The sequence below is a fragment of the Myodes glareolus genome, chromosome 21, assembly GCF_982192425.1.
Source record: "Myodes glareolus chromosome 21, mMyoGla1.1, whole genome shotgun sequence".
Taxonomy (NCBI): domain Eukaryota; kingdom Metazoa; phylum Chordata; class Mammalia; order Rodentia; family Cricetidae; genus Myodes; species Myodes glareolus.
Window position 1 is genome coordinate 21922473 of NC_142046.1, and position 72089 is coordinate 21994561.

Below are 72089 nucleotides of genomic sequence, written 5' to 3' on the forward strand. Positions count from 1 at the left end.
ACCAGCTGCGTCTCGCCTGGCTCATCAGCTTCTTCTCTGCCTCTCACCTGGTTCCTCAACTCATTCAGGCCATCTGTGCAGGAGGTAGACCAAGCCGACCCCACCTCACTGCGTCCTGCCCGAGGCTGATAAAGGGCATCAGCGCCCGAAGCTGGGCTGCTTTCACCAAAGCGCCTCTGATTTGCTTGGACGCTGATTCCTTTTCTTGTTCCCAGCTCTTCGTGGTGGGCTCTCCCTCATGGAGGAGGAGGACCCGTACCTGGATCTCTTCCTGGAGCCGTACTCCATCCAGGTGAGCCTGGCAGCCACCCCGCTGAAAATCAGGGATTGTGTGGGCCTGGGGGAGACTCTTTGAAATGCCAAATCTTCCTGAGAGGCAGGCTCGATCCAGGCCCTTCAGCTGAACTTGGAAGTTCGGTGAGGTAATCAGGGTTGCCAATTTAGACATCCTAGCCATGAAGTTAGATGGCCTGGTCCTGGTGGTAAAGGGACATGCTGCCTGCAGTCACCTGGGGTTCCAGCTTTGCTAGGTTCAGGCCACGCTCAGGGCATCTGACCTCTCAGACTGCTCGTGAACAACTAGGCTCGAGCTATGCCTCTGCCTCAGTTTCCACAGTAGCTGGAACTACACTTGCGGCCCACCACCTATGACCACATTTGGTTCGTTAAGATTTTTTAAGTCTATCTTTCTCTCGTTTTTCTCCTCACTCTCTCCCTTTCTCTGTCCCTCTGTCTCCCCCTCTGACCCCCTTCTCCTTCTCTTTGTCCCTCTCTTTCTCTGTGTATTCTCTCTCCCTCTCTCCCTCCCTCCCCATTCCTTCCTCTATTTTTTGGGAGGGAGTGGGATGGGGCAGATCTCTTTATGTAGCCTTGGCTGTCCTGGAACTCACTAAAACGACCTTCAGATTCACAGAGATCCACCTGCCTCTGCTTCCTGAGTGCTGGGATTAAAGGTATGAGCCAGCACCATAGAGGCTGAGGCCAGCCTAGGCTACAATGAGACCCTATCTCCAAAACAAAACAAATGTCAATTTAAAATATCCTTAATATTTCAAACTCAGTAACTTATTTTTCTGTTCTAAATTCATATAAGTTTTAAATCTCTCCTTTGATGAGAAAAAAAAACAATGCTGAGTCTTTAATGAGTGCTGACCAGTCAAGTAAGACTAAGTCCCAGTATTCACCTGCTTACTTTAAACTGTGATTTTTATGGGGCCACAGAGATGCGGCTCTGCAGTTAGGAGCAAGAACCAATCTTGCAGATAGCCTGAGTTCAGTTCCTAGCACCCATGTCTGTGGCTCACAACCTTGTGTAATTTTAGCTCTAGGGAGATCTGGTGCCTTCTAGATTCCTTAGGCACCTGTACTCAAGTGCACATAGCCCCTTCACACACATACATAATAAAAAAAGTAGTAAAAAAATACCTCAAAATATGAATTTAAGACCAAAAGAGCATTTAAAAGTTATCCGATGTTTACAGTGCTTACAATTATCTAATAGAGTTCAGCTGCTCTCTTTAACTTTCTAGGCATCTTGAGTTCAACTATTCCTATTACACAGCCGGAGTTAGGGGCAACTTAGCAAGCTATAACCAAAGTAGGAAAACATTGTATGATGAAAACCTTCTCTATATTTTAAGATATAGTTACAACAGATTTATTTGTTTCTATTTCCTGTGTATGAGTGTTTTGCCTGTGTGTATGCATGTATGTGTACTATGTGCATGCCTGGTGCCCAATGAACGAGTCCATGAGCGCATATCAGATCCCCTTGAACTGGAGTTAGAGATGGTTGAGAGCGGCCTTGTGGGTGCCATGATCCTGAATCCTCTAGAAGTGCAGTCAATTCTCTTATGAGCCATCTTTCCAGCTCTAAGATAGACGCTTAAGCATGCTGGAGCTCTGTAGTAGAATCTTGGTGGGACTTTGTAGGAGGCAGGGTGTGAATTGAGGCTATCTTGAACTGCCTTTCAGACTGAAGCCGTTGGCTTCCTGCCATAGTGGAGTCCCATTGGTATAACCCACTGGCGTTTTGATTTCTTTTTTCTTTTTGCATTGCACATTGCCTAGGATTACTATCCTCGATCCGTGTCTCAACTGTTCAGCCCACAAGCGCCTTTAGACGTGCACCCACTTAATCTGTCCAATCCAGAGACGGTGTTTAATTCACATCTTGGCGGAGGCAAAGAAGCATCCTGTGACTTCTCATCTGTGGATCTAAGCTTCCTACCAGATGAGCTTATTCAAGAAAATAAAGACCAGACTGTCGTTGGAAACAAGCATGAAAAGGAGCCAAGCTGTGAGGCTCAAGATCAGCCGTGTCAGTTGCAGTTGCCTGGTGGGGAGGACAGCGGGCTGAGTTTGAACAGCGGCGGTTCACCGGATTCCCACCTGCGCCCTGATGGCGCTGACTCCAGCCAGCCCTTTCCAGAAAAACCCAACTCTGATGCCTTACCTATGGCATCCTTAGTGTCCATGACGCCAATGAACCCTGTTCCAGAACGCTCTGGAATTGTGCCTCAGCTGCAGTAAGAGTTCTTGGGACTTGCAAAGGGAGGGCTGTTTCTACATGTGCAGTTTATGCATCAGACCATGAGAATTAGTTTCAGGATAATGGCGGAAGGAGGAGCGTTTCAGATTGCCTTTTTCTTTTCCAGTTCTTAATGGATCATAACCAATGACAGACTGGTTACTTATTAAAGGAAACACTAGTTCTTGGACCCCTTAGAGGAGTGTCAGACACATTCTTTTTTTTATTTTTATTTTTTTACTTATTAAAAATTTCCACCTCCTCCCTGCCTCCCTTTTCTCTCCCCCTCCCACCTCCCCCTCCCCACCTCCCCTTCCCTCTCTAGTCTTAAGAGCAGTCAGGGTTCCCTGTCCTGTGGGAAGTCCAAGGTCCTCCCCCCTCCATCCAGGTCTATAAAGGTGAGCATCCAAACAAACCAGGTTCCCACAAAGTCATACCAAAGCACTGAAGTTGTTAACAGTGGTAGTTAGGGCTGGGTAAACGCACAGGATATAAAATTGAGTTTGATTTGCAAATTCTTTTGGGTTTGTGGTTTCTGTTTTAGGACAATGGGTTTTTTTATTAATTATAAAATTAAGTTCCAAAACTTAATTTTAGTTACGAAATGTAAGAAAACGTGAATTTTAGTACATTGAGGTTTACAGTTAACTAAGGACTACATGACTTTGCATTTTATGCTGAGAATTCTACCCCGAGCAAGTTGCTAAGGCAGAATCTATGAAATAACTTAATGAAGTAATCTAAGTTGGTGTTGAAACTATACCATTATGAGCTTCTGTATTGCCTCGTTTCTTCAGGAATATAGTTTCCACTGCAAATCTGGCTTGTAAATTGGATCTGAGGAAAATAGCTCTGAATGCCAAAAACACAGAATATAACCCTAAGGTAAGAGTCTTTGGTGTCCTTTTCAACCATTGCAGTTTTCTTAGGTATTGTTCACTGGACGGTTATGACATTGGCTCATTTATTTTCTTCAAATAAACTCTTAGTGAAAAGTTTTGTTAATTCAGAAGTTTAACTATCGCATTTTTTTATTTTGAAGTTATAAAGGCATTCATTTTTCCGTGCTGAATAAACCAATAATTGAACAGTCCCGAAACTAGAGCTTTCCTTGTCGTTCACAAAGGTTTTTCAGCGTGTCTGTTTTCAATACAGTGGAACACTAACTTGAATTATCATCACACCTGTGGATTCTTGTTTTTTTTTTTTTTTTGAGAATGTCTTGCCATATAGCCCAGGCTAGGTTTGAACTTGGACTCTTCTGGCCTCTTCTCCCAAGAGCCTGGACCTGGTAGGAAATACCATTTTTCTAAATGCTGGCTCACATAGCTGACACATCTATGTTTTCCCATTTTCAGTTTCTTTTGTCCAAAAAAACTAAATTGAGCCAAGTGGTGGTGGCACATTTGGAAGGGAGAGGCAGATGGATCTCTGTGAGTTCAAGGCCAGCTTGGTCTACAGAGTGAGTTCCAGGACAGTCAGGGCTACACAGAGAAACCCTGTCTTAAAATAACAACAACAAACACATAATCAGAAAACAGAAAAAAAGCTAAGTTGTTTATAAGACTCTAGCTTTTGCTTACACATGGCTGATTCAATGGTTCCCCACCTAAAAGGCGGTTTTTTCACTATGTAACTAAGCCGGCCTCATTCTCACAGAGATCCCCCTGCCCATGTCTGCTGACTGCAGTTTAATAAAATCTGTTCCTTGGTCTTGCCAAGGCAGACACCCTGTCTTCATTGACTAATTTGCTTACAGAATTTGGATTTGTTAGCCTCCTCAACATTTAATGTTTCCTCAGGCTTTGTGCTTTGGAGAGGAAGGCAGGGCTTGAAGCTAAGTCCTGGGCCAGGAGTACAATGATGTTTACCTCATATCCACTGGAAAACAGCTCCGTGGACCCAGTGGAAGAAGATTTGTGGTCAGATGATAAAGAATCACAATAGTGGGAGAGACCATGTGAATCAATTCTTTATAGACTAAGCATTTGCTTTTGCTGACATCTGAATTTAGTGTTATGTATTATCCAGATACAAAATAGCTTTTCCTTTTCTGTCTCACGTCTCTGGCTAGAGTATGGATAGAAACACCTGGTGAGGCTGGGCGTGGTGGTACCTACCTTATAATACCAGCATTTGGGAGGCTGAGGCAGGTGTATCTCTGTGGGTTCAAGACCGGCCTTATCTACAAACTGAGTAAGGTAAGCCAGGCTTACATAGTGAGATCCTGTCTCAAACTATTCTCTCTTCTCCCTACACACAAAAGGAAAAAGAAGAAATGAAGGCAAAGAAATACAACTGTGAGGTGAATTCTTAGTGTGGCAGCAATGATAGATTGCATTATTGGAAAATTGATCATTTTAGGCATATTTTACTCATCGTCTTCAGCTCCCCCTGCTGGAACGTATAGGAAGAGAATGTATAGGAGCTGTCTGAAATTGTACTTTCTATGCAAATTCAAGTTGGTGTTTTGAATTATCTTAAAATTTTAGTAAAATCATGATGAGAATATAACAATTGCTGGGCATGGTTGTACCAGTTTTTAAATTCCTGTTCTTGGGAGGCAGAGGCAGGCAGAGCTCTGTGAGTTCAAGGTTAGTCTGGTCTATACAGAGAGTCATAGCCAGGGTGACATAGTGAGATCCTTTCTTAAAAAAACAAAAAAACAAAAAAACAAAAACAAAAACAAGCAGGGCAGTGGTGGCGCACACCTTTAATCCCAGCACTTGGGAGGCAGAGACAGGCGGACTTCTGAGTTCGAGGCCAGCCTGGTCTACAAGAGCTAGCTCCAGGACAGACTCGAAAGCTACAGAGAAACCCTGTCTCAAAAAACAAAGCAAAACAAAACAAAAAAACAAAACAAAATATAGTTGGTGCACACCTATATTCCCAGCTCTTGAGAAGCTAGGGCAGAATTGCGAGTCTGTTTGCTTGTAAACATATCTAATGAACATATCTAGTGAAGATATGTATATTCCTCTCTCTTATGCTAATGAATACCAGGGAAAACGATACATTTTTAATAAGCGCACAAAAAGCATTAATGAGAACTCATTCTGTCTCTGGTGGTGACGCAGGGTTTTTTTTTTTTTTGTGTGTGTGTTTCCAGTTCAAATTGCAGTTGCTTGTTGGAGCCTGAAGTGATTCATGATCTTTTGGAGTAGCTGCCCCCCACAAGAGGTGATCTTGCAGGGGACCCACTCCAATTTCAACTGGAAAGTTGGAGAAGAGCGTGTGTAGGACCTTTGTGAGGACCAGGTCATTTAGTGCCTTGCTAATGTGATAGGCCGACTGGTGTCAAGGGCAAAATGTCCTTGAGGGATCTATCAATGAGCAGGCTTGGGAACACACATTGAGAAGAATTATAAAGGCTGGACCTTGATGAAGTGGATTTTCCCTTTGTCTTTAGCATGCTTGTCATTATGTGTGTTGTGTTCAGCATTTTAGTTGCCTTGGTATTCTAGAATCTTGGCAGTAACATACATAATAGCATACTTTTCTGTGATTTTTTTTTTTGGTCTTGGAATGAGATTTAGCTGTGTAACTTAAGCTATTCTAAAACTTGGAATCCTCCTGCCTCAGCCTCTCAAGTACTGAGATAATAGGCATGGACCACATCAGGCTCATCTATTTTTAAGTTTTGAGATAAGATGAGATCTCACATAGTCTAAACTGGCCTCAAACTTGAATGCAGCAGAGGATGATCTTGAACTTCCCTCCCGTCTCTGCCTCCAGAGTGTTGGGGTTCCAGCTGCACCACAAAACCTGGATTATTCCACTCTGGGAACAGACCCAGTGCGTGCCAGGCGAGCACCCGGCTAACAGTGCCATATCCTCAGCTCGCACGCTTGCTCTTATTTTTTTTTAAAAGGATTCTGTAAGAGAAAAAGAAACATGGTCACTATAAATTTATGTGATTTTTATATCATATTTTTACTAAGTTCTGATAATGTTGGAGGTGAAATACTTCTTGTTTATTAAATGAGAGCAACAATGGACTTCGTTAGTCTTGTTAAGTGTATAAATGAGAGAAAATCTAAAGCTCTTAGCATCAGACCTTGAACGGAACAGATGTTCTAATTTTAGCTGATCCTTTGGAAGCAGGTGTAGAGTAACATTTTGTAATTGTAACTTTTGTTAATGTGGGAGGATAGACCCAGTCATTGTTCGGTTTTTCTCATCCATCTCAGTCTCCTCGAGATTTTCATACACAGTCCAACTTTCTAACTGGGTTACTACTGTTCACTCCCAGTAGAGACTAATTCTCCCATTGGCTTTGGTGTGCAGAGGTTTGCAGCAGTCATAATGAGGATTCGAGAGCCAAGGACAACAGCCCTCTTATTTAGCTCTGGGAAAGTGGTCTGCACAGGAGCCAAAAGGTAGGAGGATGAAGTTTTCCATTCTTACCCCACAGGCAACTCACTATGTAAGAAAAGAAGCATAGCATTTGTGTGAAAACTCATAGTAGGAATATCACATTTTTCTCTGTCAAACAGTTAATATGGGGTTCTTAGTCTTGGCCAGGCAGTGGTGTTGCATGCCTTTGATCTCACCACTCCCAGGGTAGAGGCAGGCGAATCTGAGTTCAAGATCAGCCTAGTCTATAGAGTGAGTTTCAGGACAGACTCCAAAGCTACTGGGAAACCATGGTTTGAGAAACAAGCAAAAATGTTCTTGGTCTTACATTTAATACTAAGCTATATCCCTTCCATACTTTATAGTACCCAACATTTGGTTAAGGTTCAAGGAAATTAATTGGGTTATAGGAACTTGTGTTTAACACATATATATGTTATATATATATATATATATATAATACCCACGTATGTTATATATAATATATATATATTAAAAGCAAGTTTATGTGTACACGCACATAATTTTTCCTCTACAGTCATGACTAGATATCATAAGCCTAGTAATATTATTGTGGATTTTATTCATTACAGATAAGAAGATAGAGTTTTTTTTAGCTGTATGTATTTCTTCTTTTTTTAAAAAAAATTATTAGATTTTTTTAAAAAAAATACCAATCCAAGTTCCCACTCTCTCCCCTCCTCCCATTCCCTCCACACACCCTTCCACTCCACCCCTATCTAATCCTCAGAGAGGGTAAGGCACATTGCTGTGGAAGATTCAAGGCCTACTATATATAGGCTGAGCAAGGTATATATCCAAAGAGAATAGGATCCCCCAAAACCAGTACATGGAATAGGGATAAGTTCTGGTGCCACTGCCAGTGGCCCCTCAGTCTGCTCAAGCCATGTAAATGTCAACCACAATCAGAGGAACTAGTTTGGTTCTATGCTTGTTCCTTCCCAGTCTGGCTGGAGTTGGTGAGCTCCTATTAGCTGAGTTAGACTGTTTCAGTGGGCGAAACCATCATGGTATTGACCTTCTTTGCTCATAATCTCATTCTTCCCACTCTTCAGCTGGACTTTGGGAGCTCAGTCCAGTGCTCTGATGTGGGTGTCTACCTCTGTTTCCATCAGTTGCTGGATGAAGGTTCTATGGTGATATTTAAGATATTCATCAGTTTGACTACAGAGCAAGTCAAGATGATTCCACCTGAGAACATAAGCAATAAAGGGATCATCCTTGTGGATTCTGGGAATTTCTCTAGAGTCAGGTTTCTGCTAACCCTATATTGACTCCCTCAATGAAGACATCTCTTTCCTTGCTCTCATCTCTATCTTGCCTCCATCTTGACTATCCTATTCCCTCAACTTCTCCTCAACCCTCCCTTCTTCCCCACCCCCCATGCTCCCAATTTTGTCAGGTGATCTTGTCTGTTTCCAGTTTCCAGTTGGGTCTATATATGTTTTTCTTTGGGTTCACCTTATTATTTAGCTTCTCTAGGGTCATGAACTGTAGGCTCAATATCCTTTGTTTACAGCTAATATCCACTTATGAGTGAGTACATACCATATTCATCTTTTTGGGTCTAGGTTACCTCACTCAGGATAGTGTTTTCTAATTCCATTTATTTGCATGCAAAATTCAAGATGTCATTGTTTTTTTACAGCTGAGTAGTACTCCAACGTGTAAATGTGCCACATTGTCTTTATTCATTCTTCAGTTGAGGGCCATCTAGGTTGTTTCCAGGTTCTGGCTATTACACATAGTGCTGCTATGAATATAGTTGAACAAATGCTTTTGTAGTATAAGTGAGCATCGTTTGGGTATATGCCCAAAAGTAGTATAGCTGGGTCTTGAGCTAGGTTAATTCCCAATTTTCTGAGAAACCACCATACTGATTTCCAAAGTGGTTATACAAGTTTGCATTCCTACCAGCAATGAATGAGTGTTCCCCTTACTCCACATCCTCTCCAGCAGAAGCTATCATTAGTGTTTTTGATCCTCTCCAGCAGAAGCTATCATTAGTGTTTTTGATCTTAGCCATTCTGACAGGTGTAAGGTGGTATCTCAGACTTGTTTTGATTTGCATTTCCCTGATAGCTAAGTATGTTAAACATTTCCTTAAGTATCTTTTGGCCATTTGAGATTCTTCTGTTGAGAATTCTCTGGGGTTCCATTCCCCATTTTTAAATCGGGTTATTTAGAATTTTAATGTCTAATTTCTTGAGTTCTTTATATATTCTGGAGATTTGTCCTTTACCTGATGTGGGGTTGGTTGATGAAGATCTTTTCCTATTCAATAGGCTTCCTTTTTTGTCTCATTGACTGTGTCCTTTGCTTTACAGAAGCTTCTCAGTTTCAGGAGGTCCCATTTATTTATTGTTGCTCTCAGAATGTGTGCTACAGGGGTTATATTTAGGAAGTTTTCTCCTGTGCCCATGCATTGAAGATTACTTCCCACTTTCTCTTCTATCAGTTTCAGTGTGGTTGGATTTATATTGAGGTCTTTAATCCATTTGGAATTAAATTTTGTGCAAGGTGATAGATATGGATCTATTTTTATTCTACTACAGGTTGACAACCAGTTATTCCTGTACCATTTGTTAAGGATACTTTCTTTCTTCCATTGTATAATCTTAGCTTCTTTGTCAAAAATCAGGTGTTCATAGGTGTGTGGATTAATACCCAGGTCTTCAATTCGATTCCATTGGTCAACCTCTCTGTTTTTATGCCAATATCAAGCTGTTTTCATTATTGTAGCTCTGTAATAGAGCTTGATGTCAGGGATGGTGATGCCTCCAGAATTTCCTTTATTGTATGGGATTGTTTTGGCTATCCTAGGTTTTCTGTTTCTCATATGAAGTTGATCATTGTTTTTTCAAGGCCTGTGAGGAATTGTGTTGGGATTTTGATGGGGATTGCATTGAATATCTATATTGCTTTTGGTAGGAGTGCCATTTTTGCTATGTTGACCCTTCCTATCCAAGAGCATGGGAGATCTTTCCATTTTCTGGTATCTTCTTCAATTTATTTCTTCAAAGACTTAAAAATTCTTGTCAAGTAGTTCTTTCACTTCTTTGGTTAGTGTTACTCTGAGATATTTTATGTTATTTGTGACTATTGTGAAAGGTGATGTTTTTTTCTGATTTTCCTCTCAGCTTCTTTATCATTTGTGTATAGGGTGGCTACTGATTTTTTTGAGTTGATCTTGTATCCTGCCACATCATTGAAGGTATTATCAGCTGTAGGAGTTCTCTGGTAGAGTTTTTGGGGTCACTTATATACACTATCATATCATCTGCAAATAAAGAAAGTTTGAATTCTTCTGTTCCAAATTGAATCCCCTTGATCTCCTTATGTTGTCTTATTGCTATTGCTAAAGCTTCAAGAACTATGTTGAAGAGCTATGAAGAAAGTCGACAGCCTTGTCTTGTTCCTGATTCTAATGAAATTTCTTTGAGTTTCTCTTCGTTTAATTTGATGTTGGCTGTCAGCTTGCTGTATATTGCTTTTATTATATTTAAGATATGCTCCTTGTATCCCTGATCTCTCCAAGACCTTGATCATGAAGGGGTGTTGAATTTTGTCAAATTCTTTTTCAGCATCTAATGAAATGATCATATTTTTTCTTTCAGTTTATTTATATGATTACATTGATGGATTTTTGTATGTTGAACTAGCCCTGTATCTCTGGGATGAAGCCGACTTGATCATGGAGGATGATTTTTTTTATGTGTTTTTAGATTTAGTTTGCCAATATTTTATTGATTATATTTGCATCCATGTTCATCAGTGAGATTGGTCTATAATTGTCTTTCCTGGTTGGGTCTTTATGTGGTTTTGGTATTAAGGTAACTGCAGCCTCATAAAAAGTGTTTGACAATGTCCCTTCTGTTTCTATTATGTGGAACACTCTGAGGAGTATAGGTATTAGCTCTTCTTGGAAGTTCTGGTAGAATTTTGCATTAAAACTATCTGGTCCTTGGCTTTTTTTTGGTTGGGATGTTTTTGATAACAACTTCTATTTCCTTGCAATTTATAGGTCTATTTAAATTGCTCAATTTAAATTAAATTGTCTTGATTTAATTTTGGTATATGGTATCTTATCTAAAAAATTGTCTATTTCTTTTACATTTTCCAATTTTGTGGAGTCCAGGTTTTTGTAACAAGACCTAATGAGTCTCTGAATTTCCTCAGTGTCTGTTGTTATGTCCCTCTTTTCATTTCTGAGTTTGTTAATTTGGATGTTCTCTCTCTGCCTTTTGATTAGTTTGGATAAAGGTTTGTCAATCTTGTTCATTTTTCTCAAAGAACCAGCTCTTTGTTTCATTGATTCTTTGAATTGTTTTCCATGTTTCTATTTTGTTGATTTCAGCCCTCAGTTTGATTATTTCCTGTCTTCTACTCCTGGGTGAGTCTGCTTCTTTTTTTCCCTAGGACTTTCAGATGTGCTGTTAAGTCACTAATGTGAGCTTTCTCTGTTTTATTTATGTGAACACTTAGTGCTATGAACTTTCCTCTTAGCACTGCTTTCATAGTGTACCATAGGTTTTGGAATGTTGTGTCTTTATTCTCATTGAATTCAAGAAATATTTTTAATTTCTTTATTTCTTCCTTGACCCAGGGGTGGTTCAGTAGTTCATTGTTCAATTTTCATGAGTTTGTAAGCTTTCTGAGAGTAGTATTGTTGTTAAATTCTAACTTTAATCCATGGTGACCCAATAATAAGGGGGTTACTCCATTTTTTTGTATCTGTGGAGGTTTGCTTTGTTACTGAGTATGCGATCAATATTAGAGAAGGTTCCATGAGCTGCAGAGAAGAAGGTATATTCTTTCCCGTTTGGATGGAATGCTCTATAGATGTCTTTTAAGCCCATTTGATTCATGACATCTGTTAGTTCTCTTATTTCTCTGTTAAGTTTCTATATGGTTGATCTGTCCATTGGTGAGAGTGGAGTGTTGAAGTCTCCTACTATTAGAATGTGGGGTGTGATGTGCGATTTAAGTTTTAGTAATGTTTCTTTTACATACGTGGGTGTTCTTGCATTAGGGGCATAGATGTTCAGGATTAAGACTGAATCTTGAACTGTTCCTGTTATGAGTATTTAGTGTCCTTCTTCATCTCTTCTGACTGATTTAGTTGAAATCAATTCTGTTAGATATTAAGATAGCCACACTTGCTTGTTTCTTAGGTCTATTCGATCAGAAAACCTTTTCCCAAGCCTTTACTCTGATGTAGTGTCTGTCTTTGAGGTTGAGGTGTGTTTCTTATATAGAGAAGAAGGCTGGATCCTGTTTTAGCATCCATTCTCTTAGCCTGTGTCTTCTTATAGGTGAATTGAGTCCATTGATATTAAGCGATATTAATGACCAATGGTTGTTAACTTCAGTTATTTTTCGGTAGTAGTGTGTGTTTCCCTTCTTTGGGTTATGCTTATGGGGGGTTATCAAATGCCTGTGTTTTTGTGGGTGCAGTTAGCTTCCTTGAATTGGGGTTTTTCTTCTAGTACTTTCTGTAAGGCTGCGTTTGTGGATATGTATTGTTTTAATCTGTTTTTGTCATGGACTGTCTTGCTTTCTCCATCGATGGTGAATGAAAGCTTTGCTGGGTATAGTAGTCTTGGCTTGAATCTGTGGTCTCTTAGTGTCTGCAGCACATCTATCCAGAACCTTCTGGCTTTCATGGTTTCCATTGAGAAGTTGGTTGTAATTCTGATATGCTTACCTTTATATGTTATTTGACTCTTTTCCTTTGCAGCTCTTAATATCTTTTCTTTATTCTGTATGTTTTGTGTTTTGCTTATTATATGGTGACGGGATTTTTTTTTATCCATTCTATTTGGTGTTCTGTAAGCTTCTTGTACCTTCATACATCCTTCTTTAGATTGGGAAAGTTTTCTTCTGTGATTTTGTTGAATATATTTTCTGTGCTTTTGGTCTGGAGTTCTTATCCCTCTTCTACCCCAATTATTCTTAGGTTTGGTCTTTTCATGGTATCCCAGATTTCCTGGATGTTTTGTGCTAAGAATTTGGATTTAATGTTTTCTTTGACCAATGAGTCTATCTCCTTTATAGTATCTTCAGAACTTGAGATTCTTCTATCTCTTGTATTCTGATGGTTGTGCTTGTCTCTGTAGTCCCTGTTCATTAACCAGATTTTCCATTCCAGAATTCACTTGGTTTGTGTTTTCTTTATTACCTCTATTTCTGTCTTCAAGTCTTGAACTGTTTCCTTCACCTGTTTGATTGTTTTTTTTTCTTGGTTTTCTTGAGAGATTTATTAACTTCTTCCAATTTTTTTGTTTGTTTTCTCCATTTCTTTAAGGGGCTTTTTCATTTCCTCTTTAAATGTCTCCATCATTTTCATAAAGTTACGTTTAAAGTAATTTTCTTCTACTATTTCTGGGTTAGGATGATCAAGTCTTCCTGTTGTGTGACTGCTGGGTTCTGGTGTTATCATGTTGCTTTTTAGGATGTTGGAGGAATTCTTGCATTGGTGCCTACCCATCTCTTCCTTCAAATGATGCTGGCAGTGTCTTTGCATCTTGATTCAATCCTTGCAGTGTCTGTATGGGTGTTTAGGAGTTTTTCTTGGTCTGCTTTGTATTGTCAATGTCTCTCAGAAAGCCTCTGAGGTCTCTGTATGCCTGCTTTCTTGGTCTTCTCTCCTGGTTTCCTTTCTTAGTTCTCTCTCTTAATCCCTTAGTGTTGTAGCAAGCTCTTGGTCCCCTCAGTATTATAGCAAGCTCTCAGCTCTTAGGCGGGGTGTAGCTAGTAGCTTGGAGGGTCCAGCGGATGGGTTGGGTTTGCAGGGGAGTCTAGCCACAGGAAACTCTCTGCTGGCTGGCTAGAAAAGCCAAGGGAGTTGGGGTTTTGTCCCACTGTGGAGGTCCAAGAGAGTGGGGGCATTCTGCCACGTGGCTGTTCACTCACCTCTTAAGTCCCCTCAGTATTGGACAAGATAGAGTTTTCTAAATGGGACATACCTGGAGATATCTTTCCAGAAATAGCATTCACTCATGAGCTATCTCTGGAAAGATTTTGCCTTTCTGGATCTCCTACAGAAATCCTGAGCTGATGTTTGCTCCACAGCCAGTGGAGAGAGCTGGTGTTCTCCTTGTGTCAGATGGACAGCAAGTCCCCTTTGGAGAGGTGATATCAACTCACAGCTACAGAGACACCAATCATTCACCTATTCCTATGAACATGGGCTGCCAATATACTTATCTATATCTGCTAAACTTCTTGAAAAAACTTACACATCATTTAAATTTGTATTTTCATGATTAATGAGATCAAACATCTCTCCATGAGCATGTAAAATGCTTATTATATCTTTTGCCCAATAGAGAAAGGATGGTGGCTTTTTGATTCATTTAGAGTAGTGGCTCTCAACCTTCCTTATGCTGTGATCCTTTAATGCAGTTCCTCATGTTGTGGTGACCTATTTGGTTCTTGAGTTGTGCATAATGAGTTTTGAGTATTCGGTTTATACAAGAGAGAGAGCAGTACTATTGTCCAAACTCTATCCAAACCTATTTTCTGTAATGATAAGAATGAAGGATACATGTTTGCTTAGGGATATGTGCAGAAGGTAAAATTTAAAATAATTCTCACCACCTGTGATGAAACTTTAGGGTTTTAAATCTATTCTTTAAAGTTTGCACAACGAATGTATGTTTAGACTTTGAGCTGTAGTAAAAATAGGAACCCGTATGTGAGGTTTACAGCAGAGCAAGACTTCTTTTACAAAATGTCTTCATTTCATTACTAACTTGGGATGTAGTCTTGCCATGTCAGGAGTTAGAAGTGGGTGGGGAATACAAGGGTGATTGAAATAAAGTGCATGGCCCAATTCACATAAAAGGACAGTGAGGGATTTAGGGAAGAGAGTTCAGCACTTTGCTTGTTCAGAGAAGCTGAATCCAAGTGGCCTTTCCTTTAGGAACTGCTGGTTTACAACTTAAGATGGGTGCACCTCACAAAGAGAGCTGTGTTCATAGCATTTACTCATGGTGGCCCCTGTTCAGCAGCCCCTGCTGCTCACTATTGTTTGGGCAAGTGAACAATGTCAGATGCAAACTACAGGCCCAAATCTCAGGGCTGCCCATTCTCTGATATGTATTTAGGGTCTGTTATAGCTATGAGTTGGGATATATTTTCCCCTCATGCTGAGTATGAATCTCACAGCAGCTGGGTGAGGAAGCAGAGAAAACTGGGCAAGTTTTAAGGAAGTTAAACTTGTTTTTGACAATTTGTCTCATAAAGACCTCAGTCTATGCCACTCACTTGGCCCATATCTGTCTTCCTTGTGTTGATTAATGTTTTGCATGTCTTTGTACTTATTTTTGTTCTTATACAAATGGCTCACACATTTTTAGACTAGGGCAGTTCTCAGGCTGCCGTGAGTACCAGAAGCACTTAGAAGACTATAGACAGCAATTCGCTGGCGCCCAGACAAGAGTGTCTATGTGCCAGAGGTCACACCTGGGTCATGGCCCCTCTTATAATATTTTAGGTCTGAGGACATATTTTGAGAAATAGTGCCGTAGTTAATTTTTCAGATAACATTCAAAACAAGCCAAAGTGCCTTACTGACGAGGGATGACCAATCAAGGTGATGGGTGCGGATCAGTTCGATAACTAATTGTCCATTTTACCAAACATTTTACATGACACTCTGGACAATGGTAAGGGAGGGAGATTCTTCTCATGGAGCCTTACTTATTTTTATTTTACTCTTGTGATTCTGGGGACCAAATCCAGAGTCTTATACATGATAGGCAAGTGCTCTGTTGCTGAGCCACACCCCAGCCTACAGTCTCAAAGATACATTGAAAGATGAACATAGGACATAGTGTAGAGAGATGGCCAGAAGTGCAGGCTACAAATGCAACAGTAAAAGGGACAGGGTGAATAAGGTGCCATTAATCACCTTATTAGTTTGATTAATAGTAGATACCATTCATTAAATTGTTGTGGTGATACATGCCGGTAGTCCCAGCACTTGGGGGGCAAAAGCAGGAAGTGCCTGAGTTACTCACTAGCCTGGGCTATACAGTCAGACTCTATCTCATGAAACAAGAAAATGTCTTTAATTGTGCTTGCATTCTCCCCAGTGAAGAGGAGTCTCGACTGGCAGCAAGAAAGTATGCTCGTGTGGTGCAGAAGCTTGGCTTCCCTGTCAAATTCTTCAATTTTAAAATTCAGAACATGGTTGGAAGCTGTGATGTGAAATTTCCCGTCAGGCTGGAGGTTTTGGCGCTAACCCACCGGCAGTTCAGTAGGTAAGAAGGCTTCAAGCTCAACCTCACTCTTGCTAAACTGCAGCAGTTATACAATTCAGGCTGTCTATACAAGAGAGTGGCCAGAGAAAGTGGCTACTTGCCTGAAGATCAGAGGAGAAGGCAGGGTAGATGAATGGATTAGGATGCTGTGCCCCAGACCCCAAAGTTATGGTATGGGCCAGGGTCTTAAAATAGTGGTTCTCACAGTGAAATTGCCAAGTGATCACTTGGGCAACTTCGGCCCACATCTCTGATTGGGCAGCTCCACTGGAAGAGACTCAGCTTGCAGTCCTGCAGAGTTCAAACCCAATGACGGTGCTGAAGCTCTGTATTGAGGGCCACTAATGGAATAGGTTTATAAAACTGGCCCAAGTGGCTTTGGAGATGGCAGTCAAAGTGAAGGGGTGAGGCTGACAGCTGGAGGGTGGAGAAGAGGGGGAAAGATGGCTGTGACATACATAGTCTCTGAGCGAGATCCTATCTAGTCGTGTTTATTTGGGAGGGGGTGTCTTTCTGTAGCTGTAGCTGACACAGCACTTCTGCGTTTACAGTGTTCCTCTCCTAAGGGAGCATTCTAGTCTTCCTGATTCTGTAACCCTAGTCTCCACAGACAGTCTGGCTCCCTGGCCTCAGCTCGTCCCTCACAGAGGACAGCTGGGGCTTCAGAGACCAACTCCACACTACCCCTCACCCCTGGATACACATCTTCGTCAAAACAGCTGACCTAAGGTAGAAGGGCAGATGCTTTTACTCTCTTGGTCAGTACAGTCTCATTCCAACTGTTTACCTCTTTGTGAGTGAGCAGTGGGTCTGCTCAGTCACGTGGCTAAGGATCAGTGGAAGGGGTTTGTTGTCTTTTTTTTTTCCAGATCCAAACTCATCAGAAGATAAAATGTCTGGACTTTTTTTAACTGCCAAACTATAATTTATTCTGAGATTTATCTTGGGTAATGGCTTTCTTCCTCCTCCTAACTATATTTTTTCCCTCTTCCACACAATTTGCTTATTGAGCAACTATGATATCTGTCAGGTTTTTTATTTTTCAAAAGTCAGCTCTGTGGAATTCTTCCTCACGCAATATACATCACCTCTGGGTGTGTTTTCTTTTTCAACCGAGGGGTAATGTATAGACATAGTACATGCTCCACTTTTAAATATGTGAACACAGACATTTTATCATCCAGTATCTTGAGCCACAGGGCTCCAGTCTCCCTCCTCAGACACACGAATGAGGTCCACCTCAACTTGGAGCATGACTGAAGTAGACCCCTTGCTCTTTTCAGGCCACTTGGGGCTCATCATGTTGTGCGTACTTCCCATGCCTTTGTTCCCTTCCGTTCTCCACAACATACAGAGAGATTGTAGTTGACAGTAAAAGTCCCTTGACATCATTTTCACTTTCTGAAAAACAAAACTGGCCGAAGAGCAAGCTCAGAGTCAGCTGCCTGGCTTTTATCTTCCAGATGAGGCCCACATCAGCCTCTTGTGCCTAGCCGGCCAGGTTTAGGTACTCAGTCACTTTTGCTGTGTCTGACTGGAGAGTGTACTTTGTATTCCAGAGGCCTCTCTTTCTGCACTCATTCTGGCCTCCTTCAGAAGCATTCTGTCAGGCCTCCATCCTCGGGATATGGATCTCAACTGCAGAGTGCATGCACGTGTGTGTGTGTGTGTGTGTGTGTGTGTGTGTGTGTGTGTGTGTGTGTATGTATGTATGTGTATTCTTGACATTGGGAGCCTTAAGGATACTTTTCTAAGCAGAGAAAGGGATTTCTTTTTAACTTGTTTTCAATGCCTGTAACTTATGGGAAACATCACACCCATCAGGCATAATCGGGTCAAGTGTGCCTTGCGTTAAAAATCTCAATCAAGTTCATCTTTAATTTAGAGTCTGAAAATGTGCATTTCGACATCTAATACAGGTGTGTCCTAGTTTTGTATTGAGTTTTGGAACCAGGTCAGGCTATGTAATTCAGGCTGGTCTCACACCATAGCAATCCTCTTGTCTCAGCCTCCTGAGTGCTAGTGTTATAAGCACTTCCATGTCCAGGGTGTTGAACCCGGGGCATCATGTCTATAAGGCAAGGGCTCTACCGCTGAGCTACATCGCCATTACAGCCCCTTCCTTGCTACCCTCCCTTCCAATCTACGTCACATAGTTTTCTATGAGCATTTCCCCTTCAGTTTTAAACTCAGAAATGTGCTGATAATAAATGCTCGTTAAGGGTCTAAAATCCAGGTGAGTATTGTGCAGTGGATAAGGTCCTACTGGCCACCGATGCAGCCTTAGTTCCTTGCCCACGTGGAGTTTGCTGACTAAAATAAAGACACACTGTCACTGTTACTGTTGAACTGTGGAAGTCACTGCGGAGCTGAGACTGCTTTGTGTGTAGTGGGGTCCTGAGCAGGGTGCTCTGTGTTATGTAGATGTTGAGAGGCAGAAGTGCATATAAAGAGGTGATACTGGAAGGTGGTTCAAGGCTGAACTGGCCAAGGATTCATCAGGTGTTTGCTATTCAGTCTCTTCTGGGTGATCTCTGTCCTCCCTTCCTCTGAGCTTCAGCCCTCTCTTATTTACACCAAATAATAGGATAAATAATACATCTCTAATCAGGAGTTTATTGTGCCTGTCACTTTAAAAACATGGTTTTGGAAGTGACCTCCATACTCTTCAGGGGTGTCCCTTCCTTGATGGGATCACCTTTCTGTTTCCAGCCAGGGCTGCTACAGTTTTATTGGCTGAAGAACTGCGGGTGCTTGTCAGTGTGGTCTGGTTCATCCTGTGTGCATGAGTTAGGTAGATCCTAGTGTGTCACTCTCCAGAAGTCTTGTTTTCCTCTGCCTGTTGTCCATGAGCAATTTCTCTGAACAGTTGCATTTTCTTTTCTTTATTGTTTTTACTGCACTATACATTTTTTCTCTGACTGTCATGACCTCTTCTTATGAACAGTTATGAACCGGAACTGTTTCCTGGTCTTATTTATAAGATGGTGAAGCCACAGGTGGTGTTGCTCATCTTTGCCTCTGGAAAAGTTGTGTTGACAGGTAAGCTTAAGGTTATTAGCTCACATTCACAAGATGGAAAACTATGTGTGCACTTGCATTTCCTTCCTTCCTGAATGGCTTTTCCTCCATAAGAAGGTACTTTTTGCTATACTGGGGGAAAGAAAAGTAGAGAAAAAAAATGGCATTACTCATAGATCTCAGTTCCTAAAATGATACATTTTTTCATGTATCCTCTTACTTGATGTGTATTTTCATCGTGACATTCTGCTTTACATTAACCATTACCACACATGCAGCTTAACTGGCGGCTTCAAACCCTTCAAGGCAGCTTTTAATAAAGCTGCACCACGTTTCTAAGGCAGGGATTGGTACATATTCTCTGTAAAGGACAAACACTAAATACTTAGACTCTGTGGCCCCAAGAATCTTTGCTGGAGGTGGTCTCATGTAGAGGCTTTGGAGTGTGAGTTATGTGACTCTGTAACTATGATTTAAACATGTCACCCAGTAGTACTCTTATTTTCTCCCAATCACTTAACGATCTAGAAGCCATTCTTGGGTCACAAGTGACATATTTAGTCAGTGTGCTGGGTTTTCCAGCTGCCCTGCGCTTCTTGACTCCTATTCTAACAGGTCACTGAGTAGGAACTTGTCCTCCAACTGTCACACGCTCCTGTGTTCCTTTGTGTTCGTTACTTGTAAATGGGACAAGCATTTGGCTATTTTATTTGTGGAGAATTATTAGTACGCGTGCTCAGAAGTCAAACTTTGGTTTAAGTATATTACTGTTTTCAAAGTTCTTAGCATGAATTTCCAAATTCCGCTAAAGGCATCTACAATACACTTTCCTATATCAAACCTCCCTTCCAACAATGTATGATAAATATCTTTGGCCAAACTTCCAGCAGCATTTTAAAAATTGTACGGAAAGCTGGGTACTCGCCTTTACTCCTGACACATGGGTAGCAGAGGCAGGCAAGTCGCTGAGAAAGAGGTCAGCATGGTCTACATAATTCCAGACCACCAACCGGAGACCTCTCCCCTGCCCCCCACCCACTCGGCTAGTTCAGGTCATTGTATTGTTGGTTGGTGTGTCAGTTGACTAAAATATGGAGATGTGTTCATAGGCCTGATGTCCAAATGATGGACCCTTAATTTTGGGTGCCTGCCGGGTGCATGTACGGTGTTAGGTTGCAAACACCTATCTGGCAGCAGTCCAGCCCTGTGGAGACAGATGGTGAAGTTATGTTGCACGGCATCTCCCCGAACCAGAAGTTAAGCCATATATTCTTAAACCAACCATCCAGTGCCCCTAATCCTGCCATATCTTCTTCAAGGACAGTAAAGTGGCCTAGGTTTTCGTGGAATTCTGTGGTTTTCTAAGGACTGCACACAGACGTTAGTGCACATAACCCTCTCACTACTCTGTGAGAAGGATTTCTGTCTTTTCTGGTGAGTAACCTGATACTTGGAGGTCAGGTAAGGCGCTATGGTCGCAATGTTAGTTAGTGGTGCAGTTACTATTTGGGTACTTACTTCAGTTCAAAGCCGGTCCTTTCTCAGTAGATCAGGCCACATCTTGCTACCAGGGCTAGGAAGGGCATGCATCCCAAAGGGCGGTCATTGTACCACACAGAAAAGGCATGGTAACCTTTGCCTAAAATGCTGGGGTCTCCCAGTTGGTGCTGCTGCTATAGGGCAGGGGCTGTCATTATTGATTGTTAATTGGCCTGTGAGATTAGTTTTTGTTCTTACTTTAGTGAGGAAATGTCAGGTGAGGTCTGGGACACAGTCAGAAGGAAGAGGGTTGGCTTAGAATATAAAAGTCCCTGGTCTGATCCCTCGTGCGACATCTAGCACTAACTTGACAAAGTCTTGTTTTAACGCATGGGAGCGAGCACAGGTGGTATTCGGTTGATGGCTTCTGGTGTAAAGGAGGGAACAGTAGCTGCATGTCTCCCTCATTGCTGCTTTATGATTTCGGTAACCTTGATTTCTTGGCCCTCACTTTCCCCATTTATGAAATAAGGGAACTGTGCACTCTGTTGTATCAGGAATCATTGTTGCTAATATAAAATACTGGCTGTGTTTCTGCTTCCCAGGGGTCTCCAGGTGGCATGCTCTTCGTGTTTGAATGCAGCCATAGGTACAGTATTTTATATAAAGCCTTACGGAACAAACAAATCAATGTTTATCCCAAATGCCGGACCTGGATGCCCTGTTCCTTATGGAACAGTAAGCAGACTGTCTTGCCCTGGGGTTGGCTTTGGCATGCATGTTTGTGTCATCAATCACAGACCACTGTTGGATGGTAAGAAGCCTATTCCATAAACAGGTGTTAACAAGCCAGAGGCAAGTTCTTTGTCAGTAGCCTTGTTCCTTTAGTGTCCCCATCTCACTGGTTTGCATAAAACTGATCTCTTCGGAAAGGGAAACTGTAATATTCTACCTCTGAGAAGACTTTGGGGGATGTCCTATCCAAAGGTGCAGAGTTTCTCGTGTCTGTTAGTAACATGCCATCTTCCTCTTTCATCTTTTCAGGATGCAGAAAATTTCCTTAGCAAGGAATAAATGCCATTTTGCCATTAGCAGTCAAAAAAATAATTAGACTTACAAGGATTTCCTCCTTACTACTTTAAAGTTTTTTTTTTAATGGAATTTATCTAACAAACTACTTGAAAGTGGGCATTTAAAACATTTAGTGTCCTGCAATACAACGTGACTATACCGCCACCTCCTGTTCTAAAACAGTCCATGGCTACAAAGAAGCCTCCGTAGTTTGCCATGTTCTCCAGCAGCTACCAGTGTCTGTTATCACCACGGATTTACCTATTTTGAATGCTTCAACTAAATGTAACTTTTCCTACCTTTTATGGATGGGTTGGTACCTGGATTTGTTTTGACTGTTGAGGCATGTCCAAATTTCGGACTGTTTATGGCTGAGTAATACTCTATTGTAGACATACACTGAAGCTTTTATTTATTGAAGGCCACAGAGGCTGTTTCTATCTCTTTGTTATTATAACTTCTGGAGCAATTCCGTCTGCACTGTGTACCTGCTTGTGGTTTTGTAAGAAGTTTGCTCACGAGGAACTGCTGGGGTGTGTGGTGACTCCATAACTCTTGAGGAACACCCAAACTTGGGAGCTGAACCCAGTTTACAGTCCCTCTAGCAGTGCAGAGGTTGCTGAACTTCAACACCCTATCAGTTTTTTTCTTTAATAAACACACTACAGCTCATCACTGCTCTGAATTCTGGTAGATGGTTTTTTAGGTCTTCTCCCTCACTGGACCTGGAGCAAAGCCAGATAATTACTCTCAGACTTTCTTCCTTCCTTCCTTTCAAGCTCTACATCTCTGAAGGTCCTAGGACCCCACATATTCCAAGTTATTCACTTACTAGCAGGCTGTTGTTTTTGTTTGTTTTTGAAACAGGGTCATCTGTGTAGCTCGGGAGGGCCTTGAACTTAAGATTCTCTTGTCTCAGCCTCCCAAGTGATAGATTAGAGGCATGTATCACTACACCTGGTATTAACAGAACAGTTTTTTGTTACTTCCATTAACACCATTTCTTTGCTTTCTGCCCCAATTATGTCAGATGCTAATTCTCATTTAGTTGAAGCCCCAAACTCACATAAAACCAGGCCATAACACTCACTGGGTCCTCCCTTATCCAGTTTTGAAGGTGAAAAGGGTGACGATTGATTGTGGTCAGTGAGAAGCAAGTGAGAACCAACTAACATATCTCCAGGGAGAGTGTCTACTCTTTGCTTAGTGTTATAAGTGCATGTCAGTCATATCATAGTTAACAATTGCTGACACCTAAGACTCTAATAATGAAAATGGTATAAATTTTTCCTCTAATTACTTCCTATGTGTCAAAATGGTAAACTCTTAGAATGGTCTGCCTGGTCTCATACTATGAAAACAAGACGCTAAGTAGAAATGAAGGAATCCAAGGAAGTTATTTTTGCTCTTCATAGTAGATGAGTTCACAGGTGCTGAGGGTGGCTCCCTTATGTCACGTGGTAACACATTTGCAGACTATCCCATCTACATTCTACTGAGCCTGGTATGACTGAAGACAGCATCCAAAGAGAGGAAATGCTGGAGCAATCTCTGCCCTATGGCATGCGTTTTGGGGAGACTATGGCTATTTGCCCCTCCTTTAATTCTTCTCTTTATTAGAAAGAAATGCCACACTTATTGGGTACAACTAAAGAGGTGTCATCTGGAAACCATCACAAAACTGCGCATCCAACACTGGGGAGGCAGACACAGATGAATCTATTCTGAGGCCACCCCGGGTTGTTTAGCTAGACCATTTCCCAAAATCAAAAGAACAGTAATTGAATATGGTGAAATGAAATTTTAGCATGAAAAAAAAACCTTCACACTCACTTGAATTTCTTTATAGGTGCCAAAGAGCGTTCTGAGATCTACGAAGCATTTGAAAACATGTATCCTATTCTGGAAAGTTTTAAGAAAATCTGAGCGTGTCCCTGGGCTTCTCATGTTGTGGTGATTTGGATATGTGTTTAAGCACAGCAGAGAGGAGCAGGTTTCTACACATGGCTGTAGGAGCCTTCCGTGCTTTCTAGCAGTCCCTGTTCATAGCTAACAGGGTTAAGTTTCTTGTTTGACTTTTGCCTTGGTTTGGAAATAGGGTCTACTATGTAGCCTAAAGTATGGTTTGATTTATTACAAGGTGATTCTGTGTGAATAGTTGTGATTAAGAAATGAAATTTTCTTACTCTAAGGTGACTCTTGTGTGTTATTTAATTATAAATAAATAAGAACAAGTAAACTTATTTCAGAATTTGAAACGGTTCAGACCTTACTAGACTGGGGCACCGAGTCCAAGACAGCAATACATCTGGACACTTACTATAATGTTATAGCTATCAATAGAAATCATGTTTAGTTTTTTTGTTATTTTTCCATTTGAAGTATTGGAGATGGAATTCAGACCCTTTGGTAAGAAATGCTGTGAAAATCGCCTTGGGAGAGCCAGTGAACTATCCCAAGCCTGAAAATCCTTTGTTTGAAATGACCATGTGAAACTGTCCTCCAGTTGCCACCGCTTCAGTTATTCTGCTTTTGTGCTGATAGCATTGCGTTTGGTTGGTTGGTTGTTCAGAAACCGTTCTGGTTTAGGGAGAACTATTTGGAAAACAATATAGGGAATTTTTTAAAATTACTTTTCCAATACTACCTGACTGTATTTAAGACTCTGGAGAAAGAGCAAAGAGTTCAGGACAAAGATTTAACTAGGTTGGGGTCACCAACATTTGATGATGCGCACAGGAAGATTGACAGGCAGCCTGCTCTTGTGATCCAGGCTCTAGGCCCCACATGGCTACTGGCATTATCCTTTCTGAGGTAGACTTCCGTCTTGAGGTAGAATACATGGAAAATGCTACTTGGTTCCTAGGAGGCAGCCCTGAGCGATGGGGTGTGTGACTTGCGGGGAGAAAGCCCTGCTGGAGAGAATTCAGAGTTCTCATCGGTGGATCCAGCAGGACCTATAGCTCCACTTCTCTGGTCTCTGCAACAGCCACATCTGACAATCTGATATAAACACTCTCTCTAAAGAAACTTGGTGGGGTCAAGTCCATATTCACCTTTAAAGCATGGCATGGAGGTAGAGAAGGACAAAGGCCAGTAGAACTCAGTCTTCTGGCTTTGCTGGTGGGTCGTGCCTGTAATTCCTTTGCCCAGGAGGCTGCCACAGCAGGGTTGGTACTGTAGGCAGCGCGGGCTACGTAGATGACACTATCCATTAAAATCAGATTTTAAAAATCTACAACTTTGATTTGTAAGTTCAGTTTGTAAAGTGTTAGACTGCTATACGTTTTCGTATTAACCCTTTGGACATTATGTAGATACTGCAGTTGTATCCACGACAGGGTGAAGATCAGGGAGAGGTTAAGGGGTTTTCTCCCAATTGTACAGCAGAAAAGGAGGAAAGGGGAGTCAAAATTCAAACGAGTCCTGAGGTGGAACTCTCTCCCAACTTGCTTCCTGCAGTTTTAGCCAAACCTAAAAGTATCTTTAGTTAGTAAAATGAATAATTTCCTTTTTCTCTTCCGTACCTTATGCAGAGAACGGAATCCTTGGGATATCCTATTACTGTACACTGAAAAAGACAGAGGCATCCTGCTACATGGTTCAGCAGGTATTACAGTCCAGACTCTGGAGGGCACTGAGGAGGATCCTGGCCTCCCAGAATCCATGACCAGGCCTTTATAATCCACCCAGACTCATGATCCCTCTAGGCATCTTTCACTCCCTGCATGACCTCTGCATGGTTCTCTCCCCTAGATGCACCCTCAACCCCACCCCTGGCATCCATTTGCCAGTGATCCTGACTGGCTACCTAAGTTGCAAGGGACCCACATATTAGGAAGGACACTGCATTTGTTCCCTGGCCTCCCCATACACACCATGGAATACCTTCCCCACCCTTCACACATGAAGTCAATGAATTATCAAGTGACTCCAACACAGAAGTGTGCTGGCTGCAGTTTTGGGCTGTGTGTAAAGGTTCTAATTCAATGGTTGAAAAAACTAAAGGTGGTGTTTGGGCGACCTCTTCTGGCAAATGGGTCTTCGTGCACTTTTCCTGAGGAAATGCAGAGACTAGCAGGCTGGGCAAGCCACATTAGAATGGTTCCTAGGCATCTGCTAACCGACAAGATAGACCCTGTCTTAGGGTTTCTCTTGCTGTGAAGACACTCCATGACCACGGCAACGGATATAAAGGAAAGCATGTAATTGTGGTGGTTTCCAGTTCAGCGGTTTAGCCCTTCATCATCATGGCCAGACATGATGGCATGCAGGCAGACTTGGTGCTGGAGAAGGAGCTGAGAGTTCTATATCTTTGATCCACAGGTAGCAGAAGCAACTGTATTTCCCTGGGCATGACTTGAGCATATATGAGACCTCAAAGACCCCCTCCGCAGCAACACAGTTCCTCCTACAAGGCCACACCTACTCCAACAAAGCCACAGCTCTTAATAGTGCTACTCCCTTTGGGGGCATTTTCTTTAAAAACCACCACAGCCCCGCTGCTCCCATTTGCTCCTCTCCTGACACTTGGAGTGAGAAAGCCATGATGGAAAAAAATGACATTCACAACCATTCATTCCTATGTCTGGAGGTAGCCTCAGGGTCACGGGAATGTTCCATTTTTTTTTATTTTTTTTTATTTTTTTTTTAGTAAATTTTATTAAATTATAAAAGTTTCCATTTCCGCCCCCCCTCCCAACACCCTCCCACTCCCCCCACTCCCCCCCTCCTTCCCCTCCATCCCCCAGGGCAGTAGGGTTTCCTGCCCTGTGGGAAGCTCCAGCTCCCTCCCCCTCCCTCCAGGTCCAGGAAGGCGAGCGTCCAAACAGACTGGATCCCCAAAATCCAGCATATGCAGAGGAAACAGGTCCCAGTGTCATAGTCAATGGCTTTTCAGAAAGACCCCGGGCCAGCCACAGTCAGAGAATCCGGCCAAATTCCGAGAATCTGGCTAGATCACGTCCTCGTTCAGTCCCAGTCCAGCTGGCCCTGGTAAACTCTCATCAGATCCGTTCCCTTGTATCAGTGGGTGATAGCATCCCTCGCAGTACTGATTTCGTTTTTCATGTTCCTCCTCCTTCCGCTCCCCCTCCGGACCTCGGGGAGCTCAATCCGGTGCTCCAATGTGGGCCTCCGACTGCATAGCCGTCCTTCGCCAGAGGAAGGATCTATGGTGATAAGCAAAATATACATCAGTATGGTCATGGGCCAAGGCCGATTCAGGCACCCTCTCCTCTGTCCAGAGAGCAATCAGGGGGATTTCTCCTTGGACCTGGGATCCCATATATAATCAAGTCTCCTGTAAACCCTAAAATGACTCCCTTAGTTGAAATATATTGTTCCCTGATCCCATATTCATCCTACCTCCCTCCCCCCCCCATCCCCGGCCACCAAGCTTTCCCCGTTCCTCCCCTGCTCCCTTCTCTCTAGTCCTCTCCCCCTCCATCGACCCTCCCACCCCCCCCATGCACCCGAGGTTACCTGGGACTCATGTATATTTCCTACCTCCTGGTGGATAGCTAAATAATCTTCATCAGGTTCATCTTCTTATTTAGCTTCTCTAGGATCACGAATAATAGGCTCAAAGACCTTTAATTATGGTTAGAATCCACTTATGAGTGAATACATACCGTGTTCCTCTTTTTGGGTCTGGCTTACCTCACTCAGTAAAGCGTTTTCTATTTCCATCCATTTGCATGCAAAATTCAAGATGTCATTGTTTTTTACCGCCGAGTAGAACTCTAATGTATATATGTTCCACACCTTTTTTAACCATTCTTCTATTGAGGGGCACCTAGGTTGTTTCCATGATCTGGCTATTACAAATAGTGCAGCTATGAACATAGTTGAACAAATGCTTTTGTAGTATGTTAGGGAATCTTTAGGGTATATTCCCAAGAGTGGTATTGCTGGGTCCTGAGGGAGGTTGACTCCCAGTTTCCTGAGAAACCGCCACACTGATTTCCACAGTGGCTGCACGAGTTTGCATTCCCACCAGCAATGGATGAGTGTTCCCCTCACCCCACATCCTCTCCAGCATAGGCTATCGTTGGTGTTTTTGACTTTAGCTATTCTGACAGGTGTAAGATGGTATCTCAAAGTGGTTTTGATTTGCATTTCCCTGATCGCTAGGGAGGTTGAGCATGACCTTAAGTGTCTTCTGGCCATTCGAATTTCATCTGTTGTGAATTCTCTGTTAAGTTCAGTACCCCATTTTTTTAATTGGGTTAATTAGAGTTTTAGTGCCTAGTTTCTTGAGTTCTTTGTATATTTTGGAGATCAGACCTTTGTCTGATGAGGGGTTGGTGAAGATCTTCTCCCAGTCAGAAGGCAGCCTTTTTGTCCTACTGACAGTGTCCTTTGCTTTACAGAAGCTTCCCAGTTTCAGTAGATCCCATTTATTCATTGTTTCTCTTATTGTCTGTGCTGCTGGGGTCCTACTTAGGAAGAGGCCTCCTGTGCCTATATCTTGTAGACTACTTCCCACTTTCTCTTCTATCAGGTTCAAAGTGGACGGATTAATGTTGATGTCTTTAATCCATTTGGACTTGATTTTTGTGCATGGTGATAGATATGGATCTACTTTCATTCTTCTAAAGGTTGACATCCAGTTATGCCAGCACCATTTGTTAAAGATGCTTTCCTTCTTCCATTGTATACCTTTAGCTCCCTTGTCGAAAATTAGGTGTTCATAAGTTTGTGGGTTAATATCTGGGTCTTCTATTCGATTCCATAAGTCGACTTCTCTGTTCTTATGCCAATACCACGCTGTTTTCAATACTGTAGCTCTATAATAGAGTTTGAAGTCAGGGATGGTAATGCCTCCAGAAGTTCTTTTATTGTATAAGATTGTTTTGGCTATCCTGGGTTTTTTGTTTTGCCATATAAACTTGATTATTGTTCTCTCAAGGTCTGTGAAGAAGTTTGATGGGATTTTGATGGGGATTGCATTGAATCTATAGATTGCTTTTGGTAGAATTGCCATTTTTACTATGTTGATTCTCCCAATCCAAGAGCAGGGGAGGTCTTTCCATTTTCTGGTATCCTCCTCAATTTCTTTCTTCAAAGACTTAAAGTTTTTGTCAAATAGGTCTTTCACTTCCTTGGTTAGAGTAACCCCAAGATATTTTATGCTATTTGTGGCTATCATGAAGGGTGATGCTTCTCTGATTTCCCTCTCTGCTTCTTTATCCTTTGTGTATAGGAGGGCCACTGATTTTTTGGAGTTGATCTTGTATCCTGCCACGTTACTAAAGGTGTTTATCAGCTGTAGGAGTTCTTTGGTAGAGTTTTTGGGGTCGCTTATGTACACTATCATATCGTCAGCAAATAACGAAAGTTTAACTTCATCCTTTCCAATTCGAATCCCCTTGATCCCCTTATGTTGTCGTATTGCTATTGCTAGAACTTCAAGCACTATATTGAAGAGGTATGGAGAGAGTGGACAGCCTTGTCGTGTTCCTGATTTTAGTGGAAAGGCTTTGAGTTTCTCTCCATTCAGTTTGATGTTAGCTGTCGGCTTGCTGTATATTGCTTTTATTATATTTAGGTATGATCCTTGTATCCCCAGTCTCTCCAACACCTTTATCATAAATGGGTGTTGAATTTTGTCAAATGCTTTTTCAGCATCTAGTGAGATGATCATATGGTTTTTTTCTTTCAGTTTATTTATATGATGGATTACATTGATAGATTTGCGTATGTTGAACCAGCCCTGCATCTCTGGAATGAAGCCGACTTGATCATAATGGATAATTTTTCTAATGTGCTCTTGGATTCGGTTTGCCAGTATTTTATTGAGAATTTTCGCGTCGATGTTCATGAGTGAGATTGGCCTGTAATTCTCTTTTTTGGTTGTGTCTTTGTGTGGTTTTGGTATTAGGGTAACTGTAGCTTCATAAAAGGAGTTAGGCAGTGACTCTTCTGTTTCTATATTGTGGAATACATTAAGGAGTATAGGTATTAGCTCTTCCTGAAAGTTCTGGTAGAATTCTGCATTGAAACCATCTGGTCCTGGGCTTTTTTTGGTAGGAAGATTTTTGATAACAGCTTCTAGTTCTTCACGACTAACAGGTCTATTTAGATTGTTCACCTGTTCTTGGTTCAACTTTGGTATATGGTACTTATCTAAAAAAATGTCCATTTCTTTTACATTTTCCAACTTTGTGGCATATGAACTTTCGTAGTAAGATCTAATGATTCTCTGAATTTCCTCTGTGTCTGTGCTTATGTCCCCCTTTTCATTTCTGATCCTATTAATTTGCAAGTTCTCTCTCTGCCGTTTGATTAGTTTGGATAGGGGTTTGTCAATCTTGTTAATTTTCTCCAAGAACCAGCTTTTTGCTTCATTGATTCTTTGAATTGTTTTCTGTATTTCTATTTTGTTGATTTCAGCCCTCAGTTTGATTATTTCCAGTCTTCTACTCCTCCTGGGTAAATCAGCTTCTTTTTTTTCTAGAGCTTTCAAGTGTGTTGTTAAGTCTCCAATGTGTGCTTTCTCTGTTTTCTTTAGGTGGGCACTTAGTGCTATGAACTTTCCTCTTAGCACTGCTTTCATAGTGTCCCATAGGTTTGAATACGTTGTGTCTTTGTTTTCATTATATTCAAGGAAGACTTTAATTTCTTTCTTTATTTCTTCCTTGACCCAGGGGTGATTTAGTAGTTGACTGTTCAACTTCCATGAGTTTGTTGGCTTCCTGGGGGTACCATTGTTGTTGAATTCTAATTTTAATCCATGGTGATCTGACAAGACACAGGTGGTCACTAATATTTTTTTGTATCTGTGGAAGTTTGCTTTGTTACCAAGTATGTGGTCAATTTTCGAGAAGGTTCCATGAGCTGCAGAGAAGAAGGTATACTCTTTCCTATTTGGGTGGAGTGTTCTATAGATGTCTGTTAAGTCCATTTGATTCAGTACCTCCAGTAAATCTCTTATTTCTCTGTTAGGTTTCTGTCTGATTGACCTGTCCATTGGTGAGAGAGGAGTGTTGAAGTCTCCTAATATTAGTGTGTGTGGTTTGATGACTGCCTTGAGTTCTAGAAGAGTTTCTTTTACATATGTGGGTGCCTTTATATTAGGGGCATAGATATTCAAGATTGAGACTTCTTCCTGATGAATTGTTCCTGTTATGAGTATGAAATGTCCATCTCCATCTCTTCTGATTGATTTTAGTTTGAAGTCGATTTTGTTAGATATTAGAATGGCCACACCCGCTTGTTTCTTAGGTCCATTTGCTTGGAAAACCTTTTCCCAACCCTTTACTCTGAGTAGGTGTCTGTCTTTGTGGTTGAGGTGTGTTTCTTGTAGACAGCAGAATGTTGGATCCTGTTTTCGTATCCAATCTCTAAGTCTGTGCCTCTTTATAGGTGAGTTGAGACCATTGATATTAAGTGATATTAATGACCAGTGATCGATGAATCCGGTCATTTTTTTGGGTAGTAGCGTGTATGTGTTTTCCTTCTTTGAGTTGTGCTTGTGAAGGGTCGCTAGATGTCTGAGTTAATGTAGGCAGTGTTGGGAATGTTGGATTCCTTGGGTTGTGATTTTCCTTCTAGTATTCTCTGTAAGGCTGGATTAGTAGCTACGTATTGTTTAAATTTGTTTTTATCCTGGAATATTTTGTTTTCTCCGTTGATAGTGAACAATAGCTTGGCTGGGTAAAGTAGTCTGGGTTTGCATCCATTGTCTCTTTGTTTCTGCAGTACCTCTATCCAGGACCTTCTGGCTTTCATGGTTTCCATCGAGAAGTCTGGTGTAAGTCTGATAGGTTTACCTTTATAAGTTACTTGACCTTTTTCCTTTGCAGCTCTCAATATCCTTTCTTTAGTCTGAATGCTTTGTGTTTTGATTATTATATGACGAGGGGATGTTTTTTTCTGATCCAGTCTATTCGGTGTTCTGTATGCTTCTTGAACCTTCATAGGAATATCGTTCTTTAGGATGGGAAAGTTTTCTTCTATAATTTTGTTGAGTATATTTTCTGGACCTTTGAAATGCAATTCTTCTCCTTCTTCTACTCCTATTATTCTTAGATTTGGTTTTTTTATTGTGTCCCACAGTTCCTGAATGTTTTGTGATGAGAATTTGTTGGATTTGCTGTTTTCTTTGGACAGAGTGTTTAATTTCTCTATGGTGTCCTCAGAGTCTGAGATTCTCTCTTCTATCTCTTGTATTCTATTGGTTAAGCTTGTTTCTGAAGTCTCTGTTCGTTTACCCAGATTTTCCATAGCCAGCCGGCCCTCGGTTTGTGATTTCTTCATTGACTCCATTTCAGTTTTCAAATCTTGAACTGTTTCTATTACCTGTTTGATTGTTTTTTCTTGGTTTCCCAGAATTTCATTTACGGATTTACTCATTTCTTCAAACTTTTTGGTATATTTCTCTTCCATTTCTTTACTCATTTCCTCAATTTTTTTGTTATACTTATCTTCCATTTCTTTACGGCAGATTTTCACCTCCTGTTTAAGTTCCTCTATTATTTTCATAAAGAAGCGCTTAGAGTCGATTTCTTCTATTTCTTCTGGAGTAGGGTGTTCAATTCTTCTAGTTTCGAGCTCCCTGGATTCTGGTGATGTCATGTTGCCTTTCAGGTTGTTGTAGGAATTCTTGCATTGGCGCCTGCCCATCTCCCCCACTCTGGATGAAACTCCTCAGCACTTTCTGGATAGAACTCCTCAGCACTCTCTGGGTAGGACTTCACAGCACTCTCTGGATAGAGCTCCTCAGCCCTCTCTGGGAAGAACTCCTCAGCAGGGCAACAGGGCTAGCTGGTCTTCCCAGGACCCAGGAGACAAAGGGCCCGCAGCAGTGGGGGGAGGGGAGGGTCCCTTGGAACACCGAAGACCCTGCCGCAGAAGCTGAGGGGGGCAGGGCTGTGCTCCCTTCCCGGCGAGGCAGGCAGGCTGCCCAGGCTAGCACCCACTCACCTCTCTGGGAAGAACTGCTCAGCAGGGCAACAGGGCTAGCTGGTCTTCCCAGGACTCAGGAGACAAAGGGCCCGCAGCAGTGGGGGGAGGGGAGGGGTCCCTTGGAACACCGAAGACCCTGCCACAGAAGCTGAGGGGGGAAGGGCTGTCCTCCCTTCCCGGAGAGGCAGGCAGGCTGCCCAGGCTAGCACCCACTCACCTCTCTGGGAAGAACTGCTCAGCAGGGCAACAGGGCTAGCTGGTCTTCCCAGGACTCAGGAGTCCATTTTTTTTTTAAAATGGAAGTTGTGACCCTGGGCATCATTGTGTTAGGTTTCCTAGCTTTTGTGCACATTGCATGTGTTCCTCCGCACAGGAAATGCTTACAGTAAATGGCAAAGAGGTTATGACAAGACCTAAGGGTACAAGAAGAGCTGTGGTTATAAAGAGATCAGGGTAGGGCTGGGGTGGAGTCTGAAAGACCTCTCAGCAGGTAAGTGCACTGGATGTTCTTCCAGAGGTCCTGTATTTGCTTCTCAGTACCCACAGACACACTATCAGCCTCCTGTAATTCCAGTCCCAGGATTTGCAGCGTCCTTTTCTGGTCTCCGCTGGCACCTGGCACTCATGAGATGTACCCTCCAATACATGCAGGCAAAACACCCAGCGACATAAAATCAAGGTGGGGCTCACAGATGGGGTACAGGTCCTCATTTCAACCAATACCAAAAAACCCTAGTCAGAAACCCCAGATGTACTTCTATCCAAGTGGAGTCACAGAACATTCTGCAATGTGGAGTTGGACAAGACAGAAGAGGCATAAGAATCAGAGACTCACTTAGCCACTCACTCAGGAATCCCATAAAAACACTAAGCTGGAAGCCATAATACATGTGTGTACACACACACACACACACACACACACACACACACACACGTATATATAAACATATACGTACATACACAGTGTGGTATGCTCACACCTACGCAGGCTCTACGTATGCTACTTTATTCTGTGAGTTCATGTACGCTTTGCTCATGTTCATTTAGAGGGCTTTGTATTCTTAGTGTCCTTCATTCCCCGATTCTCATACTCTTTCTGCCTCTACTTCTGAGGGATTCCCTGAGCTCTGAGGGGAGAGATTTGGTGGATACATCCTCTTTAGGGCTGAGTGTTTCAAGGGCTCTGACTCTCTGGCTGTGGCTATCTATGTTCCAATCTGCCACAGGAGGAAGCTTCTCTAATGATGGCTGGGCAAGACATTGATCTGTGAGTATGGCAGAATGTCATTAGGAGTCATTTTATCACTACTTGTTTTCTTTTGGTTTTTTAGTATTTGGCTTTCTCCTAAGCTACAGACTTTCAGGTTCTTGTTTACTCAAACAGTGCCAGGTATGGGTCCCATTTTGTGGAGTCAAATAAGATACTGGTTGTTGACTTCCACAAGCTTTGTGCAACCACTGCCCTAGCATATCTTACAGGCAGGATTCCACTGCAGATTAAAGGGTTTATGGCTGGCGTGGTGATTGTTTCTCTTTTGAGAGAGTGCAGAATCCCTTCCTGTTCTAAAGACACTAGGATGTAGGGGTGAAGGCTGTATGTAGGCACCAATTGGTCCTCTGTATGTTCAGTGATTTGTACAGGTGTCTTCAGCAACGGGGCCTTGCTGTCAGTTAGTGGAAAGCAGCCTATAGCATTGGCACCAGCCTGGGTTGTTTGGGAATTCCATGTGACCCCTTTGGCCAACAATTTAATTAGATGTAACACGTTCCCAGTAATGGAGACTTCATTTAGTGACAAGAGATGGTCAGTTGAAACTCTGTCTCCCCCATTATTTGACAATTTCATTTAGATTGCCTTTATAAAATAAAAAGTATATGATTTATATATATATTACAATATATCATAATTCTACATCATGACGTATATTATTGCCTAAATAATATATATGTCATATTTAAGAGTCACTTGAGGTATATATATTATATATAATTTCAGCTGTCTTCATCCATATTCCTTCCCTTATCCTCCTCCTCCCAACTTAATCCTCCTCTTCCAACCCCTCATCTATCCATAACTGTTTTAGTTCCCTTTCCTAATGAGATCTATCTGTTCTCTCTAGTTCCCTTATTCTATACCTGCCTTCTGTGGTTCTAAGGAATATATTTTGGTTATCACTGACTTAACAGCTAATATACACGAATAAATTAATACATACGTGTTTGTCTTTCTAAGTCAAGATAATTTTTTTTAGTTTCATTCATTTGCCTGTAAATTTTGTGAAGCCAATTTTTAATGCCTGAGTAATATTCCACTGTGTAAATGTATAAACTCTATTTTGTCTATCCTTTCTTCTATTGTGGGACATTAAGGTTGTTTCCAATTTTTGGTTATTATGAAAAGAGCAGCAATGCTTGAACAACTGTCTTTTACAGTAGAATGAAGCATCCTTTGGGGATGTACCCCAAAGGGGTTGTATTAGTCAGGGTTCTCTAGAGTAACAGAATTTATAGAACAGGACAGTGTCTCTCTCACAGGCCCCAGATCTCATTAAGGCAGCACAACAGACCCAACTCTGTTAGTGGAGGTGTGGGTGAGCATGGGACAACTGTCCTCATTTCTCATCTGGTGGATCAACTCTTCAGCTGTGCAGTTCTGGACTTGCCCTGCACCAGCATCCAGCCCATCTGTGGTGTGCTGGAGCACATACAGGAACCTGACCTGCAAACGCAAAGCTGCAGGATCTCTACATCACAAGGCACCAGGGAAATGTTCACAAAGAGCCCTAACATATAGAGGAGACCAGGGGTCTCCCCAAAACCAATGACTCTTTGCAATGAACACTTGCGAGTGGAGATATAGGGACCACAGAGTGTGTTGGGTGACTTGTCGGGTGGCACTGTAGCTTCCATGACGAGGTTTTTAATTTCTTCCCTTCTTTTTAAAAAAGGTTTTTCTCATTTTGTTTTCTTCACTTTTTTTCTCTTGAATTTTATTTTATGGGGTGGGTACAGGGGAAGAGGGTGAATTCAAAGGGATTGAAAATGAACAATATCAAGATACATGATGTGAAAAACACATATGTTGCTGGGCCCTAATATCTTCCTCGTGGGAGTGGGTAAAAGGGCGACAATGAACACAGACACCAGGAGTCAGGTATAAGGCTTACAGTAGACTCATTTATTTAACAATGGGGGGGGACTTATAAACCCTCCTTTCACCCAGGTGTTCTGATCCATTGACAGTTGGCATCTCATGCTTGTCCCTCATTGGCTAGGCACAATCGAGACCTCTGACAGCACCTGTTGCTAGGCAACTCATTGCTTGTCCCAGCCTCCAGAAGGCACTCTCTGAGAACCCACAAACCATTCTGACCATGGAAACATGCAGACTAACTGCAGAACCACCTCTCCCTCTGTTCCTCCAAGTCCAATCCCCAGTCTCATCCCCATTTCTGTAGCAGACCTTCTGTGGCCTTACCTCATCTCTGTCCCCATTTCCCAGAGACTAATTAAGCAGATCTTGGTGGAACAAACCAATTTCTTCCTAATTCTGAAGCATCTCTACCATCTCCATTCCATCCCCATTCTTAAGTTTTAGGTCCAATAGCCAGAAACATATTTTACTTGGAACCTCCACCCACAAGTATCAGGACCCCAGAAGATTTTTCAACAGGCAACACACAGTCATCACAATCTCCTAAGAATTAAAGAGGAAATTGAAACCAAGGTGCAAAACACCCACCCAACAAAGACAAGACCAGATATCAGCACCTTGCAATCTTCCTAATCCTAGATGCCTAGACACCAGCACCAAAAACACCATCAGTGGCCAGGGCAATATGTCACCACTAAACATAGGACTTCCCTAGGCAAAGATCTTAATCCTACCACAGCAGACCTGATTACTCTAACATAGTTGAATCACAAATAAAAGACCTTAAAAATAGTCTTTATGCATATGATAGAGCTCCACAAAGAGAAAGCAAATAAATTCCTTAATGAAATATGTGAAAATATGAATAAGCAGTAGAAGGAAATGAATAAAATTATTCAAGACCTAAAAGTGGAAAGAGAATCAATAAAGAAAGTTCTAACTGAGGGAAATCTGGAAATAAAAAAATTAGGAGCTTGAACAGGAACCAACCACAGAGGCAAACTTCACCAATATAATACAAGAGATAGAAGATAGAATCTCAGACATTGAAGAAATAATTAATAGAAAAAGTGGATACATTGGCTAAAGAAAATGTTGAACCTAAAGAATTCCTGACACAAAATAGCTAGAAAATCTGGGACAATATGAAAAGACCAAACCTAAGAGTAATAGGAAGAAAGGAAGAAGAAGAAACCTAGTCAAAGACTCAGAATATATTTTCAGTAAAATCATAGAAGAAAATTCCCCTAATCTAAAAAAGGAGATGTCTATCAAAATACAAGAAGCATACAGAACACCAAACAGACTGGAGTAGAAAAGAAAGCCCCAAATGTGTAGAACAAATAAATAATATTTCAAGGAAAAAAGACCAAGTAACATAAAGACAGACCTATTAGACTTTTACTTCTCAATGTAAAAAAGCCAGAAGGGTCTGGATAGATGTGCTGTAGACTTTAAGAGATCACAAATGCTAGACCAGACTACCATACTGTCTTAGTTAGGGTTTCTATTTCTGTGAAAAGATACCATGACCATGGCAACTCTTATAAAGGAAAACATTTAATTGGGTGACTTATAGTTGAGAGGTTCAGACCATTGTCATTATCATGGTGGGACATGGTAGCATGCAGGCAGACATGGTGTTAGAGAGGTACGTAAGAGTTCTACATCTTGTGCAGGCAACAGGAAGTGAACTGAGATACTGGACATGGCTTGAGCATGAGACCTCAGAGCCCACCTCTACAAGTCTTCCTCCAACAAGGCTATACCTACTCCAACATAGCCACACTTCCAATAGCGCCATTTCCTATGATCTTATGGGGACCAATTACATTCAAACTACCACATATACCTAGCAAAACTTTCTTTTTTTTTATTAATTTATAAAAGTTTCCACTTCCGGTCCTCCTCCCAATACCCTCCCACTCCCCCCACTCCCTCTCCTCCTCCCTCTCCAGCTCTAAGAGCAGTCAGGGTTTCCTGCCCTGTGGGAAGTTCAAGTTCCTCCCTCCTCCCTCCAGGTCTAGGAAGGTGAGCATCCGAACAGAATAGGATCCCAAAAATCCAGTACTTGCAGAGGAAACAAGTCCCAGTGCCACTATCAATGGCTTCTCAGACAATCCCGGTGCCAGCCACATTCAGAGAATCCGGTTTGATCACGTGTTAGTTCAGTCCCAGTCCAACTGGCCTTGGTGAACTCTCATTAGATCAGTCCCCTTGTATCAGTGCGTGAACGCACTCCTCACGGTCCTGCCTTCCTTGTTCATGTTCTCCCTCCTTCTGCTCCTCATTTGGACCTTGGGGGCTCAGTCCAGTGCTCCAATGTGGGTCTCTGTCTCAATCTCCATCCATTGTCGGATGAAGGTTCCCTCTGATCCTGCCTTCCTTGCTCACGTTCTCCCTCCTTCTGCTTCTCATTTGGACCTAGGGAGTTATGTCCAGTGTTCCAATGTGGATCTCTGTCTCTATCTTCATCCATCACCAGATGAAAGTTCTAAGGTGATATGCAAAATATTCATCAGTATAGTTATGGGCCAAGGCCAGTTCAGGCACCCTCTCCTCTGCTGTCCAGGGAACAATCTGGGGATCTCTCCTTGGATCTGGGAACCCCTCTAGAATCAAGTCTCTTGTAAACCCTAAAATGGCTCCCTTAGTTGAGATATACATCCCTGCTCCCATATCCATCCTTCCTCGCCCCCCATCCCAATCGCCCAAGCTTTCCCCAATCCTCCACTACTCCCTTCTCTCTAACCCTCTCCCCTTCCATCCACCCGCCCCCCGCCGTGCACCCAAGTTTGCCTTGTCTACTTCCAAGCACTCTTGTCTACTTCCAAGACAAGACAAGCACTCTTGTCTACTTCCAATATCCAGGAGGATAGCTACATAATTTTCTTCAGGTTCACCTTCTTTTTTAGCTTCTCTAGGGTCACGAATAAAAGGCTCAAAGACCTTTAATTATGGCTAGAATCCACTTATGAGTGAGTACATACCATATTCCTCTTTTTGTGTCTGGGTTACCTCACTAAGTAAAGCGTTTTCTATTTCCATCCATTTGCATGCAAAATTCAAGATGTCATTGTTTTTTACCGCTGAGTAAAACTCTAATGTATATATGTTCCACACCTTCTTTAACCATTCTTCTATTGAGGGGCACCTAGGTTGTTTCCAGGTTTTGGCTATTACAAATAGTGCTGTTATGAACATAGTTGAGCAAATGCTTTTGTGGTATGATAGGGCATCTCTTGGGTATATTCCCAAGAGTGGAATTGCTGGGTCCTGAGGTAGGTTGACTCCCAGTTTCCTGAGAAACCGCCACACTGATTTCCACAGTGGCTGTACAAGTTTGCATTCCCACCAACAATGGATGAGTGTTCCCCTCACTCCACATCCTCTCCAGCATAGGCTATCATTGGTGTTTTTGACTTTAGCTAATCTGACCAGTGTAAAATGGTATCTCACAGTTGTTTTGATTTGCATTTCCCTGATCGCTAAGGATGTTGAGCATGACCTTAAGTGTCTTTTGGCCATTCAAAGTTCTTCTGTTGAGAATTCTCTGTTCAGTTCAGTACCCCATTTTTTAATTGGGTTAATTAGAGTTTTAGTGCCTAGTTTCTTGAGTTCTTTGTATATTTTGGAGATCAGACCTTTGTCTGATGAGGGGTTGGTGAAGATCTTCTCCCAGTCCGAAGGTAGCCTATTTTTCTTACCGAAAGTGTCCTTTGCTTTACAGAAGCTTCTCAGTTTTAGGAGGTCCCATATATTCACTGATTCTCTTATTGTCTGTGCTACTGGAGTTCTACTTAGGAAGTGGTCTCCTGTGCCTATATCTTGTAGACTACTTCCCACCTTCTCTTCTATCTGGTTCAAAGTGGTCAGATTAATGTTGAGGTCTTTAATCCATTTGGACTTGATTTTGTGCATGGTGATAGATATGGATCTACTTTCATTCTTCTAAAGGTTGACATCCAGTTATGCCAGCACCATTTGTTAAAGATGCTTTCCTTCTTCCATTGCATACCTTTAGCTCCCTTGTTGAAAATCAAGTGTTCATAGGTTTGTGGGTTAATATTTGGGTCTTCTATTCGATTCCATAGGTCGACTTCTCTGTTCTTATGCCAATACCAAGCTGTTTTCAATACTGTAGCTGTGTAATAGAGTTTGAAGTCAGGGATGCTTATACCTCCAGAAGTTCCTTTATTGTATAAGGTTGTTTTGGCTATCCTAGTTTTTTTGTTTTTCCATATAAAGTTGATTATTGTTCTCTCAAGGTCTGTGAAGAAGTTTGATGGGGATTGCATTGAATCCATAGATTGCTTTTGGTAGAATTGCCATTTTAACTATGTTGATCCTCCCAATCTAAGAGCAGGGGAGATCTTTCCATTTTCTGGTATCCTCTTCAGTTTCTTTCTTCAAAGACTTAAAGTTCTTGTCAAATAGGTCTTTCACTTCCTTTGTTAGAGTTATTCCAAGATATTTTATGCTATTTGTGGCTATCGTGAAAGGTGAAGTTTCTCTGATTTCCCTCCCTGCTTCTTTATCCTTTGTGTATAGGAGGGCAACTGAGCTTTTGGAGTTGATCTTATACCCTGCCACATTACTAAAGGTGTTTTTCAGCTGTAGGAGTTCTTTGGTAGAGTTTTTGGGGTCGCTTATGTACACTATTATATCATCTGCAAATAACGAGAGTTTAACTTCTTCCTTTCCAATTCGAGTCCCCTTGATCCCCTTATGTTGTCTTATTGCTATTGCTAGAACTTGAAGCACTATATTGAAGAGGTATGGGAAAAGTGGACAGCCTTGTCGTGTTCCTGATTTCAATGGAATGGCTTTGAGTTTCTCTCCATTCAGTTTGATGTTAGTTGTCGGCTTGCTGTAAATAGCTCTTATTATATTTAGGTATGATCCTTGTATCCCCAATCTCTTCAACACCTTTATCATAAAGGGATGTTGAATTTTGTCAAATGCTTTTTCAGTATCTAATGAAATGATCATATGGTTTTTTCTTTTAGTTTATTTATATGATGGATTACATTGATAGATTTGCGTATGTTGAACCAGCCCTGCATCTCTGGGATGAAGCCTACTTGATCATAATGGATAATTTTTCTAATGTGTTCTTGGATTCGCTTTGCCAGGATTTTGTTGAGAATTTTTTGCGTCGATGTTTATGAGTGAGATTGGCCTGTAATTCTCTTCCTTGGTTGTGTCTTTATGTGGTTTTGGTATCAGGGTAACTGTAGCTTCATAAAAAGAACTTGGCAATGACTCTTGTGTTTCTATATTGTGAAATACATTAAGGAATATAGGTATTAGCACTTCTTGGAAGTTCTTGTAGAATTCTGCATTGAAACCATCTGGTCCTGGGCTTTTTTTTTTGGTCAGGAGGTTTTTAATAACAGCTTCTAATTCTTCGCAACTAACAGGTCTATTTAGATTGTTCACTTGGTCTTGATTTAACTTTGGTAAATGGTACTTATCTAAAAACCAGTCCATTTCTTGTACATTTTCCAACTTTGTGGCATATAAACTTTCGTAGTCAGATCTAATGACTCTCTGAATTTCCTCTGTGTCTGTTGTTATGTCCTTCTTTTCATTTCTGATCTTATTACTTTGAGTGTTCTCTCTCTGCTGTTTGATTAGTTTGGATAGGGATTTGTCAATCTTGTTGATTTTCTCCAAGAACCAACTTTTTGTTTCGTTGATTCTTTGGATTGTTTTCTGTGTTTCTATTTTGTTGATTTCAGCCCTCAGTTTGATTATTTCCAGTCTTCTACTCCTCCTGGGTGAGTCTGCTTCTTTTTTTTCTAGAGCTTTCAGGTGTGCTGTTATGTCTCCAATGTGTGCTTTCTCTGTTTTCTTTAGTTGGGCACTTAGTGCTATGAACTTTCCTCTTAGCACTGCTTTCATTGTGTCCCATAGGTTTGAGTATGTTGTGTCTTTATTTTCGTTAAATTCAAGGAAGACTTTAATTTCTTTCTTTATTTCTTCCTCGACCCAGGGGTGATTCAGTAGTTTACTGTTCAGCTTCCATGAGTTTGTAGGCTTTCTGGTGTTAGAATTGTTATTGAATTCTAACTTTATTCCATGGTGATCTGACAAGACACAGGTGATTACTAATATTTTTTTGTATCTGTGGAAGTTTGCTTTGTTACTGAGTATGTGGTCAATTTTGAGAAGATTCCATGAGCTGCAGAAAAGAAAGTATATTCTTTCCTATTTGGGTGGAATGTTCTATAGATATCTGTTAAGTCCATTTGATTCATTACCTCTATTAATTCTCTTATTTCTCTGTTGGGTTTCTGTCTGATTGACCTGTCCATTGGTGAGAGAGGTGTGTTGAAGTTTCCTACTATTAGTGTGTGTAGTTTGATGACTGCCTTGAGTTCTAAAAGTTTTTCTTTTACATAAGTACGTGCTTTTATATAGGGGCATAGATATTCAGGATTGAGACTTCCTCCTGATGAATTTATTTGTTATGAGTATAAAATGTCCGTCTCCTCATGTTACATCTTCTGATTGATTTTAGTTTGAAGTCAATTTTGTTGGAAATTAGAATGGCCACACCCGCTTGTTTCTTAGGTCTGTTTGCTTGGAAAACCTTTTCCCAACCCTTTACTCTGAGTAGATATCTGTCTTTGTGGTTGAGGTGTGTTTCTTGTAAACAGCAGAATGTTGGATTCTGTTTTCGTATCCTATCTCTTAGTCTGTGCCTTTTTATAGATGAGTTGAGTCCATTAATATTAAGTGATATTAATGACCAGTGGTTGTTGACTCTGGTTATTATTTTTTATTTTTTTTGTGTGTAGTAGAGTTTGTGTGTTTCCCTTCTTTGAGTTGTGGTTGTGAAGGGTCTCTAGATGTCTGAGTTATTGTAGGCAGTGTTGGCAATTTTGGATTCCTTGGGTTGCGATTTTCCTTCTCTTACTTTCTGTAAGGCTGGATTTGTGGCTACGAATTGTTTAAATTTGTTTTTATCCTGGAATATTTTGTTTTCTCCATTGATAGTGAATGATAGCTTGGCTGGGTATAGTAGTCTGGGTTTGCATCCATGGTCTTCGTTTCTGCAATACCTTTATCCAGGACCTTTGGGCTTTCATGGTTTCCATAAAGAAGTCCAGAGTAAGTCTGATAGGTTTACCCTTATAGGTTACTTGACCTTTTTCCTTTTCAGCTCTTAATATTCTTTCTTTAATCTGTATGTTTTGTGTTTTGATTGTTATATGGCAAGGGGATTTTTTTTTTGATCAAGTCTATTCGGTGTTCTGTATGCTTCTTGAACCTTCATATGAATATTGTTCTTTAGGTTGGGAAAGTTTTCTTCTATAATTTTGTTAAATATATTTTCTGGGCCTTTGATCTGCAATTCATCTCCTTCTTCAATCCCTATTATTCTTAGATTTGGTTTTTTTATTGTGTCCCAGATTTCTTGAATGTTTTGTGATGAGAACTTGTTGGATTTGCCATTTTCTTTGATCAGAGCATTTATTTTCTCTATGGTGTCTTCAGAATCAGATTCATTCTTCTCTCTCTTGTATTCTGTTGTTATGCTTGATTCTGAAGTCTCTGTTTGTTTACCTAGATTTTCCATATCCAGCCGGCCCTCAGTTTGTGTTTTCTTCATTGCCTCCATTTCAGTTTTCAATTCTTGAACTGCTTCCATTACCTGTTTGATTGTTTTTTCTTGGTTTCTCAGGATATCATTCACAGATTTACTCATTTCGTCAAACTTTTTGTTATACTTCTCATCCATTTCTTTACTCATTTCATCAAACTTTTTCTTATACTTCTCATCCAATTCTTTAAGGGAGTTATTCATATCCTGTTTAAGGGACTCTTTTGCTTTCATAATGGCACTTTTTCCCACTTCTTCTGGATTAAGGTGTTCATGTCCTTCTATTGTAGGATCGTTGGGATCTGGTGTTTTCATGTTGTTTTTCAGATTGTTGGAGGAGTTCTTGCCTTGGCATCTGCCCATCTCTTCCTTCAAATGCTCTCTATTGGATCTTCTGCTATCGGGTCAGGTTCTCTTGTTGGGCAGGGACTTCACTGACAGAAGGCCTACCTTTCCTCAGGCAGGCTATTGAAACACAGGAACTGTGTCCTGCCGGGTTGCGCTTACCTCCCAGGCCCAGCGTGCAAGGCAGCTGAGCTGGGGAAATTTTATGGCCCCGGGGGGAAGGGAGGAATAGAGGAAGGTGTACCTGGATGAAAGCTGGGATGGGAGAGCTTATCAGGGTGGAGCCACCACTGCAGGGTGACCAGGGAGTCAAGGGGGTCAGGGAAAGTCTGAACTCCTCCTTACTGGGCTTCTGCCGCGGGCCAGGAGCAAACTCACCCCTCCGATGGATGTCCGCCAGAGGCTCCCCTAGCAATGCTTTCAATCAACATATAAGAAGAAAATAAAATATTCCATGATAAAAAAGTTAAGCAATATTTATATACAAATCCAGCCTTACAGCAGGTGTTAGAAGGTAAGCTCCAACCTAGAAAGGTTAACTACATCCAAGGAAACACAGACCAGCAATGTTAAAAGAAGTGAGCACACACATACACATATATGCACACCACCACTTCCAACAACAACAACAACAACAACAAAATAACAATACAGCAATAGCAACATAAGGACATTTGACAATCAGTGGTCATTTATATCTCTCAATATCAGTGGTCTCGATTCCCCATAATGAATGCGAAAACAGAATCTATCCAGCTGCTGCATCCAAAAAACACACTTTAACATTAAGAATAGACTTCAACCTCAAGATAAAGGGTTGGAAAAAGATATTTCCAGCAAATGGAATTAAGAAGCAAGCTAGTATAGTCTTCTTAATATCTAACAAAATAGACTTCAAGCCAAAGCTAATTAGGAGACACAGGGGAAAACACCACATACTCATCAAAGGAAAAATCCACCAACATGACATTACAATTCTTAATATCTATGCCCCAAACATAAAGGCCCCCAAGTTTGTAAAAAAGAAAAACAAAACAAAACAAAAAAGCACTTCAACAGCTTAGATGACATATTGACCCTCATACACTGATAATGGGAGGTGTCAGTACCCCACTCTTACCAATGAACAGGTCACCCAGACAAACCTAAACTGAGAAATGTTGGAACAAATTAAAGTTATAAATCTAATGGACCTAGCAAATATCTAAAGAACAATTTATTAAAACACTAAAATAATATACTTTCTTCTCAGCACCTAATGGAACTTTCTCCAAAATTTACCACACACTCGGTAACAAAGCAAGTCTCAACAGATACAAGAATTAAAATAATGTCCTGCATCCTATCTGATCACCATGGATTAATGCTGAGTATCAACAAAACCAAAAACAACAGAAAGCTTACAAACTCACGAAAACTAAACAACTCTCTACTAAATAAAAAAAATTGGTCAAGATAGAAATAAAGAAGTTAAAGATTTTATAGAATTGAATGAAAGTGAATATACAGCATACACAAACTTATGGGACAGGATGAAGGCTGTTTTAATAGGCAAGTTCTTAGCACTAACCACCTATATAAAACAATTGGAGAAATCTAATACTAGCAACTTACAGCACTCCAGAAATCTTTAGAGCCAAAAGAAGTAAACACACTCAAGAGCAGTAGATGGAAAAGAAAAGTAATGAAAATCAGGACTGAAATAAATAAAATAGAAATGACAACAATAAAATTATGCAAATGAGCAATGAAAGAAAGAGTTGGTTCTTTGAGAAAAAAGATTGACAAACCCTTATCAAATTAACTAAAAGGCGGAAAAAGAATAAAATCAATCCAAAATCAATAAAATTGGAAATGAAAAAGTGGACATAACAGCGGACACCAGAAAAGCCAGAGAGTCATAAGAATATACTTTAAAAACTTGTACTCCATCAAATTGGAAAACATAAATAAATAATTTTCTCAATAGGTATTCTTACCAAAGTTGAATCAAGATTAGCTAAGCAATTTAAGCAGACATATAAGCCCTAGTGAAATACAAACAGTAATTAAGATTCTCCCAACCCAAATAAAGCCCAAGGCCAGATGGTTTAAATGCAGAATTCTACCAGACTTTCAAAGAAGAGCTAATGCCCATATTCCTTAAATTATTCCACAAAATAGAAACAGAAGGAATGTTACCGGATTCATTTTATGAGGTTACAGTTACCCTAATACCCAACCCACATACAGAGCCAACAACAAATGAGAATTACAGACCAATTTTCCTTATTAACATATATGCAAAAATGCTCAATAAAATACTTGCAAATCCAACACCACATAAAAAAAGATCATGATCAAACAGGCTTCATCCCAGAGAGGCAAGGATATATCAACATAGGATATGGGAAGTCTTTCTGTATATGTGTTGCTTTTATTGGTTAATAAAGAAAGAAGCTACTTTTGGCCAATGGTTTAGCAGAATATGGCCCGACTGGAAGAAATATTTATAGAGAGAGTAGGTGGAATCAGAGAAGCCATGTAGCGCCACTGAGTACAGGCGTGCTCAGAACCTTGCTGGTAAGCCACAGCCACGTGGCAATACACAGATAAACAGAAATGGGTTAATTCAAGATGTAAGAGTTATCTAGAAATATGTATAAGCTAATAGGCCAAGCAGCGATTTAATTAATACAGTTTCTGAGTGATTATTTCATGATCTGAGCAGTCAGGAACTAATGAGTGGCCCTCTCCCCACAAACATACATAAATTGTTAAATGTAATCCATTACATAAACAGACAGAAAGATAAAACCAACATAAACACCTATTCGATGTAGAAAAGGCCTTTGACCAAATCCAATATCCCTTCATGCAAAAAGTTCTGGAGAGATTAAGAATATAAAAGGCATACCTCAACAAAATAAAGGAATTTTAGAGCAAGCCCACAGGCAACGTCAACTTCAATGGAGAGAAAGTCAAAGCAATTCCACTAAAATCATAAACATGACAAGGTTGTTCACTTTCTCCATACCTATTCAATATACTACATGAAGTCTTAACCGGAGTAATAATAAAACAACCAAAGGAAATCAAAGTGATAAAAACTGGAAAGAAAGAAGTCAAAATATCTTCACTTTCAGATGATATACTATATCAAAGTGACCCTAAACATTCCACCTGGAAACTGACAAACAACTTTCAGCAAAGTAGCTGGACACAAAATTAACTCACAAAAATCATTATGCTTCCTGTATACAAACAACAAATGCTCGGATAAAGAAATTAAGGAAAGAACACCTTTCACAGTAGCCTCAAGTAATAGAAAATATCTTGGAGGTATCTCTAATCAAGCAAGAGAAAGACTTGTATAATAAAAACTTCCTTCATGTCATTGAGGAATGAAATTGAAGAAGATATCAGAAGATGGAAAGATTTTCCTTGCTTGTGATTGGTAGAATAACATAGTAAAGATAGATATTCTGTCATAAATAGTCTACAGATTCAATACAATCCCCATAAAAATTCTAACACAATTCTTCACAGATCTTGAATTTTCAGCTTCATATGGATACACACACACACACACACACACACACACACACACACACACACACACAAATCAGGATACCTAAAACAATCCTAAATAATAAATAACTACTGGAGGTGTCACTCCTCTAATTTTAAGTTGTACTATATAATAATAATAATAATAATAATAATAATAATAAAATTAGTAACAATAGTAAAAAGCATGGTATTGTCACAAAACTCAGGTAAATTGATCAATGGAATAGAATTTAAGACCTAGTCCATCCACACAACTATAGGCACCTGACTTTGGATAAAGGCAGAAACATACACTGGAAAAAAAGCCAACATCTTTACCAAATGGTGCTGTTCAAACTGGATGCCTGCATGTAGAAGAATGCAATTAGATCCACACTTATCACCCTGCCAAAACTCAGCTCTCAAAGACTCAAAACTTTTAATATAAAACCAGGTATGCTGAACCTGATAGACGAGAAAGTGGGGTACAACCTCATTGGCATGGGAACAGACTTTCTGAACAGAACACCATTAACACAAGTACTAAAATCAATAATTAATAAATAGAACTTCATGAAACTGAAAATTTTGTATAAGGCAAAGGACACTATCATTTGGGCAAAGAGACAGCCTACAGAAGGGGAAAATTTTTATCAACTCCACTTCCGATTAAGGATTAATACTCCAAAATATTTAAGGAACTCAAGAAAGTAGATATCAAGAAAAAAATAATCAATTAAAAATGGGATACAGATTCAAATAGAGAATTCTCAGTAGAGGATTCTCAAGTGGCTGAGAAACACTTAAAGAAATATTCAACATTCATAGCCATCAGGGAAATGCAAATCAAGATATTTTGAGTGTCCATCTTACACCTGTTAGAATGCTAAGATCAATAGAAAATGTGACAGCTCATTCAGGTGAGAATATGGAGCAAGAGGAACACTCATATATTTCCAGTGGGAGTCAAACAGTCACTGTTGAAATCAGTGTTGCAGTTCCTCAGAAAGATGAGAATAAATCTACCTCAAGATCTATTTATACCACTCTTGGGCATATATTCAAACGATGCTGCATCCTACCTACTACAGAGACACTTTTCCAGTCATGTTCACTGCTGCTCTATTTATAATAGCCGAAATTGGAAGCCTAGATGTCCCTCAACAGGAGAATGAATAAGTAAAATATGTTATATTTACACCATGGAGTTTTACTCAGCCATTAAAAATGACATCATGAAATTGGCAGGCAAATAAATGGAACTAGATAAAACCATCCTGAGTGAAGTATTCTAGTACTCACTTATATGTGGCTATTAGCTGTTTAGTCAGTGATCACTTAGCTACAATCCATAGAACCACAGAGAATAGGTATAGAATAAGGGACTGGAGCAAACAGATAATCTCATTAAGAAAGGGAAACAGAATAGATGGTAATGGCTGGTGGGGCTAAAATAGGAGGATAAGTTTGGGAGAAGGGGCATGAAGGAGAGAATATGGGGAGAAACAGCTAAAATAAAGTGCCATTTGATAGGTACTGTGAAAACCCTAATACAGTAGAAACTTCTTAAAATATAGACATATATGAAGGCAAACTAAATGAAATCACCAAATAATGGGAGAGTCCCAGCTGATCATCTTTTTCATTAAATGAAGCCTCTAGTGCCGGGATTGGATTACATCTAATTCAATCCCCAAAAGGGTTGGCCAAAGGGGTCCCATGGGAATCCCCAAACAGCTCAGGGTGGTTCCAATACAATAGTTTGCTCTCCACTAACTGACAGCAAGGCTCCATTGCAGAAGACAACACCTGTACAAATCATTGAATAAAGTCCAACTGGTGCCTACATAGAGCCTTCAGCCCTACATTCTGGTGACTTTGGTATAGGAATGTCCTCTGCACGCTGTCAAAAGAGAACCATAATCACTGTTGTGGGTTAATCTTTTTGTACACTTCTGAAGATGTGTCTTTGTCAAGGAGCCTTCTGATTGGCTTAATAAGGAACTGAATGGCCAATAGCTAGGCAGGAAATGATAGATGTATTTCCTGGGAGAGAGAGGAAGAGAAGGAATGCAAGTTGAGCCTATGGTCCAGAGGACAGGTCACCAAGCCACATGGAAAAACGCAGATTAATAATAGCAGGTTAGTTAAGTTGTGAGAGCTAGTTGGGAACAAGCCTAAGCCAAAGGTCAAACTTTCATAATTAATATTAAGTCTCCGTGTCATTATTAGGGAGCTGGCAGTCCTGCAAAGGACAGCTCGACTACATTTGTATAAGTTTGCTACAAATTACCCAGCCACAAACTCTTTAATGTACAATACTGCCCTGCCTACATGATGTGCTAGAGTTATGGTGGCAAAAGTTTGTGGGAATAGCAAGCCAATATTGTATTTGACCTAAGGCCCATTCCACAATATGGAACCCATACCCAGCCCTGCTTGAGTAACCAAGAACCTGAGACGATATGGACCCAGGACCTAGGGATACCAAATAATAGTGGTCTACAAGAGCAAAACAGCAGCAGCAACAAAAACTGTGTAGTGATAAAATGACTCCTAGTGACATTCTGTTGTGCTCACAGATCAGCACCTTGCTCAGCCATCATCAGAGAAGCGTCTTCCTGCCCCCATCGGAAACAAATACAGAGACCCACAGCTAGACATGATGCAGAATGTGAGGGACCCTGGAACTCTCAGCCCTAAATGGGATGTTTTCATCAAATCCCTCCCCTCACAGTTCAGAGAACCCCTCAGCAGGGGAGGCAGAAAGAGTTTAAGTGTCAGGGGTATGGAGGACAATAAGAAAACAAGGCCCTTTAAATGAACATGAGCGAGGTTCATATGAACTCACAGAGACTGAGGCGGCAAGCAGAAGGCCTAGATGGGTCTGCAGCAGGTCCTCTGTGTTCATGTTATGACTTCAGTTTAGTATTTTTATGGGTTCCTGATTTTTTGTGTCTTTTCTTGGGCTCTTTTCCTTCTGTTTGTTTGTCTTGTTCAACTCCGTGTGATAGTTTCGGTTTCATTTAACTATACTCTATTTTGTTATAATTTAAAGAAATGAGTGGATGAAATCTAGTCTCTAGGTTAAAGGTTAACAACTGATTTGTCACTTAGACCTGTTGGGAGAGGGAAAAATCATTCCAATAGAATCAGTTCTCCAATAGAGTCAACACCGTGTACATCAATCACTCAGGACAGGTGGCAAGTTTAGGAGTAGTTGACTGACATACAATGGACTCCAGAAGGTGTGGTTTTGTTTCATTGGTTTTGGGGAGGTTTATTGTTGTATTCTTTTTAAGTTGGGTGGGTAGTGAGAGGGAGAGGTTCTGGAAGGACGTGAGGGAAGGGAAGGATAGGAAGTCGAAGAAATGATGTAAATAAATAACAAAACAAACAAGAGAAAAAGCCACCCATCAACACTGAGCAAAAACTTCCAGCTGATTGGTCATCAGTTATATATGGAGCGTAGAAAAACTGAAAGCAAAAGCATGTGCTGATGAATACTGAACAAGACTGCATGTATTTTTATTTTTAAAATTTATGATTCCTCCGTGTATGTGCGTGTGTGAGAGTATGTGCATGCATCAAGTGCCCACACGTGTTGTGTGATTTTTGTTCTCCTAATGTGCTGCACACACAGTACCCCACTGACTCTGACACAGACTTTCTTTCTCCATGTGAAGAAGTGGCTTCGGACTGACAGTGTTACATGTAACACAAGGTTTGGGTTTTTATTTCTGTGTCTAGTTCTAAATTCTAATTATAATTTTATTTATGTGTTTTGCTCCCTGGAACTGCTCATTCTGAATTCTAAACTCAGAAAACTTATGTGCTGGGAACCTTCCTTTGTTTGCCATGCTTTTCCCTGCACCCTTCTCTGCTTAATGGATCTTTATCGTTATTTCTAGCACCTCCTGCCATTATTTAACAGACCCAAGCAGAGCTGCAACTACAAAAATCCATCCCAGCCTTTCTCCACAAATGACAGTACCTTATGGACACTGCTCCTTGCTTTGTTACTGATTGTCTCAGAACAGCCATCCTTTGGCAGTGCCTGTGAGGTGGATCTTTGCCAGCAGAGGGCAGCGGAGGATCGCTTTCAGAGGAAGGCCCGCTTCCAGGTTCTGTGAGTCTCTGTATAGCATGTTTCTCAGTCTGGCGACACCGGACATGGAAGATTTTTCCTTTTGACAATAGCAGCCAGCCATACCCTGTCCTGTGGCCTGGTGTGGGTTTCAAGTTAGCCAGGAACAGACCGTGGTTCCATGCCCGCCAGTTACCACTAGGAGCAGGCGTATGTGTGAAAATAAATGAGGGTCCTTCCAGGTAGATGAAATATCATTGGATAATGTTGTTAAAGTGATCAAAGATGAGACATTTAATTATATTAAAGTGATGATACAAATCCCTCTAAACGCTGAAGATAGAATGGGCTTCATAAGAAAACCGATGGCTTCAAATGGGAAAACGCACATGAAATTGTTCGTGAGAAATGCCCAGATTAATCCACTGTTTGGTCTTAAAGATCAATGTAATTGAAAGGAAAGGAATATAGTACCAGATCCAGATGCAGACAGCTACCAATGCCTGATTTCTGACAAAGACAAACATGCCTATGCATTGAAGCAAAGAGCATCTTCAACAAATGTTACTGGAAGACTTGAATTCCACATGTAGCAAAATAAAACTAGATCCTTAACTCTCCATTTGCATAAAAACAAATAAATTGAAGGCTTTAACGCATGATCAGAAACTCTAGAACTATCATGAAAAGACGGAAAACACTTCAAAATGTAGGTATAGGTTAAAAACCAACCCTAAATGTAGACCTAATTCTAACCCTAGCACTAACCCACCTCCAACCTTCTCCACAATCATATCCCTAATGTAGACCTACCACTAGCTCTCACCACAGACCTAGCTTGAAGACTAACCCAAACATCAGCTCACAACCTAAACTTAACCTGGGCTGAAACGTCAGCCTCTAGTGAGTGTCCTACCCTAAATCCAGTACAAACCAAAAACTGGGTCTAAAATTGATCATGACTGTAGTTGAACAGCAACTAAAACTTTCATGCTAATTTTGTCACAATTTCTAATATAACACTATCTGGTGTGGGAGAATTGTCTGTATCTGTCAATCATATTTTAATAAAACGCTGATTGGCCAGGCAGGCAGTATAGGCGGGAAAGCCAGACAGGAAGTAGGGGTGGAGCAATGAGAACAGGAGAATTCTGGGAAGCAGGGAGGTTCCTCAGCCACTCCCGCGCAGACCACAGGAGAGGAAACATGTACGCTGCCCAGCTGGAAAAGGTACTGAGTCATTATGGCTAACATAGATAATGATAATGGATTAATATAAGTTACAAGGACTAATAAGAAGCCTGACCTAATGGGCCAATCAGTTTATAATCTTATGGAGTCTTGTGTGTGATTTTCTCTTTGGGGCGTGCCGCCTGTGGGGTACTGGGTGGGATAGAAACCCCAACAAGCCGGCCCCTCATGTTACAACTATCTATAAACTAACACTGGTTGTGCAACATGTTCTAACTCAAAACGAAGTGCTTGCTCTAACCCCAACCACAGAAGTAACACTAAACGTAGCAACATACCTAGCCCTACCCTTAGCCATAAGTCAAGTTCCCCAAGTCTTAGATTCTAACACTAATTTTAGAAATAACAATATTGTCACTGTCTCGATCCCTTCCTACACTTCTAACTTAACTATATACATATATATGCATATATACATACATATATACACACACATATATATATATATGGGACAGATCTATATCTATATCTATATCTATATCTATATCTATATCTATATCTATATCTATCTATATCCAATTTTTCCCCTATGTCTAACTTTAATCATGGAAATAAACTAAAAACTATGTCTAGCCATAGCACTAACCCTTGCCCTTACCCTAACCCTACAATAACACCATTCACATGGTAGCCCAGAACAGATCCTAGCATTACAACTGACCTAACTCTAAAACTTGGTCTCAGTTAGGGTTTCTCTTGCTGTGAACATGGAAGAATTTTCCTTTTGACAATAGCAGCCAACAGAATATATATTACCATCCCAAAACGGAGGTCAGGGAGGATAGTGAGGAAATGTGAGACCAGAGCAAGACTGAAAACCAGATGAACAAATCCCAATTCTGCATCTCTATGTATGATGTCAAAGCACTCTTTAGATTTCCAACTACTTTTAGCTTTGTTGACTGCAACACACTTCTTTCTCTTGAACTGGTTCCACTCCGTTAGCAGCTTTCCTTGGCAGCTATCCTATGACTCTGGTGTCTCCAACATCTCGGGGTCTCTAAGGCCATCAACCCAGACTTCATCTTTACAGCTTCAAGCAATGACCTTTCTAGGGCCTCTGTCTTAGTTAGGATTTCTATTGCTGTGAAGAGATACCATAGCCACAATTACTTTTATAAAGGAAAGCATTTAATTGGGGCTGGCTCATAAATTATAAGGTTTAATCCATTAACATTATAACTGGATATGGCAGCATTCGGGCAGACATAGTGCTGGAGAAGGAGCTGAGAGTTCTACATCTTGATCTGCAGGTAACAGAAAGTGAACTGTGTCACTGGGCATAACCTGAGAATAGGAGACCTCAAAACCCACCCCCACAGTGACACACTTCCTCCAATGAGGCCACACCTACTTCAACAGAGCCACAGCTCCTAATGGTGCCACTTCCTGTGGGAGCCATTTTCTTTCAAAGCGCCACAGCCTCTAAGCAGGGATACTACTAACACATTCTGGGCCTCAGCTGCTTTCCTCTGTAGCAGAGGGAAATTCTACTACCCTCGATTCTAAAGTCAGAACACTTGGCTGAAGCTGCCAAGTTCTGATACTTGCTGGGACTGGAACACGACCCCATCATTCAAACACATCTTCACCAACTTTCCATGTTTTCCTTCACGGCCTAAGCGTTACCGTTCTGAAATTTTTTCTGAGAACTAGGCTGACTTCAAACTGAGAGATCCTCCAGGCTCTATTTTCTGAGTGCTGGGATTAAAAGCCTGTGCCACCTAAACTGTTCTTTAATTCCCTTTCACAAGTTGGGAGCTTAGCTGGGTGGGGTCTTGCCCTGACGTCACCACTCCCTTTACTCCATTTCTTAATCTGTTTATTTTCTTGAATACAGAATTTAGCCCTTTCCATGTCCTGATTCTCCTGTTCTCCCCAATCTGTATGTTTTCCCTCTTTCTCAGTTTGATCATTTCATTATAAATCTTCGTAAGAGTGAACACTAGTAACCATACGACAGAGTCACTACTAGGCTGTTTTGAGATTCTCTGCCAATGGAATTTATCCAAAACTCTTCTTACTTTAGCCTTAGATAGACTTTTTGGGCAAGGGCAAAATGCAGCCATATTTGTTGTCAAAACACCACAAGAACAGTCTCTAGCCCACATACTAAACTCCTCTCTGCTGAAACCTCTGGAGCCAGGCTCCCAGAGCTCAGACCCTTAGTACACTGTCTGCTGTGTTCCTACTAGCATGATCCATTAAGCCCCACTTCAGTCATTAAACTGTTTTTCTAACCCAAAGTCCCAAGATCCACATTCCTCCAAACAAAAATATGTTCAGGCAATATCACAGCAATATCTGGCACCAACTTTTATCTTAGTTAGGGTTTCTATTGCTGTGAAGAGACACCATGACCACAGCAACTCCTATAAAGGAAAACATTTACTGAAGGCTGGTTTATAGTTCCAGAGGTTCAGTCCATTATCCTCATGGCAAGAAACATGGCGGTATGCATGCAGTCATGGTGCTAGAGAAGCTGAGAGTTCTACATCTTGATCTGCAGGAAGGAGGAGACTGTGTGCTGCACGGCACCTAACTTGAGCTTATAGGCCCTCAAAGCCCTCCTCCATGGTGACACACTTCCTGCAACAAGACAATATCTACTCCAGCAAGGCCATACCTTTCAATAGTGCCACATCGAAAGGGCCAAGCATTCAAACCACCACAATAACCATAAATGATTTCAAGCACTATTATCTATTGCTCGCTATTATACTACTAAAAACCTGAGTCCTAAGTCTAATCCTAGGTCTGACCACATCCTCAACTCTAAATTTACCTGTCTTATATATCTATTTGTGAGCTTAGATCTAACCATACTAGAGAACTATAGCTACAATCTTTTTCTAAACCTACAACTAACTGCAACTAAAATTTTAATCACAACAACATCTCTAGGCCTAGCACCAATAATGATGCTACTCATAGCGCTAACCATAAACATAACCTAAGCAACCATAACTCTACCTATAATCTTATCCCTTACATTTAACAAAGCTCAACATTTAACCCATTGAGTGGCTCTAACTCTACCCAGTCTTAACCCTAAATGTAGCCTTATGTCTAACTCTAAGTCTAGACTTATGAATACTAGCTCAAATCCTGTCACCCTAAACTTAAGCCTTGCTCAAATATTAGCCTTGAATGTATCCCTCACCTTAAATTAAATTGCTCTTCTACCTTCACTCAAGATTAGAAAGCAAGGTACAAAGTTCCCTTAGCCCTAGTTCTAACACCAACTGTACCTCTAGTATTAACTTTTTACCAAGCTCTCCCCTAACTTTAGAACCCAACCCAGGTTCTTCCACCAATAGTTAGACTATACTTAAACAATACTCTAACCCAGATGACAAACCTAACACTAACCTTAATCCTAAACATACTTCCAACTCTGACACTAACCTTAGAAATACCACCAGTGCTGTCCCTAGCATTAAATCGAATCCTATGTCTAACTCAAACACAAATCTTTTACCCAAAAGTGTCCCTAACCACAACACTAATCAGAACTCAAACCTTCCTGTAACACCAACCATGAAACAATTTCTAACTAACTATGCCCTTTAACTTAATGCAACACTGAGTTTTACCCCTAGACTGAATCCTAAGCCTAACCACAGTGATAACCATTACCATAACCAAAAATTTACTAAAATTGACCCACATAAACCTCGATTTGTAAGTTTAGCTCTTACCATAATCCTAACCCTAGCACTAAACACCCTAAACCAACAACTAACTGTAACTACAACACAGACCATATCACTAACTAATCCTAGCATTAATCATAACCCAACACTGGGTTCTAACTATAACCCTATCCCTAACCATATTTATAATCTTAAACCCAATGAAAGCAAACTCTTCAGCTAGGGCCTGTGGACAGCTTTCATCAAGTGCATATCTGAGATAAGATTTTAGGCTGACTCAGGGGAGTCCAGAGCACAGGCTGTTGGGCAAGGTGAGATGATTGGTGATGAACCATTTGTAGGGCTTCCAGGGACTCACCAGGGTAGATCTTGCACAAATGTGTGACCTTGGCCAGGCCTGGCAAATGAAAATCACATACTCCGAGGGCTCATCAAACTGGTCCTGTGTACAGGATATGTAATTAGCGGTAGGTCTGGAAATGAAGAGAGTGAGGGCAGGTTGGGGCTCAGGGAACTCCCTGGACTAAACTAAGGCACAGGCTACGTGACCAGGGATAGGCATGGAGGTTTGTCATGGTGATAGTAGCTCAGATCAGGAGGGAGGAACAGGCTAGGCTGGCACATTGGGTGTGAAATGAGCCAAGTCTAGGAGTGGGAATAGTGCAGTGGAGGTTTATATTGGGACTGCAATGAGGGTGTGTGACTGGCTATGTCTGCACTTTGGGAGGGTCCTTGTGTTCACAGATGAGTACTAGGAAAGCTAGGAATGTTAAACATGAAGTGTTGTCTCTTCAAAGTAAGAAGTGTATAACCTATTTTCCACCCAGAAGACTTGAAGTGGATAGGGTTAATAACCTGGTAACCTCTGCACTATCTTAAATGGCCAGCCCATGACTAGCTCCCTCAGACAATGTTTACTCAGTCATCCTTGCTAGACTCTTCTCTTGAGTCCTTTTTCTCAGTCAATAGAACCCATCTTTATGGGAGATGTCACATATGCTTTACAAATGGGTGTGGAGGTAGGTAATAGCCTGATGACCTTTGTGCTGTCTGTATGACTGAAACCACACCAGAACCTCCCCTAGACCTTTAAAAGGTCACATGTAGTCAATCTATAAAACCCATATTTTTGAAAGAGGTCGTATGTACTTCATAAAGATTTTCAATGCAGTCATGCCTTAAGCTTTATTGTCATACAGGATTAAGTTAATTATCACCTGGAAACCTTTTTTCTTTTGTACTTAACAATATCTAAAATAAACGGCCCAGTATCAGACACTGGCTACTGAGTAAGAGATATATAGCCTATTTTTTTACCCAGAAGACTTGGAATGAATATGGTTAATACCTAGTGACCTCTGAACCGACTGTATGGCCAGGACATGACTAATGTTGAACTAGACTTCCTTTTTGCCCCACATGGATCAACAATCTGCTAGCCATGGTATTTACAGAGACAGTGCAGGATGAGTACAACAGAACTAGATTTCAGTGAATTCACTTAACTGAATGCAGGGCATAGGCTCTATGATCTGGTTAAGACCTGGAGATTTGATGTGACGGGAATTGGAGTGGAGTAGAAGGGGAGAGACTGAGGGTATCCTATCTGGATCTATGCCATGTGTGATAGATATATGGGGTCCATGGTAGAAAGCAGGGCTGGGGTAGATGATGGGTGTCAAAGCAATGGCAATGGGCTGGGATTGGTGACTGAGGCAGATTGCAGGAACCCTACTGAGACCAGAATGGAGGAAGGGAGGAATATTGTAGGTAGCCTACCCGGGTCTGCACCACTTGTAGCTGTAGAGTCTCTGGTAGGAAGAGTCTGGGGTTATCAGTGACTCCCAAAGAAATAGAGATGAGATAAGAGAGGAAGTTGAGACTGGCAACAGCAAAAACTAGGCTACTGTAAGGAGGAAAGGAAGAATAATGTGGTAGTCTTTGTTCTCTCCATGTATGATGTCTATGTGTCTCTGATGAGGGGTTGGTCTAGGATGAGGGATGAACTGCAAAGGAATGGAGATGAACTGAGAGGATGGCTTGATTAGGGGGGCATTAGTGTCAGGACTATGGGTCCCCCAGATCTTCTCTGCATGTGGTGGCTCTGAGGTCAGACTAAGTTCTTAAAAACAAATACTACTAGAAATGAAGGTACGTATTAATTTCAACAAGGTGAAAGTTAGTGACTTAAATACTTCACTTTTATCCTATAAGGACAGGTAATCTAGATGAAAATTAAACAGAGAAAGAATGTAATTAAATGGCATCATAGATTAAATGGGTTTAGCAGGCATTTACAGAACATCCTGTCCAAATACTACAGAATATATACTCTTCTCAGGAGCCTATGGAACTTTTTCTAAAAGAGATTCATATTGAGGCACAAAGAAAATTTCAATAAATATACAAAAATTGAACAACTACTTGTATTTTATATTACCATAAATATTAAAAATAGCTAGAAGTCAATGACTAGAAAAACTACAGATAATAAAAAGACATAGAGATAAAAAATACTACTGAATTTTATTCACTGAAGGAAATAAAAATTCCTAATACTTAGAATAAAAATATAACACATCAAAACCTATGGGGGAAAATAAATGCAGTTTGAAGCAGGAAAGTTATAGCTCTAAGTGTGTCTACTAAAAATTTGGAATGATCTCCAATAAATATCTTAATTATGTCCATTAGGTACTGAAAAATAATAACATGTAAAACATAAAAGCAATATACAAGAAGAAATAATTAAGATTAGGTCAGTATCTTAATTGGAGTTTTCATTGCATAACAAAACCAAGAACTCAAGCTCTATCTATCTATCTATCTATCTATCTATCTATCTATCTATCTATCTATCTATCCATCCATCCATCCATCCATCCATCTATCTATCTATCTATCTATCTATCTATCTATCTATCTATCTATCCATCCACACCTATCTATCCCTCCATCTACACCTATCTATCTATCCATCCATCTACATTTATCTATCCATTTATCTATCTATCTATCTATCTATCTATCTATCTATCTATCTACCTATCTATCCATCCATCTACCACCCACCACCCAGATATCTATCGATAGATCTATCTATCTATCTATCTATCTATCTATCTATCTATCTATCTACCTACCTACCTACCTACCTACCTACCTACCTACCTACCTACCTATTTGTCTATCTCTATCTCTGTGTGTGTTTGTCTGTGTAAGCTTTGTTTCAGTAGATACCTCCCAAAGTTATGTTTTTCTTTTTTTAGGATTTATTTTGGCTTTTAAGGGTGTGCAGGCATGTGAGTGCAGGTGTCTGAAGATGCCAGACGAATCAGATCTTCCTAGAGTTGGAGTAGCAGGACATTGTGAGCCATACAACATTGAGTACTGGAAGTAAATTCCAGTCTTGCACAAGGGCAGTATGTGTGTTAACCTGTGAGCCATTTCTCCAAACACATGGTCCCTTTTAACTCTTGTACTCCTGGGTGCCAGGCTACTCCCTAGACTGGTAGTCAATCACACCTGGCTTGAGCTGTTGGTTTTAAAAATGTCTATTTACATAGATCCATATTTTCTTTTAACATTTAATATAAATCCTGAAAGTCTATGCCAAGTACACTCACTAAACAGCATCTTTGTGAATATGAATACATTAAACACCTCATAGTTTCTTTTTTATTGAAAAAAATTGTGTTTCATGCAATATGGTATATTTATGAGATAATGAAATTGAAATTTTTGATTTTAGCACCAAAATCAACCAAACAAAAACCAAGTAAACACTCCAAGAGTTAATGCTTTAAGGAAGTAGACAAGGTACTCTGCCTTGCCTGATGTTATTGAAGTTTGATTGGGAGCTGGTGATCTGTGGAAGACAGACTCAGTGTAGGTATACTATAAGAAAAAAAAAGCAGGTGATTAATTCTTTAAGTACTCTAAAACACTATGTACATTACACAGAGCAGAAGAGTATCTAACTCAACTGTGGTAGTTTAAATAGGAATGGCCTCCATAGGCTCATATGTAAGTGGAGGCTACTCATTTATTTCCCGATTGCTCAAATCTGAACAATCACACAGAAATTATAGTAATTATAACTCTGTTTGGCCAATAGCGTAGGTGTCTCTCTAGATAGCTCTTAGTTCTTAAATTAACCCATTTCTATTAATCTGTGAATCACCATGAAGCTGTGGCCTACTGGTAAGATTCTGGCTGGTTGTTGGTTTTTTCTCCTTCATCAGCTATATGGCATCTCCTTGACTCTGCCTTCTTTCTTTCTATATCTGTGTTCGAATTCCCCTCCCCGCCCTGACTTTGCTCTATGAAACCATTGGCCAAAACAACTTTTTATAATAACCAATGATAATAAAACATAATCATAGTATACAGAGGGGAATCCCACATCATATACCCTTTTCTTTCTAAATAAAAAGGAAGATTTTAACTTTAACATAGTAAAATTACATATAACAAAAGTTATTAAGCAAGAATTATCTGTACAGTATTTAGTCCATTTACATTTGGCAAATTAAGGAAAATACTCTATCATCTATCTTTGTGAGTTTAAAGTTTTATATCCAATTTATATTTTACCATAACTAAGGAAAACTATAATTATATCTATCTATTCTTCAACTCTATCAAAGACCCCAGAAGCATATAATACTACCTAAGTAAAAAGGAAGTTCATTGTAAGCAAATTTCAAAACTTTAGAATTGACAAAGATATCTTACTGCCTGGACAGTCACCCAAAGTTCTTCTGTATGTTTGGGGCATTCATTTTCAGCCTACAGACCCATAGTATCTAGCAGACTTTTCCATGAAGCAGGAAATTTGAAAGATTGCTTTCCTATATTGGCAGTTTCTCAGTCACTTTCTTCTGTGTCCTGCAGAATGTCTGGCAGACTCTTTCATGAAGCAGAATCCCTGAAGGACTGTCTTACCTATTTTAGACAAGTTCAGTAGTCATTTTTTCTGTGGGTCTTGCATGTCCAGTTCATACTGCAGACCATCAGGCAGTCCAGGAAAGAGTAGTTTCTTGCCCAAATGGCTAGCAAACTCCTTAAGAAGCCTCTTTGATATCTATCAACCTCTTGAAGTAGGTTGGAGCTCCCAGAAGAAGATGTGCCTCATTGTTATGAAACGTCCTAAATTCTTAAAACATTTTCAATACCATATTCTGTTAGTTTATGAAAGGTTTGAAGAATGCCTATTCAACTGAAGTATATCTCCATACATCTAGAAAATTAACATGACTACAAGTTTGACTATTTATTAACCGGTATTTCTTAATTATACATTACATTTTTGAATGAGTTTCACAAACAAAATACTTTAATCAAGAACAGAAATATACATATAACAAAATTGACCTTAAATTGGTATCAATAAGATCCATACCAATGTAAAGTGTTCACCTCTATAGCATATCCACCTTTAAATGTAAACAAGCATTTATAAACAGTCATTTAGGAAATTTGGGCATTGTTCTCTAGACTACTTTCTGTTAATTGGGGGTGCTGTTAATCAGGTCTTTTATGGAGTATCCTATTTGAGAGGTTCATCTCAGCCAGCAGACCCTAAAGCTATCATGGATGTTCAACCAGCTGGGCCATTGCTTCAGGGAGTCTTGTTTGATCAAACCATACTAGCCAATAAGGAATCCACAGCTTTCTATCCTCTGTGGAAATAACAGCAGAACCTCTTTTTCAAAGGAACATATCCTTAGACCCAAATTTTGAAGTCAAGATACCTTTAAAATATATATGTTGGTCTGGTTTAGAAGCCTGTACAATGAAATATCTTCCTGTAGTTAGCTCATTTACAGTCAAAAACATTCAAAGAAAACACAATAATATACATAATCCAGATATGGCTTCTTTTTCTTTATTCTTTTAATCTATGACTCTCTATACTCTGTCTCTTTAAAACTTTGTTTCATTTTTTAAAAACTATTTATTTTTTTTAACTGTCTAGATTTTTTCCCAAGCTCTCTCAGGTTTTTATGTGGATGTAGCTGACCCACATTGGCATGCCATTTAGTAGGTAGAGACTGCTTGTTCATTTCCCAGCTGCTCAGCCCTGAATAATCACACAGAAACTGTATTAATTACAACAATGTTCAGCCAATAACTCAAGCACATTTCTAGCTAGTTCTTACATATTTAATTAACCATTTTCTGTTAATCTGTGTATCACTATGAGGCTGCGGCCTAACAGTAAGGTTCTGGTGGGCACCTTTCTACTTTGGCAGCTACATGGCATCTCTCCAACTCTGCCTACTTTCTCTCTATAGCCCTGTTCAGATTTCCAACCTGGCTTTACTCTACTAAGCCATTGGCTGAAACTGCTTATTTAATAACCAATGGTAATAAACGTCTTCATAACATACAGAAGCGAATCCCACAGCACCCATAGATTTGAATGCTTGGTCACAAGGGAGTGACACTCAATTGGAGGGATGGCCTTGTTGGAGTAGGTGTGGCCTTGTTGGAGGAAGTGTCATTGGGCATGGGCTCTCAAGTTTCAAATGCTTAAGTCAGGTCCAATATCTTTCTCTCTCTCTTCCTGGTGCCTGCTGATCTGGATGTAGAACTCTCAGCTACTTCTCCAGCACCACATCTGACTGTGTGCCACCATGTTTCTGGCCATGAAGACAATGAACTAAACCTCTGAAATTGTAAGTCAGCCCCAAGTGAAAGGTTTCCTTTATAAGAGTTGCTGTGGTCATGATGTCTCTTCACAGCAATAGAAACTCTAACTAGGACAAGCACATTTCTTAGAATGACCAACCAAATCACTGTAGTAACCTGCTAAAATAGTAACTAGCCCACAGTAGAAATTAGCTCAGGTTTAGACTAGTGTTTCTACTTCATCTTTGCATATAAGAATGTTGGTAAAATGCACAGATCAGGAAAGTCATTGGTAGTCAAAGCCCTATGTGATGAACATGCAACCTAATGGTCTTTTCTCAACAAAATGTTCATCCTTTGTGAGGAGAGATTTCTTGTTTCTAGTGATACAATCCATTTGTTGCGCTGTCTCTGCTAGACTGTTGTTACTACTGCACTAGTAGGCAATCTCCATTCTCCACAGGATAAACTGTAACAACTGTAGGTCATTTTCTAGTTCAATTTCTACTCCTGGAATCTAAAATCAGAATGAAGTGGGGAGGAGTGAGTAAGACATGTTCAATGATGCATACCATACAGGCTACCCTTCAACAGTAGGTGACTTGTACAGTTGAAATACGTTTAGAATCTGTCACAAGGAGTCAGGCAGTCAGTTGTATGTCTCTTCCTATTATGGAGAACTAAGCTTAGCTTTACATTTTGCTTAGCAACTTACCGGGGGACTTTGATTTCGACAGAAGTTCTGACATGGAAACTTTGAGAAGACCTGATATCAGTCCCTTCATCTTTTGAACTGTCATAGAATTTATCAAGAATAACTTATTGTCTGGTTTTTCTTAACATCAATTTACCTGAGACAATCAATTATTTTTCCATAAAAATTATTTTTATAAAAGTTGTATGTTTTAATGCAACTTGTGATCATAAATCATACCTATCTTAGAATAAAAGAAGGTGGCTTAGACCACACTTGACAGGGAATCAGGTGGACTATTGCCCCCATTCCCCTCTTCCCTTGTTGTCTCCCTAGAGTACTCTATACCAGCCTCTGCCAACTGGCATAGTCCTCCCAGCCTTCCTCCACCGACTTTGGATGACACAAAGCAGAAAACTCACGACAGATCAAAGTATGGATACTATCAAAGTTCAATTTGATGGATGATTGAGTTTTATTGGGGTTACTTACAAGAGTATGAGGAATGACTCAAAGACAACCGCATCACCAAAGCCCACTGCATTCTAGGTGACAGTTCAGAAAGCTGGGGATCTGGAGCAGGCTATACAGCCTGCAGGCAGCTCAACATGCTGGACAGTTGCCACTTTCCAGGTGCCTCAGTCGGTCTAAACCTCTTCCAGGCTGCTTGGCTTCTTTCTGCTTTTTTCAGACAGCTGGTCTGGTCTCAGTCTTCTTTGTAGCTTGGCTTCTTAGTCTGAGAAGGATGCTCAGCTTTTATTGTTGAGGCACCAACTGAATCTTCAGGGACTTCCCAAGTTGTTTATCTACCTGCTCAGGGAGCTTCCTTGCAGGATGAAATGTTTATATCTCTGAAGAAACTGTTACCCAATGATCTCCCCATCACCCCTGAAATTCAATGCCATCTATAGACAGAGCTAAGATACCACTAGTTCTGTCCTTGGCTACTGATCCTCCAGAGCCTTCTTAATAGACATCCAGAGTCAGTCATATTCCCCTGCCTTATAGCCTCATACACCCCACCCACAGCACTGACCTGAGATTGCTTATTTTGTGAATCCAGAGATCCAACCAGAACTTCAGATTTGGGACGAGGTAGAGTCTGAACTCTGAAACAGAATGGCTCCAAGACTTAAAAACAATCACAATTTTACTGTTTGACAAGCTCTCAATTGGGGTTACATTGGCAAAAAACAAAAACAAAACACAAACAAAAACCCCAAACAAACAAAACCTGAATACTACATACAACAATAAGGCCAGATATTCATGACAAGAAATACCACAGATGTCGTACCTCCAGATTGGAAAATGAAAGAAAGAATAACCATGTCAGTTTGTCTCACCTATTGTAAAATTTCCCTAGAAAAGCACTTTAGTTGAAGCACAAATTAAGAACTTCAAAAGAGGAGTTGTGAATATGTTCAAGAAGCCTAAAGAAGGTATGAGTAAATGTTTCAATAAAAACCCAAATGTTCGAATGAAATTATGACTCAAGATATGAAAAATAGAACTTAACAAAGAAATAGAATTGCTGAAGAAAACCCAAACTGAAATAAAACTCAAAGTAAAATACTCGTGGAATCAAGCAATAAGCTTATAAGAAAGCCTCACGAACCAATTGAATGAATATCAGGTCTGAAAGACAACATAGAAGAAATGGATAGCTCACTCTAGGAAAATCCTAACTCTTAAAAGAGAAAAATTCAGGCACAAAAATCCAGGAAATCTTAGAAACCATGCAAAGATCAAATCTATGAATAATAAGTATAGAGGAAGGAAAAGAAACCCAGGTCAGATAGACAGAAAATACTATTAACAAAATCACAGAAAAAAATCCAAAACCTAAAGGAAGAGTATATATGTACTATACAAGAGGCATACAGAGTACTAAATTATGTGGATCAGAAAAGAAAGTCCCCAATGACATGTATTTATTGTTTAGTCAGGGCTATTTAGAGAAACAAAATTTACAGAATATTCAACACACACACACACACACACACACACACACACACACACAGGCTTTATGAGAGTGATTTCCAGGCTATAGCCTGACTATTCCAACTATGACTATTTCTGTCTCCCAAAATCAAAGAATCTAATAGTTGTTTGATCCATGGGGCTGGATGTCCAGTCTCAGGAAGTCTTTAGTATATGACAGAATCCTTAAGAAGTATGCTCTACACCGGACTGAGCCCCCCGAGGTCCAAATGAGGAGCAGAAGGAGGAAGAACATGAAAAACGAAATCAGTACTGCGAGGGATGCTATCACCCACTGATACAAGGGAACGGATCTAATGAGAGTTTACCAAGGCCAGTTGGACTGGGACTGAACGAGGAGGTGATCTAACCAGATTCTCGGAATTTGGCCGGATTCTCGGACTGTGGCTGGCCCGAAGTCTTTCGGAAAAGCCATTGACTATGATACTGGGACCTGTTTCCTCTGCATATACTGGATTTTGGGGATCCAGTCTGTTTGGACACTCACCTTCCTGGACCTGGAGTGAGGGGGAATGAACTGGAACTTCCCACAGGGCAGGAAACCCTGACTACCCTAAGGGACGAAGAGGGAGGAGGAGAGGGAGTGGGGGGAGTGGGAGGGTGTTGGGAAGAGGGGCGGAAATGGAAACTTTTATAATTTAATAAAATTTACTTAAAAAAAAAGAAAAGAAAAAAAAAAGAAGTATGCTCTAGTACCGGTGAAGGAATGAACTTGACAACAATAATGACAGCAAGCAAGCAAAGAGCAAGAGTTCCCTTCTTCCACATATTTTATATGTGGTTGGCATTCAAGGTCGATTGCCAAATGATTCAATAAAGAAAAGAAAATTCCTCATAGGTATACCTAATAGCTTTGGTATTAGTTAATTTCAGATGTGGTCAAGTTGACAACCAAGAATAGCCATCATAATTTCACCCCTTGTCAACTTGACATACAGCCATATCTCATTTTGTCATGCTTAATTTCAAAATGAAAACAATAGCCAGGTCATAATTATGCCTAACATGATATAACAATTCCACCTGCAATCACAAATATATTAAATATTTAACCAGTTCATAATTATGCCCAGCATGATATAACTATTCCACATACAACTGTAAACACATTATGTATTTTAGAATAAGTGGAAATATACCTTGAAGGACATTCTTTTGTTGTCTCAAAACTTAAATAGGATAACCACTGATATTCTAATGTCAGAAGCTAATTTAGAGACTTGCTCCAAATTCTGAGGTGTGTCTTCAGTGATTCAGATTCACCCATAGGTCTGTCAAGGGCTCCAAGCAGTATCCTTATCTGCCACTGGCACCTCAAATACTATCAAGTCTACCAAATCTATTGCTCATGTAGAGCTGTCTGCACAGCAGATGTTACTTGTTGAAGAACCTTCTCCTCCAACCACCCTCATCATGCTCAAAGCTAGCAGCTTCCCAAGTCACTTGGCCTGGTGGATTGAATAATAACAACTCACATAGGTTCATATATTTGGATGCTTAATCACCAGGGAGTGATACTAATTAAAATGATTATCCACACCCTTAATATCCATTCTCATACATATTCCCAGACTTCTGCTTAAATGAATTATCAAACTCATCAAGGGCTTCTGTGTACATACTCATTGACTAAATTTTCTATCTTCCCTCTATGAGCCTGCTTCACTTTAAGTTTGGTTATAGGTGTAGATGCAACAATTTGTTGTCCCTGAGGAACATCGGGTTTGTGTTGACTAAGTATCTCCTCCAGGAAAAGTTATTGCTGAGCTAGCAGACAAGGCAATACTTAAAGCAGTGTCAATGGGAATTTGCCTTCTGCTAAGGGTGAAGAGGCTTTTTTTATTAGGTGAGATAAGGCCCTGAAAATCTGAGGGTTCCAAGTTCTCAGTAGAGTTCTCTAGCCCAACTCCTTCTCAAGTTATATCATCTCCTTCTTTACACATTTTAACATCCGATACCCTCTAAGGCTATACTTGAATTTTTGTTGTAATTCTACCAATCTTACTTATAATGAGGGCTTCAGTTTGATCTGTCACAACTTGAGCTTTGCCGCTGCTGGGGAGAAGAGTCTCTTCCAGGACACACTGAGAAATGTTTAGACTGTTATGTACATCTGGAGCTGGTCAGTTTTATCACGGAGTCCATTGTTGTCCTTCATCTCCATATGATGAGATGCAGAAGTTGGCTCAGTTTATCATAGAGCTCAGTATTTTTCTTGGTCAATTTATCGAGAGATGCTATAAGCAACCAATCAACATCATTATTTTCATTATATATCCACAAATTTTCAAAAATTTTTTATAGAGAGTCACTACTTTCCTTGCTTATACAATAGGGGAATCAAAATAGTATTTGTTTTGATAAGTTTATTAAATAGATGGTACCATGGGTCTTTACTACTGTCCATGCTTCTAGGAAGGGCATTAATGATTGTAGGTGTTGGCAAATAGGAAAGTTAGTGTCTCAGTTAGGGCTACTATTGCTGTGATTAGATACTATGACCAGAAGCAACTTAGGGAAGAATGGGTTTATTTTACTAACAGGTAAATCTAATAGTTCATTTTCAAAAGTGGTGAGGTAAGGAGCTCAAGCAGGACAGGAACCTGGAGTCAAGAGCTGATGCAGAGGCCATGGAGGGATACTGCTTACTGCCTTGTTCTCATGACTTGCTCAGTCTGCTTTCTCATATAACCCAGAACTACCAGTTCATGGATGGTCAGATATATGGGGGTTATTGAAAGACTTACAGGGTTTGGTCAGAATATCCCAATAATTATGTTTTCTGATGAGAAGTACAATAATCAAATAATTACTTGATTATCAAATCAAGACTTGATGTTTCAGGTATCTTCAACATACACAATATGCACTCCTGAACAAGGAGGCTCTAATACCAGTGAAGAAATGGGTTCACTAGCAAGAGTGGTGGAAAGTAAGCAACAGCAACAGCTTCCCTCTTCCACATCCCCTATAAAAGCTGTAACCAGGATATGTGGCCCAGATTTAAAGTGGCACTCCCTACCTCAAATGATCCAATCAAGAAAAAAAATCTTTCACAGGTGAACCTAGTGGCTTGGATGTTAGTTAATTCCAGGTGTAATCAAGTTGACAACCAAGAATAACCATCACAATAATAAAAATACTATATGTAGAAAACAAAGAAAGTATATTAAAGGGTGCAAAGAATAAAAAGTCACATCAAATATAAAGTCAGGTTTATTAAACTACTACCTGATTTCTCTATAAAAACCATGAAAGTCAGAAGGACCTGGAGTTATGATCTACAAGCAGCAAATGACTACAGATGGAGCCCAAAATACTTTACCCAGGAAAACTATCAATTAAAATCAAAGAAGGAAGAAAAACATTTCATGATAAAAATAAATTTAAGCAATTCTGACCACTAACCCAGCTGTACAGAAGACACTAGTACATAAATTTTAATCTGAAAGGAAACTTAATTACACCCCAAAAGAATAAATAATCTGTGACCAGTTAATCAAAATATGTCTAAAAAACTTAACAAACAATAACAACACAACAGCAGCAACAAAAAAACAACAGGAATTATTACTGTTCGATAATAACTCAATATTAACACTATCAATTATCTATTAAAAGGAGAAACACTAATACTTTGGATCCATTTTTATGCTTCATCCAAGAAATACATTTCACCATCAAGGACAGATATTACCTTTGGGTAAAATATGGGGAAATGTATTTCAAGTAAATGAACCCAAGAACCAAGAAAGTGTAGCTATTTTAATATCTGACAAAATAGATTTCAGACCAAAACTAATAAGAAGAAATAAGGAAGGACACTCAGTTATCATTAAAGGAAATAATCCACCAAGAAGATTTTGTAATTCTAAATATTCATGCAACAAATGCAAGAGGACAGCCATCTATAAAAAAAAATACCATATCAAAAATATCACAAATTGACCCTAACATATTGATAGGTGGAAAGTTCAATATACTACTCTCATAGTTAGATAGCTCATTCAGACAAAAAAAATGAGAAACTATGGCATTAATGACACCAGCAATCAAAGGGACCTAACAGATATCTACATAATATTCTACCTGAACACTAAAGAGTACACTTTCTTCTGAACACCCTATGGAACTGCCTCCAAAACTGACCACATATTTTGATGCAAAGTAGGTCTTAGAAAATATAGAAAAATTGAAATAACATTATTTTTCTAACTGACAAACATGGATTAGAGCAATAATAATATCAATAACAATAATAACAGCAAAAAGTAAAAATATGCATGGAGGCTCATTACTTAATGAAAATTTGTTCAAGACAGAAATCCAGATGGACACGAAAAAAATGTAGAATTTGATAAAATGGAGACACAATATCCCAAATCTATAGAACACAGGAAGTCAGTTCTAAGATGAAAGTTCAGAATAGTAAGTGACTACATAAATAAAACAATAATGAAGAGATATCATATTCATAACTTAATACTCTTGAAATCTTAATTAAAAAGAAAGACACAACACCCAAAATGCATGGAAAAGAAGAAATGATCAATCAGAACTGAAATCAATTAAACAGAAATAATGAACTACAAAGAGTCAATTAAGAGTTTTTGTTTTGGAAAAACAACAAGATTGATAAATGGCTAGCCAAATTAACCAAAAAAAAATCAGAGAGGATCCAAATTAATGAAATTAGAGATGAAGTGGGGCAACAGACACTAAGGAAATTGCAGAAAAACCAAAGGGACATAATTCAATAACCTATATTCTGCTAAAATGGAAAACCACAAAATCATTTCAATAGATGCTGAAAAAGCCTTTGGCAAAATCCATCACCCCTTCATGATAAAAGTCTTAAAGAGATTAGGGACACAAGTGCTTTACTGAACATAATAAAGACATTTTAAATCAAATCTAGAGCTAACATAAGTTTTAATGGTAAGAAACACAAGGCAATTCCACAAAAAGCAGGAACAAGACAAGGTCATCCAATCTCTCTATATCTCTTCAATATGGTATTTGGAATTCTAATTAGAACAATAAGACAACTGAAGAAGATGAAAGGGATACAAGTTGGAAAGGAAGAATTCAAGGAATCATTCCTGGGAGATGATATGCTAGTACACATTAGTGATCCCCAAAATTCTACCACAGTATACAACTGATACCCACCTTCAGCTAAGTGGCTGGATACAAGGTAACTAAAAATAACCAGTAGCCCTTCCAAATACAAATGACAAATGAACTGAGAAAGAAATTAGAGAAACAATGCTGTTCACAATAGCAACACACAGTATAAAATGTCTTAGGGTAACCCTAACCAAGCAAATAAAAGACTTGTATGACAAAAATTTCAAGTCTTTGAAAACAGAAATTGAAAAATATATCAGAAGATGGTAAGAACTCCCAAAATCCTGGATTGATAGAATTAACATAGTAAAAATGGCCACCCTGCCAAAAATCAATTTACAAATTCAATGCAATCCCCATCAAAATTCCAACACAATTCTTTACAGATGTTGACAATATTCAATTTCATAGGGCAAAATAAAAAACTCAGGATAGCTAAAAGAATCCTAAACAATAAAAGAACTTCCAGAATCATCACCATCCCTGATTTCAAACTGCACTTCAGAGCTATAGTAATAAAAACACATGATAATAACATAAAACAGACAGGTTGACCAATGTAATTGAACTGAAGACCCAGAAGGAAATCCACACACCTATGGACACTTGATTTTTGACAAAGAAGTCAAAATTATACAGTGAAAAAAGAAAACATCTTCAATAACTGATGATGGTCTAACTGGATGGTGGCATGTTGAAGAATGCAAATAGATCTATAGCTATCACCCTGCACAAACCTGAAGTCTAAGTGGATCAAAGACCTCAACATAAAACTAGATACACTGAACCTGAAAAAAGAGCAAATAGGAAATGGCCTTGAATGCTTTGACACAGAAGAAAATTTCTAAACACAGCATCAATAGTGCAAGTACTAAGATTAAAAACCATTAAATGGGACCTCATGAAATGGAAAAGCTTCTGTAAGGTAAAAGACATCGTCAATAGGACAAAGACACAGCCTACAGAATGGGAAATGATTTCCATCAGCTTTGTATCTGACAGATATCCAAAATGCATTAAGAACCCTAGAAACCAGACATGAACAAACCTAATAATCCAATTAAAAATGGGATACAGATCTAAACCGAATTTTCAACGGAGGAATTTTAAATGGTCAAGGAAAACTTAAAGAAATGTTCAGCATCCTTAGATATCAGGGAAATGCAAATCAAAATGATTTTGAGATTCCATCTTACACATGTCAGAATGGCTAAGATCAGAAACACAGTGATAACTCAAACTGGTGAGGATATATAGAAAGGGAGAACAGTCCTCCATTGCTGGTGGGATTGCAAACTTGTACAAACACTATGGAAATAAACATGGCTAGT

At 40.1% G+C, this 72089-nt stretch overlaps 1 protein-coding gene across 2 annotated transcripts; it reads left to right on the forward strand.

Moving 5' to 3' along the window:
• The first annotated feature begins 238 nt into the window (after positions 1-238).
• On the forward strand, positions 239-23673 carry Tbpl2 (TATA-box binding protein like 2). Of its 2 annotated transcripts, XM_087900137.1 has the most exons (8): positions 239-292; positions 2071-2528; positions 3328-3415; positions 6818-6909; positions 16009-16176; positions 16810-16812; positions 19124-19218; positions 23597-23673. In XM_087900137.1, the coding sequence occupies exons 1-8, from the start codon at positions 239-241 to the stop codon at positions 23671-23673; spliced, it is 1035 nt and encodes a 344-aa protein (XP_087756263.1). The 2 variants fall into 2 exon arrangements, with proteins under 2 accessions (XP_087756263.1, XP_048282199.3); XM_048426242.3 differs by lacking the exon at positions 16810-16812.
• Positions 23674-72089: the final 48416 nt, after the last annotated feature.

What these genes read in the sequence shown, in the direction of transcription:
- Tbpl2 (XM_087900137.1), top strand. Translation starts at nt 239, where the DNA reads ATGGAGGAGGAGGACCCGTACCTGGATCTCTTCCTGGAGCCGTACTCC. An exon ending in GGAATTGTGCCTCAGCTGCA is followed by an intron (nt 2,529 to 3,327) that starts GTAAGAGTTCTT and finishes TCGTTTCTTCAG; the next exon opens with GAATATAGTTTCCACTGCAA. An exon ending in TGGAAAAGTTGTGTTGACAG is followed by an intron (nt 19,219 to 23,596) that starts GTAAGCTTAAGG and finishes ATTTCTTTATAG; the next exon opens with GTGCCAAAGAGCGTTCTGAG.